Source organism: Thalia democratica, chromosome 8 (genome assembly GCF_965202585.1).
Source record: "Thalia democratica chromosome 8, ktThaDemo2.hap1.1, whole genome shotgun sequence".
NCBI lineage: Eukaryota > Metazoa > Chordata > Thaliacea > Salpida > Salpidae > Thalia > Thalia democratica.
The window spans coordinates 24,268,646-24,321,711 of NC_139172.1; the positions used below are offsets into that span (position 1 = coordinate 24,268,646).

General features: G+C 29.2%; 2 protein-coding genes and 1 pseudogene across 2 annotated transcripts; 1 reads left to right on the forward strand and 2 right to left on the reverse strand.

Moving 5' to 3' along the window:
* Nucleotides 1–15,852: 15,852 nt before the first annotated feature.
* LOC145843045 (glutathione S-transferase Mu 1 pseudogene) lies at nucleotides 15,853–16,530 on the forward strand (annotated as a pseudogene).
* Nucleotides 16,531–17,763: 1,233 nt separating this feature from the next.
* LOC145842575 (tubulin alpha-3 chain-like) lies at nucleotides 17,764–21,859 on the reverse strand. Its single transcript, XM_082950041.1, has 8 exons — nucleotides 21,770–21,859; nucleotides 21,185–21,407; nucleotides 20,869–20,973; nucleotides 20,350–20,546; nucleotides 19,734–19,891; nucleotides 18,847–19,186; nucleotides 18,340–18,533; nucleotides 17,764–18,060 (listed from the first exon to the last, which is right to left on the reverse strand). Exons 1-8 carry the CDS (start codon nucleotides 21,770–21,772, stop codon nucleotides 17,928–17,930), a joined length of 1,353 nt encoding a protein of 450 aa, XP_082806167.1. The 5' UTR covers nucleotides 21,773–21,859; the 3' UTR covers nucleotides 17,764–17,927.
* Nucleotides 21,860–37,939: 16,080 nt separating this feature from the next.
* Nucleotides 37,940–51,063, reverse strand: LOC145841924 (uncharacterized). The gene is made up of 11 exons (XM_082949226.1): nucleotides 51,021–51,063; nucleotides 44,502–44,715; nucleotides 44,302–44,397; nucleotides 43,834–43,965; nucleotides 42,693–42,808; nucleotides 41,604–41,773; nucleotides 40,892–41,109; nucleotides 39,810–40,189; nucleotides 39,371–39,585; nucleotides 39,250–39,310; nucleotides 37,940–39,054 (listed from the first exon to the last, which is right to left on the reverse strand). Exons 2-11 carry the CDS (start codon nucleotides 44,663–44,665, stop codon nucleotides 38,177–38,179), a joined length of 2,430 nt encoding a protein of 809 aa, XP_082805352.1. The 5' UTR covers nucleotides 44,666–44,715; nucleotides 51,021–51,063; the 3' UTR covers nucleotides 37,940–38,176.
* Nucleotides 51,064–53,066: the final 2,003 nt, after the last annotated feature.

Genomic DNA, 53,066 nt, shown 5'->3' on the forward strand with positions numbered 1-53,066 from the left:
TTTATACACTTTTTAAGCAAACATTAGTGGAATTTTTTTAGACATTAAGTAAGATTGTTAAAAAATAGATAAAGCTACTCAAACTTTATATTTTTTTATAATTCATTTTAATAAACTTAATTAATAAGTTATTAAAGCAAAATATTTATTATATTATTTAGATAATTTAATGAAAATAATTAAATGATAATAGTTTTTTTAATCTAAATTCACAGAAATATGTTTGATAGTTATTGTATCATTATAGCAATCAATAGTTAAATATTAAATGTATTAATTAACTTTTTACTAAATTATCATTATAACTTTATCAATAGATAATAATCACTTTAAGTTATCAAAATAGCTTTAACCCTACAGAGAAAACTAATTATTAAACTAGAAGTTTGCCGTACAATGTGACGTAATATATCAACAAATTGAGTTAAGTATTTCTTTTAAAATTATGTTACAAGAGACTAATAAGACAATTAGTTAATAAAATTAAGTGTTTTGGTAAGAAAAACTTCATAGTACTTTTAGGTTCTGTTTTGTTATCGATTTAAAGTCAAACGCCATACTAAATAAATTAAAGCCAGATGTTATGAAAATTTAACAATTGTTATTTACTCCTAACGTTTTAGATTTTATCGATAAGAAAATAAAATCCGAGTGAAATTTAAATTGATAAGAAAGTTTAACTTTTACGACAGTAACTATAAAAAATTATCAGATGCTTGTAAAACGAAAATAGCAAGTTTTATTTTGTTATTGTTTGAAAAATTTATTTTTAACAATTTTTTATGTGAAAATTTACAAAAACTGTCAATCATTATTCCTATTTGTTTATGATTAAAGTACATTTTTACTGCTGTAACTTTATCTTAAAAAAATTCGATTTTTTATACGACGGGAATTTTATCACAAACAGGTGCGGTTAAATAATTTAAACTCCTTCCGTTGTGTTAACAATCTTTAAAACATTGTTAAAAAAGATTTAAAGTTAGGCTATAAGATCGTATTGTAATAATTTAAAGTTTGAAAATAAATATTCTTAAAGTTATTAAGTATTGTATAGTTATTATACACAAATTGTAATTAGAATATACTAAAACATTCTAAACTTCTTATATTTTTAATGAAAATCACACTAACAAAAATAATAGCGACATAATTATACACATGACATAGTTAAATAGTTAAATGTAAACAACAAAACTTTTTTATTTTTTTTTATTAAATAATATTTGCAACTTTTTTATGTTTTTTTTATCTTTTAATTTTATATTTTTCTAAATTTAGTCTCTTACCTTACCTCTCTATTTTGTCTTCATTTTAAGATTTTTGTTTTTAATTCTATTTCTGTCTAGTATCAGTTTCTATCAATATTTTTATACTTAAGATTGTTATATCAACATTACCTTTTAATGTATCAATAATCATTTACGTCTATCATTCAGTACCTGTACCCACAAACTCCTTCCGAAACCATTGGTAGAATAAAAAAAGATAAAAGATAAAAAAACAAGTAAATAGAAAAAAAATTGTACATAAGTTAATTATTTAACAAGAATATGGTATTTTTAATTACATGTGTATATACTTTTCTTAATTAAAAATAATTAATTAAGTCAGTAATTCATAGTTTAAACAAAATTATAATTTTGAAATTAAAAAACTGTAAATTGTTGTTGGTGCTTAAAATATAAAATTTAATTGAAATGTTAATAAAAAGTTAGTGAGTAATGGATTAAAAACACGGCAAAAAATTACAAACCATAACAAAACATTTTCTAAAGTAAAACTAATTAATTGATTCAGTAATTCATAATTTGTAAGAATTAAGTTTGGTGTTACAAAAACTATAAACATAGACAATCATTGTTTAACATACATATTACAATTAATTTTTTTATTTGCCTGTTTGCAGAGCAGGAGTTATGTAAGTAAAAGTGTATGTAGAATTAAAAGTCTTATTTTAAGCTAATTAAATCTTAAAAAAACTGATGTTTATGTTACTTTAAAAATTGAATGTTATTTAAAGTTAAGTAATTAAAAAAATTACATAAAAAAACTTATAACAAAACCTAAATATTGTTTTTTTTTTTCATTTTTTTGATGCAATAAACTCAATGTAAGTTTTTTTTTTGTGAACTCCTCGTCAACTTCTTCGTCTCCACCCATCATCTTCCATATCAACTTATTCGTCTCCACACATCATCTTCCATGTCAACTTATTCGTCTCAACACGTCTTCCATATCATCTTATTCGTCTCCACACATCTTCCATGTCAACTTATTCGTCTCCACACATCTTCCATATCAACTTATTCGTCTCCACACATCTTCCATGTCAACTTATTCGTCTCCACACATCTTCCATGTCAACTTATTCGTCTCCACACATCTTCCATGTCAACTTATTCGTCTCCACACATCTTCCATATCAACTTATTCGTCTCCACACATCTTCCATGTCAACTTATTCGTCTCCACACATCTTCCAATCAACTTATTCGTCTCCACACATCTTCCATGTCAACTTATTCGTCTCCACACATCTTCCATATCAACTTATTCGTCTCCACACATCTTCCATGTCAACTTATTCGTCTCCACACATCTTCCATATCAACTTATTTGTCTCCACACATCTTCCATGTCAACTTATTCGTCTCCACACATCTTCCATGTCAACTTATTCGTCTCCACACATCTTCCATGTCAACTTATTCGTCTCCACACATCTTCCATATCAACTTATTCGTCTCCACACATCTTCCATATCAACTTATTCGTCTCCACACATCTTCCATGTCAACATATTCGTCTCCACACATCTTCCATATCAACTTATTCGTCTCCACACATATTCCATGTCAACTTATTCGTCACCACACATCTTCCATGTCAACTTATTCGTCTCCACACATCTTCCATATCAACTTATTTGTCTCCACACATCTTCCATGTCAACTTCTTTGTCTCCACACATCATCTTCCATATCAACTTATTCGTCTCCACACATCTTCCATGTCAACTTCTTTGTCTCCACACATCATCTTCCATCTCAACTTCTTCTTTTTTGATTTATTTTGATTTTCAGTTAATTTAGTTTGTTGCTTGAGCCGTTTTCTTCGTGATTCTTGAACTTAAATATCTTTAATCACTCATATTTTTAAAATATCTTTATTAGAACTTGTTCTGACTTATAACAATGATAATGAATTATTCTTAGTATATATTTATAAAAAGGGTTATTTCATTTCTTTTAAATAAAATACTGTTAAGAAATTTAAAAATAAAATTGAACTTTAGCAGACAGCAGGCTATATCATTAAACATAAGTTTAAATTTCTATATACAAGTTGTGCTTCTTAAAAAGTTACTTTTTTTGTGTTAGTATTTAGACATAAGTAGCTCGACTATCTTTCAGTTAATATTACTGGAGATGTTTACCCTTCCAAACTTTAAAAAAAATATTTTCCTCATATAAAATAATAAATATTTCTGAGTTCAGCCAACGAAGTTCGTATAAAATATTGATAAATTGAGAAGTTTCATTGTGTAGTGTCACGGGAATAGAATGCGTGTTCGTTCAACGACTTTTATGTTATGGCACAGGATTGATAACTACGTAACTTTGACGTGAACATTTCGTTTTCTTTGTTTGGTGACACTGGAGTAGTAGGTGATTTCTGATCACAAAATTAATAATGTGTATCCCACAATTACTGAATAAAATAAAATTAATGAAAAACTCTCGCAATAACAAGTTAAATATTAAAAATGCTGCTGACCCTAAAATTTGCATGTCTTTTATGCGAAAAGAAAGTACACTTATTATAGTTTTGAACAAAGTATTTTCGATCTCCAGACTTTTTTAAAAACGGTATTAGAATAGCACTCATCTTTGGTCGTTTAATAACTTATAGTTTGTTATTTGTTTAAAGTTTAACTTATTCAATAATTTTTGTGAAAACAAGCCTGCTGCTGATAAATGGCTGATTTTGAAATAATAGTACCAAAAAGTATATTATTTTACCTGATTATATTTGAAAAATTATACACACAATTGCTTGTCATAAAACGTTAAGTTTTTTATTTGAAAATAAGAGTTTTTAAAGTTAGGAATTCAAAATAATATAGTTTCTAACTTATTACTACTAAATTACTTGACAAATTACTACTTTTAAAACACTTCTGTATGTTTTATTAACTAATAATTAATTATCTTTTATGAGCCTTAGCACTTGAAGTTAAATTTTTTTTTTTATAATTAAAGTTATATAAGACTGAATGTAGATTACAATCTTAAACTATTTATGTTTCATTAGTTGAATATTTGCAATGTTTTAGAATAAGTTCACTTATAATTTGATATAGTAACAATGAAATAGAGTAACTCGGATGTTAATTTACTGTTATAATATATCATATTTAACTTAATGTCATGACTTGACAACTTTTATACACTTGATTTGTGGTTATTCTACTGGCTTAAAAAAAAACTATTTTTATATTATTTATATGATATACAATGCATTAAGATTAATATAATTAAATAAATACTGAAACTTTTTTATTTTTTATAGTTTTATTATATTTACTTACAAATACATTTTTTAATGTAGAAAGTGTGTTTGCCGTTCGTAAGTTAATTTTTGTAATATAAAACATTTTTAAAGACAAAAGCAGGTAATGCTTTAACCTAAACAATCAAAAGTTTTAGGAATCATTACATACTTATAAATTCTCTAAAGGAAAACTTTTAAACGTAATTATATAATTGAACTTGATTGACATTGACTTTGAAAACAAAGATTTATGATTCATTTTTGCCATTTTACGAGCATTTAGAGAAGCTGAAAATTCACTGTTAAGATGCCATGCGAAGTTGCTTACGAGTTAAGTAGTTAAACTATCAATTTAAATAGGACCAGAATTTTGCGCTTTTTTAAAAACCAAAATTTCTATATTATAAAACCAAATAATATCAACAATATATATACAAGAAAAAAAAAAAAAATAAATTAATATGAAAACTACAAACGAAAATAGCAAGTTTTATTTTGTTATTGTTTGAAAAATTTATTTTTAACAATTTTTTATGTGAAAATTTACAAAAACTGTCAATCATTATTCCTATTTGTTTATGATTAAAGTACATTTTTACTGCTGTAACTTTATCTTAAAAAAATTCGATTTTTTATACGACGGGAATTTTATCACAAACAGGTGCGGTTAAATAATTTAAACTCCTTCCGTTGTGTTAACAATCTTTAAAACATTGTTAAAAAAGATTTAAAGTTAGGCTATAAGATCGTATTGTAATAATTTAAAGTTTGAAAATAAATATTCTTAAAGTTATTAAGTATTGTATAGTTATTATACACAAATTGTAATTAGAATATACTAAAACATTCTAAACTTCTTATATTTTTAATGAAAATCACACTAACAAAAATAATAGCGACATAATTATACACATGACATAGTTAAATAGTTAAATGTAAACAACAAAACTTTTTTATTTTTTTTTATTAAATAATATTTGCAACTTTTTTATGTTTTTTTTATCTTTTAATTTTATATTTTTCTTATTTATTCTTTATTTTACCAACTAAACAATTGAAAATAAAATAACTTAAAATTTAGTATATTGAGTAACAAAAAACATTTAAATGTTTTGATTATTTTGAACAAAATGAATCTAATAAATATTAGTTTGCACTTAAGCAAAATCGAAGTTACCTAACTATACATTATGTCAAAATTATATAAAAAATCATTTTATAAATATTATCACTTTTCTGTTTAATTATTATCATCTCTAATATCTCGTATCAATATTTTATAGTTACGGTGTTAAACATAACAACACATCAAAAAATAAAAAAAATTCCTATTTTTAAGAATTGAAGTCTATATTGATAACAATAATTATTGAGTGAAGTCATAACTGTTAATATTATTCGTAAAGTAATTTGTTTTAAAACGCAGGATAACGTTAGATGTGTCTAAATGTGTTTCTAATAATGTTCCTCTATTTTTTTAAATGAAAGTATTCAATTTTAATTAACCCACATACTACAATAACATATAAGCTTAAACTTTGGATAATAAATTATAATTTAAGCAATCATATATTTGTTTAATAATATAAAATTTCAACATCTCTACTTATTGTTTATTTAATTATAATACCAAGTAGTAATAATAAAAAATATATAAAAAAAAAATTATCTAAATAATGAAAAAATAAAATAGTTACTATCAGTTTAATTGATTTCTTCCGAATGAGCTGAATTATGTAGAAACAAGATTTCTTCAAAACTGGTCTAAAAGTTATTCCTATTCGTCTGCATCGTGACCTTCCTTTCATATTCCCTCACGCGCAGAATCAATAAGTATCCTAGATGTTGTCCTGCTTCCTGTCGATCGCTTAAATTTTCCTAAATGTTTCATAATCGACTATTTAACACTATTTCCCGCTAAGTCTACTGTGGCTCTGCATAATTTTTAGTTTCCATGTTCTAACTTAGGTCCAACGATAAGAAAAAGTAATGTATTTGACCTTTCCCAATTTCTAGAATAGATTTTCTAAAAATAGTGTTAAGCTCTGCTGTGGCTCTGCATAATTTTTAGTTTCCATGTTCACTTAGGTCCAACGATAAGAAAAGTAATGTATTTGACCTCTCCCAATTTCTAGAATAGATTTTCTAAAAATAGTGTAAAGCTCTGCTGACCATTTTCTATACTTCATAAAGCTTCATATGGCCAACAAACAAATACTTAAAAAATGTTTATCCACCAAAATTTTGTTTTCCATGTTCTCCTTTTAGGCCCAACGATAAGAAAGGATAAAAGTTAATATAAAAGTAAAAACTACTGCCTTATTGAAGTATGAAACTGACGTGTTGTAAAACAACGCGTACTTTATTAATTGATTATTATTCGCAACTCAAGAATTTAAATTATGGTACTATAATTTATCATAGATTAAAACAATTTTAAAATCATTAATAATTAAGTTAACATAAGTAGTGAGATTTCCTTACAAATATGTAATAATATAAAAAAAAAATAATATAATAATATTTAACTCTTAACTATTATAATACATATTTAACAAAACACAAAAAAAATCTCAGTATGCTACATATAATTCTAATGTAACTAAAAAAAATTTTGAAGTCTGAGCTTTCCTTTCAGTTGATTTTTTTTATAAATGTTTCTTGAAAAGCAGATATATATGATCACAACAAAAGAAAAAAATCTTAAATATCTTCTATCAAAATTGTAACTACTTGATAAAAATTTAATTATCTTCAGTTTCTTGTTCAATTGAATTCCCCTGACTCCTATACTTGAAATAATTCAATTTTGAATAAGTTGAAAAGTTTAACTTAATAAAAGCACTCAAGTTTTCTTAGCTTCTTAAATGATCCAAGTGCTGGCAAAATAAATTTATGCCACAACTTTTTAAATATTTTAATTTAAAAAGTTTTGTGTAAACATTTTCATTAATCTAACAATTTCTAATTTTAAGTATCGCGTTTTTTTTTTTTTTTTTTTTTTTATTATTTTTTATTTATCTAAATAGTTACAAATATTAATCAATTATTCGCCGACAAGCTAAAAATTTATACTAAATAATATCAGCTGGGAATATTATTACAAAATAAAACAAAATAAAAACATTTATTTTTCAAAATCCTACAAAAAATTTAAAAAATTTGTTTCACTAATTATATTCCCATGTTAATTAAATGTCACAATTTCGAATACAAATCCTTTGTGTATAACATCGCATATTAAAAAATTAAAATATTCGTTTGCACTTATTAACAAAATTTATTTAAAAACAAATTTTTATTCAAAAGCTAATTTTTATTCTCATGCTTTACTAATTTCTATTGACAAAAAGTTTCATATTATATTACAAAGTTGTTAAATGAATGCTATAGCATCTTATGCATTTATATAATATGTTAAATAAAATCTGAAACAATATTTATTTACTCACCCATCGATACTTTATACTCGTAACATCGATACAAGATTTATAAATACTGTTAATACATAATATAATACATTATTCTAAAATTAATAGTTTATAATATTAATTATTCAAAAATTTTTTATAAGTTTTATGATTTTTGGAAATTTTTGGAAATTTTTATTATTTTTTATATTTTTTATTTTTATTTTATTTTTATTTTATTTTTATTTTATTTTTATTTTATTTTTATTAAAATTTTTTTATTATTATATTATGGACAAAATAAAAAGAATTAATTACATGCAATAAGATGAAAAAGTAACACAACAAGTTGATTACCATCGCTTGTTTAAGCTTAAACAGGCCTTACTAAATTAACACAAAAAAAAAAATCTTAATAAATAAGTATTTCGCACCCAATTGCTTATTGTAACGAATCACACAGCTATGCTTTAATATTAAAACTATTTTTATATATCATGCTAACTAAAACAATATTGTACGAATAAAATATTTTGAACATGTCAATCTGATTAATGTTAATTCCTACTCTCAATTCAAAACTTACTTTTAATCGGATTCATCGTATGTGGTAGTGTCTATATCTGCGTAGTTTAGTTCAATATTTCTTTCCCTCAAATTGTATGCAGCCGTAGGTCCCAATTTGTTACCCTCCGCGTCGAGTTCCTCACGAGGGAAATACCCTTTTACGTTTCTTAATGAGACTTTTATCGGTTTACCATTTTTTTCTATGATCATGGAGTGATCGGAATAAGAAAGTATTGGGTACGGGCCGTGATATTGTGCACTCAGATGTGATTTATTCTTTTTTCGAATCCACACTTTCTCACAGTCAAAAAGACCAGGCTCATAATAAGTATGCTTTTCTGTGTAGCATTTATGTTTTCTATATGCATTCGACATTGTATGAAGGAAGAAATTTGTTTCATAAGTGTCAATCTCCTTATGGTTGTTGCTGACCTTGTTGAAAAATATCCTACCACTTATATTTGTGCACGTTCCTAATGCTAATTGCGACGGAGTAAACAGATTCCCTTCAACAAACGAGTTGTTAATGGATGTAGTTATCAGAGGTAAGAGCATAGACCATTTTTCTTTATCGACTAACGTTCTTAATGCAACATTAATACTTCTGTGTTGTCTTTCAACAAAACCATTACTTTCCGGACTATAAGGTGGTACGTATCGATGGTCTATACCTAATTGTTGGAATACTTCCTTGAGAAGGCTATTATTAAACTCACATCCATTGTCTGTGACAATAACTTGTGGTACTCCAAAAATCCCGCACCACGATTGTATCAGCGCATTTTTTACTGTCTGAGCTTTCTTATTAGGTAAAGGTGTAGTAACCAAAAATCCGGTACCTCTGTCTTTGATAGTCATAATATATTTGTTATCATCTGAAATTACATTCATTGGACCAATAAGATCCACATGAATAAATTGGAAACGTTCTGTATTCTTTGGATACAGACCTATTTTAGGTCTATTGTGTCTAAAAGTTTTAGTAGCTTGGCACTCGGCACAGCTCTTACACCAATATTTTATGTCAGTCTTCAAAGTTGGCCACCAGTAATCCTTTGCAGTCGCTATTATAGATCTTTCTACTCCCAAATGTAGATATCCGTGAGCTAATTCAAATGCTGTCAAACGTAATATCGAGGGTAAGATTATACGTTGGTTATCTCCTTCTTGGATTACTGCTAAGTCCTCCGATCCCACATATTTTATTTCCTTTTTTAATTCTTTGGCTTTCTTTAATAATAAAGGTTCGTTTTTTTGAAGTTGGGCTATTTCTAACTTATTTAATGATGCCGCTGTTATTAACTCTTCTTCATTTTCAGTCAGATCATCATCTGTGTCAGAACAGCTCAAATCTGTGTTTGAGTTATGAACATAGTCTGGATCGTTATCTTGTAGGGCTATGTGCATGGATGTGCTATGAGGTGGTCTGCTTAATATATCGGCTACTATGTTATCGGCACCAGCTATATGTTTTATAAAAGGGTTAAACTCCTTGATTGCCGCGATGTAACGTTGTTCCATTGGTGACTGATCTTTAATTGGATTTGTGATTGCTTTTTCTACTGACTGACTGTCGGTCCTAATAATAAGTTCACGACCAATTATCCTACTTTGAAAATGTTTCAAACTTAAATACAGAGCCCTTAGTTCTTTATAAAAAGTAGATCTATATCTCTTAAGGCTAGGAAGTTTTTTCGAAAAGAACGCAAGAGGCCTTTTATTTCCATCTATTCCTTCCTGCTCCAACACCGCCCCCACATGAGTTTCGGATGCGTCTGAGTATAATATTAATGGCTTATTGTGATCTTCATAAGCTAAGGTTGCTGCCTTTGCCAACACCTTCAATGTATCCTTATATGCATTAATTTGGAATTGATTTAGTTTTAGTGGTTTTTTGTTAGTAGCTTTGGGTCCTCCAGACAATTCGTTAAGTGGTGCTATGATTTCAGATAATCTTGGAATGTGATGGTAATAATAATTGACTAAACCGATGAATCTTTTTAGTTCCTTTCTATTTGTTGGCCTCGGTAAATTAATAATTGCTTCTACTTTGCTATCCATGACACCTATACCATCGGCTCCAATTGAATGTCCTAAAAAGTCTACTTTTGATTCTGCTATTATACACTTCTTAGCGTTCAAATACAGTCCACTATCTTGTAATGTTTGAAGCACCTTTCTAAGATGCAATTCGTGATCTTTTTTAGATTCACTAAAAACAAGTATGTCATCCAGATAAACATAAACAAAACCTGTGCAAGGAGTCAAAATATCTTCCATCATCATCTGAAAACGCATCGGCGCATTCATGAGGCCAAATGTTGTGCGATGAGGGATAAACACACCATGATGAGCAATTATAGCAGCATATTTTTGAGAGTTTGGGTGAATTGGAAGACTGTAGTACGCTTCTTTTAAGTCAAGACAGGAAAAAATTTTTGACCCATTTGGAATAAACTCAGGAAGCTCATCAATGCGAGGCAATGGGTATGAGATTGGGTTTGTGTGGGCATTTAAGGTTGTATAATCTATGCAGATTCTTATATTTCCATCCTTTTTTGGTACCATCGTAATTGGTGATACATATATTGCTTCTTGTCCTCTTGACATTGCCCCTCTTATTATTAAATCGTTAAAATTTTCCTCAACTATTTTACGTCTCATTCCGTTGCATTTACGTGCTTTAATCATTCTTGGTACTAGATTATTTACTTTTATCTCAAGTGAATGTCCATGTTTAACTGGTTTATTGTAATCTGGTTCCATCGTAAGTTCTTTGAATTCCTCAAGTATGCTTTTTATATTGTTTTTGTCATCTGATTTCTCTTGGTAACTAGTTATTTTGAGTTTTTTACATGGTCCCTCAGCAGCTGTGGTTAATTCCCCAGCTGTATATAGTCTGGCTTTACGATTTAAATTGTATTCAAGAATTTCGGAAGTGTGAGGTGAAATAATTAGTTTGTTAGCTTTGAGTATATCCAATCCAATAATTCCATAGTCCCCCGATTCCTTGGTAACCCAAAATGTGGCTTTTTTTAAAAGCATATTTCCAATGCTGAGATCCACATCTACACTCCCTATTGGATAAATGGTTGAGTTTCCCAAACCCTTTATTGTTTTACTTTTTGGCTGGAAATATTGATTTATTCCATTAGTTAACATTTTCGGTAAGATAGACACTTCACTACCTGAATCGATTAATAACAAGACTCCCGATTTTTTTTCCAGTGCGAATAGGAGGTTTTTAGGAAGATTTTTTATATCGGTTGTTTCTGTTTTATTTTCTAAAACTGAGCATTGTTTAACCGGAACATTACTTTTGTCCAAAACCAATTCGTTTATCTTTTTCAAAATATTTTCTAGATTGTTGTTTATTTGATCTGTATTTCCCGAACATGTAGGCATTGTACTTTCATGAATATCATTCTCTTTCGTTCCTTTCATGCTTACAGTTAATGAGCTCTTTTGATTTACAAAACTATTTTCTGTGTTATCCACTGGTATTGCTTTGTAACTGCAGTTTTTATTATCTTCGTCGTATAACTTAGTTTCCTTGTCCTTTGTTAAGTCTGTTTGCATAACAGCAACGTTGCAACTTTTCTGTTGTTGGTGATTCGCAATTAGATGATTCATCTTACAATCTTTCCTATTGCAAGAGTAAGCCTCTTTTCCGTATCGCCAATGTTGATAGCATAAGTCACCCTGGTTTGTAAACGGATTTTGTTTTGCACTAGTTTGTTGGTAGTTCCAATTATTGTTATTGTTTTTATTGTGTGAGTAAAAATCTGGAATTTGATGATTTCGATACGGTCTAAAATTTCCGTTGTTGTTATTGTTGTAATTAAAATTATTGTTTTTATGTCCGATATTTCGATTGTTATACCTTCTAGGATTTGTACTATAAATTTGATTAGTTCGTGGCGTTCTATCATAATTTACCGGATTGGAAGGTATATTTTCCTCTTGACAATTCCAAATACCTTGTGTCCTTCTCTTGAAGATATCATAGTTTTCATTAAAGTTTTCTCTGATTTTTGTTTTCAATGAAAGTGGACTTAAGTAGTAGCAGAAAAATTTTATGCGGTCAACTTTGCTGCTTTCTGCGAATTTAGTTGCATCTGCGAGGAATACACCAAACGGGGTAGAAGCATCATATTGTGGTACTTTACTGAGAATATCGCTCAGAGAGTCGTCCCTATTAACACAAAAATCACAGAATGATTCGAAGTTTCGATGTTCCCTGTCCACTAATCTATAAAAATTCGAAACATCCTCAGTTGGCCATTTTTCGATAAGTATGTTATACTTCACGTAATCATCACGTATGTTAAGTCGATGAAATTCTTCCTGGAAATACCCCAATACATCTCTAGGATTTTTTACTTTCTCTATTCTGTTGAATTTTTTTATTAATCTGTCCATTTCCATATATTTTCCATATACTGTATGGTTTGAGTTAATATTATCAAAATTTCTATTATAAATATTTTGGTTCTGCATATAATCTTCGTCGCAAAAGTTGTTTTTATTTGCATACATGTTATTACTGATGTGATGCGTCATGTTATTATCTGTATGTATAAAGTTTTGACTTGTGATCAGATTTTCCAGTTTATTATTATTTTCACAAATTTTCTCCCTTATTTTACGAATTTCTTCTTCCGCCTGTTGTCTTCTAAGGTTTTCTTCGCTTATCTTAAGTAATTTATTCATTTCTTCTATTTGTATTTCATAGTCTGTTTTCTTAATAATGTTTAAATTATCCTGGGTCGAAATATTATTCTGTTGAAAAAAATTTTTTTGATCATTTTCTAACTTCGTCGAAGGTATTTTATCCATTTCTGTTTTTTTATTTGCCTGTATAATTCGATCATTAAATAAAGTTCTAGCTTCGTCATAAGTAGGTGTATTGACCTGAAAAGTTAATCCTTCTGTATCAGTTTTTTTACCTTCTTCGCCCTTATTTTCAACATTTCTATCATTCGGTCCGCTATTCGCTGTTTCATCGAAAGGTGGTACATCTGTGCTTGTAGGGAGGACGCCATTATAACCACTGACCGATGGCTCGGTCGTAGTTAGGTTAGGTAATTGCTTATTATTGCTTTTCGCCTTAGTTTGCGACCGCGTCATGCGTTTTATGTCGTCCATCGATAAGCGTTTGGACGACATGAAATCTTAGTTAAAATATATATATATAATATTAAAACGTTCTAATATATATTCTAATATATATTCTAATATAATTATAAAACGTTCTAATGGAACGATCAATAACTTTAATGTATTGAGCTTATTTATAATCTAGTATCTAGAAAACAACTTTAAGTGAATGGTGAATTTATATACATTTAAAAACAAAACACGACAATGTGATAAAGTAACGTGATGAAGTTCTACCACAACTGACTCGAGGTTTTCTTAAGCTTAGTGACTGTACGCTGGTTACAATTTACAAAACTCAAGCAATTCTACTATCCTTTGCAGAGCTTCTATTCCCTTTGCCCAATCCGTCAACAACAACACAACAACCCAAAACATCCTTTTAACACACTAAGGAAAACTTATTTATTTTTTTTACTCTCTTCTCTACTTACTACGTCACGCACAAGTCTTTCTGTAATTTTCCACTTAAAACTTTGACTCCTTTGATGTAAATTCCACTTAACTTATCTTTGACTCCTTCATTGTACTTCTCGAAACAAGTAGTAAACTACTACTTGTTATACTACCCTTCCTACCTTACTTAATTGATTTGTTTTTATCTTCTGAGTGCTAAAATATTTGAAGTTATTTTCTCGTTCTAGCTTTTGAAACAAGTAGAAGCTACTACTTGTTATAGTGTTTTAGTAAAAGTTTCATAAGTAAACAATGCTAAATATCCTAATTAAGCTAAAAGTTACCAAAAATTATAATATTTAAAATATAAGAATAGTTCTTACAAGATTACAAAAATTGATTCTCGTTTAATACGTATTATTTTTATAGTTTAAAGTTAGCATAAATACGGGGTTATATATAGTTGTTGACTTAAAATTTTCATAACCTTTACTATTTGTATAGTTTTATTTCATTTAAATAATTTTATACCATTACTTTTCTTTGTTTTGTATAAGAAAAATAACGTGAATGGCATTTAACTTTATACGTATAAAAGCAATTAAAGTAGTTAACTAAAAATTTATGTATGAATTCTTTTAGTTTTTACATGCATACAATACCAAGTAGTTTTAAATACAAAACAATAAACGCTTTAACAAGACGGAATAATTTGTTCTTCTATTTTTAAGTATGCTGTGTATAGCTTTTCATTTTATTTGTTGCCGATATTTCTTTTAAAAATTTAAGTATCGACTAGGCTGACTATTTGCTTAGTTTAATTTCTAATCGACCTTTGACTAAATGCTTTTCAAAAGTAAATAACAAATTATGTTTGCTTTTTTCACTTCTTTGTTTGGTTAAATAACAACTGCGTAGACTTATTCAGCAATTTTGAGACTTTCTAAACAAAGAATTTTTTTTAGGCAATTATGTTTATAGCTCAACAACAGTTAGCTAAAGTCAACTGATGCATTTTCAAATGCGTACAGTCTACAAACTCTTGAAAACAGAATAAAATTATTTTTAAGAAGGAAAAAGAGTAGATGCACTTATTAGAAAAAGTAATTAAAACATTAATAGAGATATACTCAGTTTATTTATAAACCATTGTTATTTAACAAAACTTTAACTGTAAAATACTATAAAATTTTCATTGTAGACATGTTGTATTTTAGCTATAGACTTATATTATCTTATATACTAGAAGTAATTTCTATTTTTTGGAAAAAAAGGTAGTTTTTAATTAAAAAACTTATATAGTTATCATCTTGTTTATTTATAGAATAGATATACTTTATCAAGCATAACTTTATAAAATACTCAATTCATAGTAGAGGTGAACAACTTCTTAAGTCGGCGAACGAAATGTGACTGCCTTTTTTAGATAAAAGTTTATTAATTTGTTTTTATAGTACCATCTTTATGATTAAAAACAAGTTGCAGATCGTATGATGGTCAAAAATAATTTGAAGTATTGCTACGATAACAATATTTTACCCCTAATAAAGAGGTTTTTTATTTATAAAATTGACTAAAAACAAAAATGTAAAATTTCTCACTTAAAACTACTTTTTATTTAAAAAAAATCATGGAAAACATAGCATAAACGACAAATATAACTTTTAATTTTAGATAAACAGTTAAATGAGTTCATATTTAAACAGTTACATACCTACAATATTTAATTACTTAAAACCTATCACAGCACTTTTTATTAAAAATGCCCGTTGAGCTGCAATACTGGAACATCCGGGGCAACGCGGAGCCCATCCGGCTGATGATGGAGTATTTGGGCGAGGAGTACGAGGACGTGAGGATGAAGCAGCTCGCCCCCGACTTCTTCCCCAAGTGGCTCGAGAAGAAGAGCAAGCTGGAGATGGAGCACCCCACGCTGCCGTACATAGTGGACGGCGACGTTAAACTGTCCATGACCCTGGCCATCATGAAGTACCTGGCGAGGAAGCACGGGAAGCTGCTGCCCACCGACGAGGCGCAGGAGATGAGGTGCGACCAGGGGGAAGGGGTTTTCGTGGACCTGCGCTTCGTCTTCGCCCTCAACGCGTACAACCCCGGGTTCAGGGAGAACACGAGGAAGTGCTACGACGACATGATGGACAAGCTGCAGGTGCTGGACAGGGCGATGCGGGGCAGAGAGTGGATGGCCGGGGACCAGCTGACCTACATAGATTTTGGCTTCTTCGAGATTCTCGACCACTTCGAGATGTGCTTTCCGAGGTGTTTCGAAGACGGCCGCGTGGTGGCGCTGGGCGAATACAAGAGGAGGTTCGAGGGGATTCCCGCAATTAGAAAGTACAGGGCATCCGGGAGGTTCGTGGCGATGCCGGTTTACAGCAAGGTGGCCGCGTGGGGCGCATATGAGATCCGCAAGCTCAACTAGATTTGTTTTTGAACATAGTTTTTTCGGAATTGTTTATTTTAATCAATTTTTTTTAAACTTTATATCATGATATATTATTTTTTATTATAAAAAGTTGTTTTTTTAAATATCTTTATTGTCTTTTTTTTTGTTGTTTGTGACTTGTTGAAAAATTAATTATTCAATATAATTCACCTATACCATTTATATTTTTTAAATTATTAAAATAGTGTTAACTGTTAAGTAATAAATATTTGACCACGTTTAAATCTGTACTGTTTTATATTCATTATGTTATCTTTTAAGTTTGATTTTCAAAACTATATTAGAATTCGGGTTTTATATTTGTTTTTATAAATAAGCAAGATTTGGTAAATATACATGCTAATATGTTGTTTGAAAAATTAGTCTTTATAAAAGCCTTACATAAAATTTTGGAAAACTTTTTGGTTTTAGTTATTGTGTACAGATAATGCTTCAAAATTACAACAAACTTCAACAAGCTTAATCCGGTTCAGTCTTATTTTTTTATAATACAGCTTTGATTTAAACGAAATTGATTATTTTTTAAGGTTTTTAACAGCTGTTCAAGAAAAGAGTAAGCGCAGCATAATTTGATATTTTACTCATTTTCACTTGTCGACAACAAACGAATTCTATTGAAATGAAACTACAGACAAACTTAAAGTTGATTTGCTTAGATTCTTAATTTCTAAGTAGTCATGTAGTATACTGATAATACTATTGGCGAAAGAAAAAGTCCTCAAACAAATTTAAGTTTTTGAACGTTTTTTTAACGATTTAAGTTATTTTAACTATTTTTAAATGTGTTACAATTTTTTTTTATCAACGCAGAAAGATTTTAAAATTTTATAATTATTTAACTCATAACACAAACTATGACAAACTTTAAAAATAAACAATAAAAAATAGTATTTTTGGTGTTTTTTGTTTAGTTAACTTTACATTCTTTTTTTTAGTTCTGTACAAACATTTTAATGTTTTTTCAGTAAACAAAACTATATCAAAAACTAATTGCTAGTTTACTTTTTAGTCTACAATATTTATAATAAACTAATATCACCCGTAACAAGTTCTCATGTTAAAAAAAATTAAAATTTTTAGTAAGCAAGTATAATCTTAAGGTTATGCTTTTCAAAAAGAGTTTTACAATACATTTATACAGTTTTGTAGAACAGTAGTTGTTTTGAAAAATATAGGTAAATCATTTACTAAGTGTAAAAAAATAGACTTTTGAATTTTTCTGTTTAAAAAGAAATGGAGCGTGCAGTGTTTTTTTTTTGCATAAAAAACCCATAAAATAATAAAACTTGAAACAGTGTCCAGTGCGCAGTTTATTTACAACAAGGCTATTTACAACAAGCTATTTACAACAAGGCTACTATCATTCAACATTCTCAATAATCGTCTTCTTCGTCGTCGACGCACTGCGACGAGTCCATGCCCACCTCCTCGTAATCCTTCTCGAGAGCGGCGAGATCTTCCCTCGCCTCGCTGAACTCCCCCTCCTCCATTCCCTCACCCACGTACCTGCAATCAGAATAAAAGTTTAAGTAAATAAATTAGAAAAATATTATGATAGAGCATTTATTTTTTTAAGACCTTAAACGTTTTCAAACAATTTAAACCCTAAACAATTTTAAACCTTAAATATGCCTGCGTTTAAGCAAGTTTCTATGAAAAGTTTTTAAAGCTGTAGAAAATATGATGATAGAACCTGAAACTTTTTTTATTAATCCAAATAATAAAAAAAAATAATAAGCACTGGAACAGTTGACTATTCTAGTATATTTAATCATAACTTCTGACCAGTGGACGAAGGCTCTTTTGGCGTACATGAGGTCGAACTTGTGGTCGAGCCTGGCCCACGCCTCCGCGATTGCCGTCGTGTTGCTCATCATGCACACGGCCCTCTGCACCTTGGCCAGGTCGCCGTCCGGCACTACGGTGGGTGGCTGGTAGTTGATGCCCACCTTGAACCCGGTCGGGCACCAGTCCACAAACTGTTCGGGAATTGTTAATCGTTAGTAATAAAATCCATTTGGTGAGCCAAAAGAATTTTAGAAGAACACTGTTGGAAACTTAATTTTAATTCTAGTTGGATAAATGTTCCATTGTTGACTAAACTTATTGTTCATTACGATAGAAAATATATTTTTTTGTAACATATCATAAAAACGCCAAGTTTCACCTGAGTGTTCCTTTTGGTCTTGATGCTAGTGAATTTAAAAAAGTAAAGCAGTTAAAAAAAAAATTAAGACAATTAAGAACTATACGTTGATATATTTATGTAAATTAAGCATGATAATATAACACCTGAATGGTCCTTTTGGTCTTGATGCTGGCGATGGCCGCGTTGACGTCCTTCGGGGCCACGTCGCCCCTGTAAAGCAAGCAGCAGGCCATGTACTTGCCGTGGCGCGGGTCGCACTTGACCATCTGGTTTTGCGGCTCGAAGCAGGACGAGGTCAGCTCCGCCACGGTCATCTGCTCGTGGTAGGCCTTCTCGGCGCTGACCACCGGCGCGTAGTTGACCAACGGGAAGTGGATGCGCGGGTAGGGCACCAGGTTGGTCTGGAACTCGGTGAGGTCGACGTTGAGGGCGCCTTCGAAGCGGAGGGAGGCGGTGATGGAGGAAACTATTTGGCCGATCAGTCTGGAAGTTGAACGAAAACATGAAGTTTAATTCAACAAATTTTGTATAGTTGTTCGTCTTAACAAAAAAGTATTGCGCAATTTACTGTAAAGTGAAAAGCTTGATTAAGAAAAATAATAAATGTGCAAATCAAATAATGCTCTGTGCAATTTACTGTTCTATTAGACAAGGTCGGATTTTTTCCACCAAAACCGGGTAATGATTAAATTAGACTACTTGCACATTTATCATTATATGTAAAGAATATTAAGAAACAATTTATTTTATTTTAATATGTATGTCTATTTTGTTGTAAGGTACAAAGCTTTGTACTTTCACCAATATTAAAACTTTAAGCAAGTATAAGTTTCGTTTAAAATACATCTAGTGGTACTAATTTATGTTGTATTTGTTTTTTTTCTTTTGAATTAAGTAAAAGTAATTATAACCTACATAACATTTTTAATACATTTTTAATATATTTTTAATCTATACAGTAAAGTTTTGTCTGAGAAAAACGACTGCATTATTATTTCAGGTTAGCAATATTTATAAACAAAAATCAAACCTGTTAAGATTAGAGTAAGATGGACGTTCAATGTCTAAGTTTCTGCGACAAATTTCAAATATGGCTTCGTTGTCCACCATGAAAGCGCAGTCGGAATGCTCGAGAGTGTTGTGAGTCGTCAGAATTGAATTGTACGGCTCCACTACGGCTGTTGATATCTGAAAAGTTTTGAAATGCTTCATTTACAAGTATTAGCTTTTCCTTTTTTACGTTGAACCGATTATTTTTAAACTTTGATGAAAATTTATTTTATTAAACTTATTAATATTTAAAGTCAACTTTGTATTTTTTTGACGCTGTAATTCTAGGCTTTCATTAAAAAGATCAATTAAGTTATGAATTTAATAAAACAACTAAACTATTAACAACATAAAAAATAACTTTTTGATTTATTCGAAAAGTTTCCAATTGATAACGTAAAGAATAATTAACAAACAAGAAAAGCACTAAACCTTTTATTTTTAAGCTTTTTTAATTCTATAAAACTTGTAAATGTACATACTTTAACTAGAATCTGTTAATCTAAGATAAGTAAATAAAATACCCTGTCAAAAAATAATCTCAGGCCGTTACAAAACTATATAAATATCTAAAAGTAGCTATGCAAATAGCAAACTTGCGGGGCAGGGTAAACTGCAAATTCGAGTTTTGACTTTTTTCCGTAATCGACGGAAAGCCTTTCCATCAAAAGCGACGTGAAACCGGATCCGGTTCCGCCCCCGAAAGAGTGGAAGATCAGAAATCCCTGAAGCCCAACGCAGTGATCAGCCATCTTTCTTATTCTATCCAAAACAGTACCTACGATCTCTCTACCTGTAGTCGCGTGTTGTTGTTTAGTGAGTAAATAATTTTCAATGCTTTCGAAAATCCTTACAACTTTTAGTCAAATCAGCTTAATTTAAGTATTTTTTACTCATTTAAAATTTTGATTTCTATTTGATAGTTTCAATAACAACAACTTCTTTTAGAAGTACCTTTCAAATGAACCTTTAAAAGTATAAAAGTGTTAAAAACTTTAAGTAGTACTTAGTTTTACTTTTAAAAGTTTTAAGTACTGTAAAAAAAGAATAGCGATTTATTAAAAAAACATGCTTTCAGCAGTGTAAAATTTAAACATTGCCTGGTAGCTACGAACCGATAGTGTAGTGTCCTCTAGCGTAGTTGTTAGCTGCGTCTTCCTTACCAGTGATCAGTTGTTCAGGGTGAAAAAGTTGACGGTACTGCCCAGTTCTCACCTCGTCTGTTAACATTGTTTCAATTCGAATAACTTGTAGAAAAATATTTATTGAACAATCCAACAAACTCAAATTTCTAATTGTAAAAATAAAAACAGTTTTAGTATATTCTATAATCAAATATGTTAAATTATTCATACTTAAGCATATTTAAAACTCGTTATACAAAACACTTATGGTATAAGACAACCTAGCAAAATTATCAAATATTTTTACCGACAACCGTGGGTTCGAGGTCGACGAACACCGCTCTCGGAACGTGCTTGCCGGCCCCCGTTTCGCTGAAAAACGCGTTGAAAGAATCGTCTTCGATTCCGGGGGTTTTGTCGGCGGGCATCTGACCGTCCGGCTGGATGCCGTGCTCCAAGCAGTAGAGTTCCCAGCACGCGTTGCCAATCTGCGTGCCCGCCTGACCGATGTGTATTGAAATGCACTCCCTCTGTTGTTTTGTGATTTAGATTAAGTTGTGGCTTTGAAAATAATTGCAGTTAGTAGAACGAGCTTAATCTTTCCTTTTTGTTCTAAGGTAATGGAGTGTGGAATTTGATATATATATCTTAAAATTGATTAACCTACTTAACTTAAGTAGAGTTTTTTTGTTACTATGTGTTTCCTATAATAAAAAAAATACTTTTTGTACCAAAGCCTGTTAAAAACTCGTGGTTCAACATTAGTAAATAAACTTAATAAAAAAAATATCAGACATTAAATTTTTACATGATATTTTTAAATAATAACTTTATACATGTCTGAATGAGTAAAATTAGTCGATAAATAAATATAATATAGTCTTCCACTAACCATTGTATTTTGAAATATGTAAAGTTTTTACAACAAACTAAAGCGAATTTTTAAGCGAGCTTCAGAATAACTGTCCCCTAAAAAAATTCATTTCGCTTATATAGGATAATTTTTAACTGATTATTGTTTAAAGTCGTTTAATATAGCGTTATTTTCTCTACAGTGATCTTACATGTACTGCTCAAGTTTATTGTGTTATGCCACAGAGAGCAAATTATAAACACTCGAAACTTGTGTAGGCGTCTCAACTTTTAATTAAAAACATCAAGTTCAGACACGACGATCGATTTTTTAATAATTTCTTACAAACTGCTTCAATACATAAAACGGTTTACTAAATTTGATTATCTATTATTTATCATTGAACGAGTTTAAAACTTATAACTATAAAATACAGCTTATAAAACGTTTACTGTTTTTACTTTATACTTTTTAATGCTTTTATTTTGTTTTAACAACCATAAAAAACAAAAATCTAAAATATTAAAAAACTAATGAAGATATTAACACTATAATCTAACATACATCACACACATAAATTTCATTTCGCATAAAATTGTTTAGTTGGGTTAAAACTTTCTTAAACAACCGCTAACTCGTACTTACTACGTAAATGTTTTTTAGCTAAGCTAAGTCTCAAAAAAAAGTAAAAAAATAAAGATAACATAAATTTTCAAGGTAAAATCACAATTTTAAAATTAAGAAAAACATACAAAGTATTTGCCAAATAAATCTAATAAAATTAGTAGTGTAATTGCACTTTAAGAGCCTTAAATCTTAATTTTTATAATTTTTTTTTTTGAAAAAGATAAAGCATAAGATTTACAAATATTGTTTTAGCTTTTTGAATTTTTCAAATTACTTTTTAAGTTGAGTTCTATTTTAAAATTAAACTTGTAACCTAGCAAATTTAAGAGGTTACTACAACTTTTGATTTTTAGTAATTTATAATAGAAATAATTACATAGAAAATTTTATTTTCTTTATATTATTACAAGTTTAAAACCAGTTTAACTTCAACAAAACAAAGATAATCACCAAAAAATTGCTTTTACTAGAACATTTTTACTATTCTATGTATACTGCAGAAAACCAAGTAAATTTAAGTCAAAAGAAAACTAACTTGAGGGTTTTGATTTAAGTTATTTAATAATAAATTACTTTTATTGTAGTCATCTTTTAAAATCTGTACTAAATTTAAATACTTTAAAATTATTAAACTAATATTACGTTATAAAGCAATTGTTGTAACATTGCAACATTTTGAAAGCAAAATAATTTTATTAATGTATAAAAATTGTTGGTTGTTTTAAATAGCATTTGGCAATACTTTTCATTGTTTTAAAAACGCTTACCTTACAATGTTGGGTACACAAATGTTCTAATTTATAAAATGATATACTACGCACCAGTGGCGTCGCGTGGTTTTTTTGTTAGGGGGTGCTGCATATTGTTATTGTCAAATTAAAATATCTCATAGTTTGAAACATTTAGATTAAAACCATAAAGGTAATATGAAGAAATAAAAAAAAGTTTAGAAAAAAGTTGAACATATTTGTTTAATTTAAAAATAAATAAGATATAACAAATAATATAAACTAAAAAACACATATCTCATACCTTTGTAAATCATCACCCTTTCTTAACAACTATAGCTACTTTCATTTTTATTTATGTCCATGTAAATTTCTGCACAATTATGAATTTACTAGCTTAATTTTATGACTTGTCTAACTAGTAATAAAAAACAAGTTTATTTATTCTCGAGTTGCCCCTGCTCGAGTTGTTCCTGCTCGAATTGTTCCTGCTCGAGTTTTTCCTGCTCGAGTTTTCCCTGGTCGAGTTGCCCCTGCTCGAGTGTTTTCTTTCTCGAGTTGCCCCTGTTCGAGTTTTTCCTGCTCGATTTGCTTCTGCTCGAGTTTTTCCTGCTCGAATTGTTCCTGCTCGAGTTGCCCCTGTTCGTGTTTTACCTGCTTGAACTGCTCCTGCTTGAGTCTTCCCTGCTTGAAATGCTCCTGCTCGAGTCTTCCCTGCTTGAACTGCACCTGCTCGAGTTTTCCCTCCTCGAGTCATTCTGCTCAAGTTCAACTTGTCTTATTGTTCTCGCGTTGTAGTAAATTTTCAAGAACGATAATGATTTAATGCACATGGTGCTGAAAGTTCATGCAGCTCAAGAATTCAACTTTTCAACATATTTTGTATTGAAAACTTGTAAACAATTAAGATGCAGCTGATACAGATTAAGCTTGCAGCTCTAATTTTACGAACATCTTGTACATCAAATATATAAATTTGAAAAATACTAATTTAGCAGGGAATTTAACGACGTTCATGTACACATTTGGCTGTATTTTTTGTACAATTTCATAATAAGATAACTTTTTTTTTTAGATTAATATAACTTTTTTATACCATTTTGAAGCTTAACTCCTAAGCTTTGAAATAAAGTTACTTTGAAGTAGTTTGGGGTTGTACAGCTGAAGCAGGGGCCCGTTTAAAGCAGCGTGTTTAAAGGCTTAAACTCTAAAATCACAAAAAAAGTTTGCATAATTTTTTAAGGTGAAGCTACAGCTCCAGCGTTCCACCCCACGCGACGCCCCTGCTACGCACATTTTAAAACATAATGTGGAAATAATAATGTTTACAATGAAAATATGAGTTAAAACGAATTAAAATATGGCATAAATAAAAGTTAAAGTTTTGAAATCAAACACTAAACAATTTCAGGTAAACTTTAAACAATTTAAGTAAATATTTTCGTTTATAAAGTCTTTTTTTTTTGTAATTTGGTTATATATAACCTAGTAAAACTATTTTATTTGGTAAACTTATTTACTTAAACTAAGTATAAGTTTAAAATTAGACGAATCGCTTATAAAATTTATTATCTGAATTAGTAAAAACAGTTGTTAAATCTTAAAATATTTGAAGCTGAACTTTTAAAGGTTTCCTAAACAATGAAAACTTATCACAATAAGCTTACTAAAAACAGTTCATATATTCAAAAATTTCCTATACTTATAGTAATTAAAGGTCCAGTCATACTACTTAACAACTTAAATTAGTTCTATTTCGGTAATTTTCGTTTAAATATAAGGACTAAAATAGAAAAGATGCATTTTGTCAAGTACTTAAATAATTGTTTTATGACTCATATTTAGCGCATAAACTTAAATTGACATATTTTCTTTAAGTGTTAAAAGTCTTAGCTATAATTTTATAGTTTACAAAAGAGCGATTTGTGCAATTGATAGAATCTATTTATAAAAAAACAATATGTAAAAAGCTACACTAAACATAAATAACTTGTTTAGAGCAGTTTTTAATGAGTCAGTAAATTAAATTTGAAAGTATTTTTACAGTGGTTCGTTTTGTTTATTAAGTTAAGCGGTAGGGCTACTGAGGTCAAGATAACTAATAATTTATCTAGTTTGTTTAACTTAATTAAACTTGGCACTAACCTTTAGTTTCTACGTAGTACTGTTTTGGTAAGTTTATATTTATTTAAAGAGAAAGTCTGAATTTCTGAACTTCTATATTGAATGTATCTGTTCATTCGAGAAGGTGTTTTCAACTGAATACATTTAGTGTAAACCATGTTAATTGTACCATTGTATGGAAGTATAGCTTATCTATTTACTTAAAAGTATGTATTCTTTTATGTTTATTAAAAGCTTCATAGCTTAAAATAGCTAATTTAAAACTCTTATACAACTCAATAGAAACAAAATATTTTTTGACTTAAGTTTTAATTAAGTATTTTTTAGCAATAAGTAGATTAGGTTTTCAAGTTAACTATTTTAAAAAACTTAAATGATGAAAAATTACTTGTAAATAGTTTTTACGTTATTTTTTTTTTGTTAAAGTGCTATAAAATAGAAGTTTTTCCACTTTCATCTTAAACATATTGAATTTTTTACATAGTAATACAGTTTAATTTAGAACAGTAGTCGAAAATCTAAATTTAAAAGTTTATAAAGTATACAACTATTAAGAAAAAAAAAAGAAATATCACTTTTGTAATCGTAACACAACAACTTTGAAAACTGAGTTTAAAACTCAATTGCCACAGTTGTTTCTTTAATGGGATTTTTATAATGAGTAAGCTAGTTAAGAATAAAATAACTTTTTTAGCTTTGTATAAGTTCTATAGAACTTTTAGACTGAACTTAGGGGACATCAAACTGTGGCCCACAAGCCGGTTCAAGACGTATTTTTAGGTCGAAAAAAACTCTAGTAAAACAATCAAGTTTGAGCTTTTATGATAATTATTAAGAAGTGTACTCTTAATTGTTTTTATTTTACAATTGTTTTAGAAATGTTTTGTTTTCAGTTTTCTTTTATTAAAACTTTTCTAGTTTATCTCGAACCGCGTAGAATTTTTAATAAAATATTGCCCTATACTCACAAAATCCGGCCAAACCTCATTAAATATTTAAAAACATGAATTTAAATGTTTTTATTTAAGCTATAAGTTAATTTTTCTAATTAACCCTTTTCTATAGCCGTTAAAAATATAGAACTTGATCAGTCCAACTCTAAAAAGAAAATATAATAAGCTTTCTCGGCTATATACTTTCAAGGCACTATAAGTAATAACAAAGCTTTTAGGAAATTTAAACTTAAAGAAAAGTAATAAAATTAATATTGTAATTATGCTACTAGTTAATTAGTTTGTTCAAAGTTAAACTTAATTAGAATGTTATAGTCGTAATTGATTATAATTAGATTCTTTAAACATTAAATTTTATCTAACAATTTGTTAATTGAAATTTTCTTTTAATAACGAAACAAAGTACTTTAATAATTTGTACGTTTTAATTTAAATTTTAAGTCTAAGTTTTTTATTGTTTAAAATATCAATATAAACAAATTAGACAGAAAATTTTTATACAATAACGAGCTTTATATAAATATTAGAAATCAGATAGTATATTTCGTTAAAAATTTAAAGAAACGTATATAATTTAGAGTTTATAGAATGCATTAATTACTTTTGAGCCAAATAAATCAGTTAGTTTTCTTTTGTTTGTTATGTAAATCAAAAATTTTAAAGTTTTTAAGTACAAAAAATTATTAAACTATTGAAAATTACAACAGACAAGCTGTTAGATCTAAGTACAATTAAAATCCATTTTAGTTAAAGTTATAAATTAATGATACATTTGATATACTAACTAGCTTTAATAATAAAATACATTATTGATTTGAAAAGTATTTAAATTTATAACATAACACTGCTTTTGGATGTAGTTGTTTTTTTTTTTTAACATTTACAACGAATTGAGTGTATTTTTTTTACACACTTACTTTTATTTATCAGTTAAAATTTTGTCATCCTAAGTTAAAAAGCAAAAAAAAAATTATGTTCCAGCTTAATAATTTATTTAACAGATAACAACTTTAACTTAAAAATAACTTGTTAATAAAAATATGAAATTGTAGTTCCTGTTTTTACTAAATGTTAGTAAAAATCAAAAAGTTATTAAAAAACTTAAAATTTTGAGTGTATGACCTTTTTCATTTTATTGACTTAATTGAGAAATATACAAACACCTTCATAACCAAAAACTGAAAAAAAAAGTTTAATTGAATTAGGGAAGTAATATAATTAAATTATTAACCACAAAACGTTAACTTGCTCAAATAGAATGAATGCTTTAGGTCTACTAATCTAAGCAACTTATACCTACAGAACTGCTGAGCTTAACAACACTACTTATGTATTTTTAATGGTTTAGTACTAAGACCAGCTTTTGTAATTAAGACTATAATTAAATAAGACTTAGACCTAAATATTACTAATTGTTTTAATTAGACTATTGTGGTTAATTTGCATTTTAAAAAATTAACCTGCTAATTTTAATTTCAAAAAAATAGAAAGTTTGAAATAGTTATCCTTGATTAAAACTTGTCAATGATTCAACGGTTATGTATTTTGAAACTTTCAAAAGTATCAAATTGCGCATAACCCTTGACTCAAAAAAGAATACAAGAAAAAAGGGAAGAAAGCATTTTAAATAAATTTCCCGTTAGCATCTGTTGTTTATACATTGAACTTTAAGCAGTTCACAACTAACTGTTTTTGCATGTGACGTTTTAATTTTTCATTAGCTGTTTTTTTCATGTTTTATATTTTTTTATGTTATGAACTTAGTTTTTACAAACTTGTTTACGCTATTTAGTTTTTTTTTTTTTAAGCAGGGTAAGTTTTTTTAAACTACAATTATACTTAAACTTTATATGCAAACAAAACTGTATATAGAAACGAAAAGTTTTTTGTCATTTAATAAATCTTTATATTTGTGACTTGAGTCAGTTACGTTTAAAATTTAAGAGTATAGGAAGTCTAGGTTTTTTATATCAAAATTTTTTTAAGTTATGTTTAAAAAAATTTACTTTAATAACTTTATTTTTAAGATTTTTCGTGTTTTTTATACTTAAAACTGTATTTAACTAAGTTGCAAAATATAGCATTTAATGTGAACTAAAGTACATAGTTTAAGGTTATAAGACATATAAACCTATTTACTAAAGCAATGCTTTCTTATTAGTTGACTTTTAAGATGTTGAGATAGAGCACAAAATCAAAACAGCGTAAAAAAGCATGTTTTAATCATAAGACTACCTTAATTTGTTCAAGATTTTTATAAAAATTGTGTAAAAGTATGACTTTTCATTACTTTCCTTTCTAATTCAGTTTATAATTAACTTACAGTAGTTTAAAAATTTAATTCGTGAAATTTTGAGTTTTTTTTCAATCAGTTGGAAATATGAATGCATTATTTATTACGATTTCAATTCTACTTTCCGGTAAGCTTTTGGTTTATAATACTAGCATAACAATTAAAGTAAAAAAATAAATCTTATTTTAAATGTATAGTAGAGTTACTCTAAGCTTCTTAATTGTTTTATTTAAGAATGGAGTCAAATTTCAATGAGCTGAAAAAATGACTTATTCAACTACTGTTTAAATTTTAAGAATTTAACAATGGTGTAATTTTTTGAAAATCTGTTTACCTGTCTAAAAAATTTAAAATGACTTCAGAAATTTAAAAATACGTCTTGGTTAAAACAAAAACTGTTTTTTTAACTGTTAGCACAGTTTTAATTGATACAATTTCAATAAAAATTAGAAAAACTAAAAAAAAAAATTTGTACAACAATAACCCCTTTTTAGAATTTATAAGTAAAAATTTAAGTCTTTTAATAATAGGAAACGCCTTTTTTTAACGTATTTGATATACAACTTTCCATACTAAAAAGTTTTCTTTGCTGCAGATATTTTATGTGATAAACAAGTTTACATTTTTTCTATGTATTTTATGTTTCTTTAGTTTACTTTATTTTTTAGAATAGGTTGTTTTTATTAAACAAGTACAGTAATGATTTATAGTATACATAAGGGGTTCAATGCAAAGTAGTAGTGAATCGAAACTCAGTCTAAGATGCTTTCAGACACAAAATAACTTTTAACTATACAAAAAATGCACACTTTCACACAGTAAAGCTTATACTGAAAATAAGTTTGTAGAAAATAAAACCACAGCAAGTAACAGACTAATCGGTGCTTTTTTTGCTAATGAAAAATATATTAGTATTTAAAATTTTTAAGTAATTAAATAAATAATTTTTCACGCCATGCGAAGTTTGATGGCTTATGAAACTCTACTTTTAACCATTAGTCATAATTATCCAGGAGAAACTTTTTCGAATCCAATTGAAACTTTAAACTACGAATACGAAGACATTGCAAACATTATACTGCAAGACCAGCTGAACATGGAATCTTTTTCAAACTTCTCCGCCGATCCGGTCGAGTACGACTACGGTGGGTTTTCAAACGACACTGAAGACTATTTGTACGAAGAAGACTATCAAAATGATGGAACAGACGTGATCGTAGAAGGTTTGAGCAGCAACACTGCAGCAATTGAAGTTGAAGCTGAAAGTTCCGGGGTTTACGCAGAAGGCAGTTAGTAATTTTTATTTACATTCTAAAATTTAACAAAGTAATCTGTATGTAACCATTTATTGCTAAAATATAAAGCAAAAATAACCACCTTGATAAGTTTAAAAAAAGCTTAATTTAAAATTATATTAAGCAGTTTTATACTTACTTATTTATTAAAACTCTTAAATTATAAGTAAGTCTAAAATGTACTACTAATAATGTATAAATGCTACTAATAAAGTATAATAAGAAAATAAAAATAAACAATTGCAACCGTTTTCAGAAATCGGATAAATAATACATGTCATCCGTAAAAAAATCATCATAGCCTATATAAGTTCTTTTTTAATTCTTAAACTGTTGATTTAAAAAAAATACTCGTAAGCAGCTAAAACTGTTTTATTTTACTAAATCAAAAACGTTATATATTAAATATTTATATTATTTTTAAATATGTTGTATTTAAAGTATTATGATTTTAGGTTAAAACACTTCTAAACATTTTTATTATGCTGTTTTCTTTTTTCTCAGTTGCAACAGAAAAGGCTTCCAACAATTACTGTTTATGGATTTCAAATTCCGAAGAAGAGAAAAAATGCTGCGATATTTTAGGGGTGAGACTTATTTATTTTTGTTTTTTAGAATTCAAAAAAAAAACACGTCAGCTTATAAGTTTGATTATTTTTTATTACATCAACAGTTCGGAAACACGACTTCAAGAACCAACGCAGCTTCGCAAGACGACGACAACAAAATTGGTGGTTGCGCCAAAAAGTACCTGAAAATGGTTGATAACGCCGAAGGTGCCGGCTCGGGGTTCGGCGCAGTGAGCTTCAGGAGCGTGGCCAGAGGGGAAGAGTGCAAGCTTACGAAGGCGAAGTGGTTCATGCAGATACTCTGCTGCCGGCAGAAGCTTCCGAACATTTGCCATGGTAAGCAAGCAGAAGATTAGAGTAATTTGTTTTAGCAGAACTTTCAAATACCTAAAATCGCTAGTTGCTTTCTTAAAAAAAATTGAAAGGTTGTTTGTGTTAATAAATTTAATTTTTCAGCTGGTTTAAGTTCATAGTTATTCATTTTCTTCTAATTGTTAAACGCTATCGTTGTTAAGCTAAATGAGTAATTGGTTGATGAAGTTCTTATACTCAAAAAAAAACATTCATCTTGATCAATAAGTAAAGTTTACTTTGAAATGACTAAGAAATTTCATTTGTTATAGTCAACTTGAAAGTAGTAGGTTTGAAAATTATGTATATCAACAACTTTATATTACTCAAATGGTTTTGTCAATACAATAAATTAAAACAAAAATTGGTTTGAACTAAGTTACAGTTTCTTTTGAAATTTTTAGTGCTAAAAAAAATGCTCCTTTAAACAAACAACAAGTTTTTTGTATAGGTATAAATTTAAAACCAGTAAAAGTTTCATTTTTTAAACAAACCAAACACTTTTTTTGATACATTCATTATACAAGTTTATGTATAACTTCTTAAAATTTATTGATTCTCGAAGTTGATTTTAAACCAATTTTTCCTTCAGTTAAAAACCTAATTAGATCTTCAGTTGAAATAAATGCGTTATTTAAATAGAAGCTATATAAATAAACTTAGAGCTTACAATCTTCTACATCATAGAAATAAAGTTTCAACAAAACCATTTTTTAAATAATTTTCAATGGATCAAAGTTTTGTAATTAATCTACAATACAAATAAATGTTCTTGCAGTTTTTGCATAGTTTAAATAATTTCAAATCCATTGATTAACTTAGTTCCTACTTTCTTGTAGCACTACTTATGCTTTTTCAAACTTTTTACAGTTTTAAATTTATAAAAAGAAAGAAAAACAGGAAACTAATTAAAGAACTCAAGCTAAATCTTAAAATTTCAGCCTTTTTAGCTAACTAGTAGTTAATAGTAACAACTTTGTTATTGACTCGTGCTTTTACTTAGCTTTTAAATAAAATTTTTGTTACAGTATAAAATTTACAAAACTTTTTTCTTCATACGTATTTACCATCTCTGTGTAAATACGTTATAAACTGTTTTAAAATAGATCATTATAATTTAACATATTTTTTATCATTAAAATAACTATAAAATTTGAATTTATAATAAGAGTTATTAATGTTTATTTTAGAAGTATTGAATTCAAGACTTTCATTAAAAGTGATATTACAACTGTTTATAGCTGTAACTTCAAGTGACAGAAAGCTTTTTAAAATTTAATTCAAAATTTTATAAAAATTTTTATTTAAATAAATTAGATTTCACATAACAACTGCTGTTGTAATGTAAAATCCTAACAAATATTCTAAGTTTTATATCAATTAATTTTTTATAATATCTTATTTCAATAAATAAGTAAATATTAAATTATAAAGGATGTTACTTTGTAAAAAGTAGAACCTTTTTAATATAAAAAGTAATTTGGTTATTGAAATAAATATAAATATACATTGCTGAATAAAATATAATCAAGTATCTAACAAAAATTTAGAAATAGACGGATTGTGTCACAAGTGTCAAAACTTATGTTGGAAGAATTCTTGCAGGAAGAAAAAGAAAAGCAAATACGGAGGAAATTAATATTTGTTCTGATTTTTTATACATAACTGAAGCTTAAACAAAATTTTCATAAAAAAACAAATAATTAGGTGAAAATTTTTTAAGTTCTTGCTTAATTCTTTTAGTATCTGTGTTTAAATTTTTTATCCTACATTAAATACATTTAAGTAAGAAAAACAAGGTTTAGTGCAGCTTTTATTTAAATTGATGTTACAAAAGACAAATAAGATGTTAATTTTTAATGCATAAGTGTTTTATCAATTTAAAATTTTTAAGTTTACTTTTATCGTAAAACATTTTAACTTTTTTTTACTGTACGATAAAGTTTTGAATTCCATTACTAAAACTTTTTTTAATTTTAATCGCTAGTTTTAACACTATTAATACTTAAAGAAACTTATAAGTCATCTAATTTGTTTAAAAATATTTACTTTGTACAAATGAAAAAAAACTCTTTAGGCAATGGTAGCATAATTTAAAACAAAAGTACCTTTAAATGAATTAAAATATACTTGTTATATTAAAACGTTTTGAATTTCTACTTTTTTAACTGCTAATGTTTGTATAAAAAACAATAAAAAACACAAAATTAAGTTGTTAGCTAACTGTGTATCACATTTCTGAAACTACTAGACTTTAATCTTTTTAATACACGTAAAAAGATCTCAATACTTTGTTTCTGTAAAAAGTGCATTTTGTGTTGCTTGTGTGTATTTTTAGGCGTTGATGAACATGATTTGTTGGTATAAGTTTGTTAGTTTAGTATATCTACTACAATTCTATTAGCATTTAACATTACAAATTGTTTAATTGTTTTTTACTATAGTCCCGTTCTAATGCAAGTTCATTAAAACAAACCTTTTTATTAATCATTAAGTTTTTAATATTTTTCAAAAACAAAGTCACAGAGTTTTGCTTTTTACAAAAATTTTTGGTAGTCTAACACATTTTCAAATCGTAAGCAAACTTTTAAACTTTTGTCAAAAATTAAGATTTGTTTGTTTTTTAATGATAACATATGTAGCTTGTATTAGATAAGCTTCTCTTGTTTTACTAATTCGTTCCAAAAAACCTTACGTAACCAACTGTAGTGCTTTAAACTTGTTATAGATACCTTAAAAAAAAACAGTAAATAAATGTACTTAATCTCGCAAACCCAGTATAATATAGCTCATAAACTGTATCTAAATTTGCTGTGTCTGACTAAGTAAGATTCACTTATGTAACTTTTATTGTTATGGAACCGGAAATACTGAAGACGCATGTGAAGATATTTTTTTTTTAAGTTTTACTACTAGTAATGTTTTCCAAAACTGTAGCTTTATAGTTGCTATTTGATCCTGTAAAAAAACGTGTTGCTTTATAAAATAGTTTGCAGTAAAAAAATAAATTCTTAAATTTGTTGTTAGTTAATTTAAATTAATTTAAAGAGAAAAGTAAATTCATAGCAACAAACAAGGATAAAAGCTATTTTTAGCTTGTTAAGTTTCTTTTTTTTAATACTGTGCTCTAAAAATTGTCACATGTTTTTCTAATATCAAAATGTTAGGTAATTTTACCAATAAGAAGATCAGAAAAAGAAAGTTAGTTTCAATTTTTTTTTTCAGTTAGCCTTAACCATTCTAAAAGCTAAATTGGTGATAATTTTTTCTAATTTGTTTAGCTATTATAAGTATTTCAAGTACAAGGTTCTGTAAAACTTAACTAGAAAATTAAAACATATGTAGTTTTTAAGCTTACACACTTGATCACTTTGACTTATGAGTGTAAAACCTAAAAAACCTATTTAGAGTATAGTACACTTTGAGGTTAACACTTTTATTGACTTTTAAGTAACACTATTTGAAAAATATCGAAGTGTAGGAAATTATACATAAAACAAAACAGATCTTAAAACGCTAGTTAAACTTTGAACTAAATAGAAAATTTTTATACAAAAAAATATATATACAACTGATTTTGCTCTTATTTTACCCTTTTTTTCAAAACCATGGTTATTTTAATTCCATAAATTAGGTTCCCAAAGTTATTTGAAGATAGTATTTTACGAAGTAATCTAAAATAATTTGTTTTAATCTTAAAATTAAGTTATATAAATAAAATGGTTAATTATTACAAAGTTTAGAGGCTGACAAAGTTTATAAAAGATTTATATTATAAGACGTGAAGTGACTTAAAGGACAAAAAGTCTCTATAACTATTATAAATTCCATTATGAATTATAAATAAATTAAACACGACTAATTTTTTCTTTACACCATAAAATTTCTTAACAGCTTTAGAATTTTATACTACACTCAAAACTTAGTAAAATTAAGGAGTTAAATTTTGTATTAAGTCAACATTCGTAACGTTTTTAAAGTTTATACTTTAAGTTCGGGACGGGTCAAATATGCACGAAGGGTTACTTTTGCACCAGAGTAAAAAACTGGAATAAAATTACCGACCATCTTTAAGGGGTAACAGTAAAAAATAAACCGACAAAGAGTAAGTGATAGTAAAAAAAAATCAGCTCGTGAAAAGTGTACCTTTGTGCATATTTGACACATACCCTTTTAATGTAGTCTTAAGTTGTATTGAACAATTTTTCAATAAAAAATCATATTAGAACAAAAGTCGTCATACTAAAGCATTCTTAAACATTTTCCTCTATGATCCTTATATGTTTAAAAACACATTTAGATTGCAATTAAAAAGGAGGCAATTTCACTTAAATGTCTTATTTATTTTTCTTAACAGCTTGTTAATGCTGATTGTATTCCAAAGAAAAAGATTATATCTCGTTTTTTAAAAAAGAACGTTTTCGGCTAAAATTACTCAATAAAACTTCAAATATTTCGAAGAACACGTCGAATAAAACTCGCAAAAAAACTATGTTTCTAATTTTTATATACTGGATCTAAAGATTTTAGTGTATATAAATATGTACCCAAACCGTGTCTAATACACCTTAACATGTAAAAGTTTACTAGAGTACCTACAAAAAGCAACTATCTTGTACAAAAAAGTAGATAAAACTACTAAAAAAACTCATTAAACAAAAACACTTTTCTCGACTAAAAAAGAAATTTTTAAGTGAAAGTATTTTTTTCTAGTTTTTTCTTTGATAGTTGCTAAAAAACAACAAAGTTTAATTTACTCAATAACCCTTTTAATTGCTTCGCGTCAACTGGCATAGCTTTCGGTGACATTTACTTTTTTGATGGCCTAAATGCAGTAACATTTTTCTGACCCTAATCATCAGAGTGAAACTCAAATTTTATTTTCCATTTTCAGGTCCATTGTGGTTTGTTTTTGTGTTTCTTGAAACATTAGACAGAGTTCGTGCACGAAATTTAATCATTTAGCCTGATTGAGACCAATTTAGCCTGACATTTTTTCAAAGTAAGGAAAATCCCCTTTAGAAGTTTTTTTAGGTATTGGGGGTCTTGATTAGTATTACTGTAGTCTCTGACTTCAACCAGCTTTATCTCAAAAATATTTTGAGCTTTAAAAATCTGTAAAAAGCAACTCATAGCTTAGTTACAACTCAATAAACTAAGACTAAATTGTGAAAAAGGTGATTGACCCCCCTATGCCCTTAACATAACAAATTCAGTGATAAGTTTAAAATAAGTGTTATATTAAAATTAATCAATCAATTAAGAAATTAAAACAGTTCAACCAATCAAGCTCTGAAAAACATAGCTGATGTAAACAAACAGCTAAGTTGTTGAACTAAACTAAACTGTAATGTTCAAACTGTATTTTTTTATGATTTTTCATAATTATGACGTATATAATCTACTCAAAACATAATAATGAAGATTCTTAAAATTTTTTGGAGATTCAACAAAAGCATTTATTTTTACAAATACTGACTAAATTTGTCTTTAAAAAGTAAATCTTTATTTAGAATTTAATTCACATCCCAATTTGAGATTTCTCAAATTTCTATAATCAAAATTTTTCAAGCATTTTAACTGACAAAACTGAGATTCTAAAATTTTTGAATAAAAAACTGATTTAGCCTGACGTTTTTCAACTTTTTTCAAAAAAACTGATTTAGCCTGAAGCGCACGAACCCTGATTAGACCAATTTGTAATTTTAAACTTTACGCAGTTATCAAAGGTCCTTCTTTAAAAGAAAATTAGCACAAAAATATTTGAAAAGTCCAACATTAAGAAAAAAAAAAATTTGTTTTATTGATTAGCTCAAAAGACAAAGTTGTAGTATAATAAATACCAGGTCATTAAAATATATTTTCTCAATTTCATCAGCTTACAGCTATATTATCTCTTAAAACAGTATATTTAACATAGTGGAAAAAAAACTTATATATTTGCAAAACATTAATAAAATAATTAGTTTAATCTTTTTATATTTTAAATAGAGTCAAACAACCAGCTCTTAAAAGCTCAATTTAAGATAGAATATTGTAACTAGCAATAAGTATCCAACGCAAAAAGTCTTTCAACAAAATATGAGAATTAAATCTCTTACAAAAAGACCTTATTGCAACTTTTACCTGTTCATATTTTTAATATTTACTTCTTTGAATTATAAAATATTTGATGTGTACTCAGATCACGATTGTTAAAAAATAATATTCAATCTTATCATAAAAATCTTGTTCAATCTTTGGCTTGCAAGAATGTTTATTTATTTGTTATACATTATTTCGGTGTTGCGTTACACAAAAATAAATTAATTAATGAAAGTATTTTCATAATTATCTATATGCAAATGAAAAAGAAAAAAAAAATTGTTTTTCAAAAATTAAAGTTAAAGCACAGTGAAATAAGAAAAAGATACAACAAAGAAAAATTATCAGAATAAAAGTACAGAAGGCATTGTTTAAAGCACTGATTAAATTTTAAAAATAAAGGCACAAAATAAAAAATAGCAAAATTTTAAATTAATCAACATTCAAGTTTCTACATAAACATAGACTGAAACACTTTTTTTTTTTGTAAAAAGTAAAATATCTATTAACGATCTTAAAAAACTTATGAAATGATTAATCTAATTACAAATTACAGCCTACTTAAACATCAAATTAAAAAATAATTACTCCATAATTACTTTACAACTGAACAACAAATCTTTTTCTGGCAGCCATTAAAGAAAATTATGATTTATAAATTGAACAAATTTTGAAAAAGTTGTTGCCATCAAGTTATTTAGTTTCATCTAAATTTTTAATATAAAAAAGCTTTCGATAATTTTAATTTCAAATTTTAAACTATTGAAATAAAATAATAACATAGATTAACTTTTTTCATATTAAACAAATCTTCAAAATGTGCAAAATTTAAATAGAAAATATTTTAAAAAGTACCTAAAAATAAGTTATATTAAACTATCAAACGAATATAAATAAGTGCATTGTAGGCAAAGATTCAATTTTGATACATCACTTAGCTTAAAAGTATAAAAATATATTAAAAACATAAGAAATTCATATTGGTCAACATATAAAAAAAAGGTCAGTAGCATTGTTAACTACACAATGAATACAAAAGGTATTATTATATAATATTTGTAATCACAATCTTTACTTTATAAAGATTAATAATGTTAAAGACTAAAAATCAGGCTGAAAAAGTTTTATAGATTTGCACCATTTAAAAATGTAAACAAAAAAAAACTTATGGCAATAAAGGGGTTCGAACTTTTATATTGGTTAAAATAACATTTATTTTTAGAAAACTTCACAAGCTATCAAAATTTATTTTTAGATTTATTAAAAAAAGCTTTTTAATAAGACTTCGCATAAAGAGACTGTGTACGCTTGTATCTCAAAAATTAAAATCAACTGCAAGCTTAAAAGTCTTCATAATGAGTTTATCCTAAAAAAACCATTCGTGGTCTTAAACTGAAAAGGCGCTGCAAAAACCTTCTGTAGTTACATTTGAAAGGGGTCGACGTTCATGGGGCTTCCCAGCTCAAGTTCCTTTTGAAGCGCTTCCATCTCGCAAGGGGGCAGCACGTTGCTCATATCCAGCCAATCGGAGAGCTCCTCGCTCATCTCCGCGCTTCCCGATTGGTCGCTCGGCTGTGAGTGGGTGAACGAGGCCGATTGATTCAGGTTGTGCTGGAGTGACCCCTGGTGGTACGACCCCACGCCGTAGCCGCCGGCCGAGTTAGAGGTCAGCAGCCCCAAATCGACCTGCTGGAGGTTATTGTCAGGGTCGGAGGCCTGGTGGTCCATGGGGCTGGTCAGAGATTCCTTTTTGGCGCTCGACGTCTTTGTCGTGAAGTGGGGCGAGCGCAGGAAACAGCTCGGAGAAAACTTGTCCGAGGCTACGTCGCCTCTCGCCGGTATCTCGATTTCGGTTATTTGCCCCGCCTCCTTGGAGCTTTGAAAGTTGGGGCGGGCGAAACTCTGCTTCGGCTTCTCGGCTTGGCCCTCGTCGCTGGCAAACACGGAATCGACGGTGTTGGGGCTGAGGATGGTCAGCTTCTTGCCGGAGTTTCCACCGCTCATCTTGAGCAGGGTGCCCGGCGTGAGAACGCTGCTGGGCTGTGCGGGCTGCTGCACCGGGTGGGTGAACAGGGTCACCGGCCTCACTGGTCCTTCCCGCTGCTGCTGGGTCGCTTTGGGCTGCTTGAAGGCGCGAGATTGGACGGTGGCCGAGAACAAGTTTGACGCCTCGTTGTTGTTTTGGTTGCGGTTGTTGCGGCCGAAAAGGACCAGTATTGGCTGCTTCACTGACACCTGCGTCGGCGCTGAGAGCAGTTTTGTGGGTTCGGCGGTGTCGGAAAGCTTTTTGGGTGACGAGTCTGGTTGTTGGATAAAAAGTTACTACACTTTTAATAGATTTGTTTTATTGAACGCTGAGTACGATAAAAATTATACTACTCCTTCTTTTTGTCTTCAAACTTTTTAAAACGAGTTTAAATAAAGTTAAAGATAATCAATTTAAAAAAAGATGTGCAAATAAGAAAAAATCATTAAGTAAATAAAAAACAAACTACTTGTTGTTTTAGCGGCTTCTTCCACAGAAGATGATCCAGTCTTGACCGCACTTTTTTCTGCCTAAACACAAAAATTAATTTAAAAACTAAAAACCTTACATCAAAAAGTAAACAAAGTTACCTTCTGCATTTTCGTCCACCTCTCGATGAGGTTCTTGTCGTGGACGCTCAGCTGCGACTCCCCGCTGCTTTCACCTTCCTTCTCCTCGCTCTTCTTCTTCTTCCGCTGCTTCTCCATCTGCTTCTCCTGTCGCTTCTTCCTCTTCTCTTCCCGCTCCTTGTGCCGCTCGGCCGCCGTCGTCGGCTTCCTGATCTTGTTGATCGGCTTTCCCAGCCCTGTTGAAGTTTGGTTGCAGCTTAAAAAACATATTACATGCTTTAACTAAGATATAGGTAAGAAAACAATGTTAAGTAAAACTAGAATCTTTCTAGGATAAAAAGTTTTTTACAGTTTCAAATGTAGATCTTTTTACAACAGTGAAAACAGAGGCGCATTGACGTAGATGATTTTTTTTTAACTTTTATATTTCTACCATTAATACAGTCTATAATATAAATACCTTTTTGCTTGGCGAGCATTGAGGCGAAGACGGCGTCCCTCACTTTCAGCTTCGTCTCCTCAGAAATTGTTTTCTTCTTCTCACCTCCCTTTCTCTTCCCGCTCGGTTTGCGCTCGTCGCCAAACAGCCGCGGCTCGCTGTACGACTTCGGCCGGTGGCCTTTCTCCTGCGCGTCGTCGTTGCTGACGTCCACCTGCACGGTTATCATCGGCCGCCGGGTGTCGTCGTTTGCTTCGCTGGCGTCTGTTACAGTTTTCGCGTCGCTTTTCTTGTCGCCTTCCGCGGGAACGACCTGCTTCGCCGAGAGAATTTTAATGTTTTTGTCTTTTAGAATTATGGAGGTCGTCGGTTTTTTCACCAGCACCAGCTGTTTCAGTAGTCTGTGTTAAGTTGAAAAAATCTGATTTCAGTTTAAAATAACTTAAGAATAAAAAAAAAAATTTTATTCACAAGTGTTACAACGGGATTTTCCAAAGTACTTGAAATCACCTATTCTGTGTCTAATAAATGATGCATATGGTTGATCAATAATTTTTAAAGAGCTTAATGATGACGTCCTCTAATCGAGTGGTCTTCACGGTGATTGAAATTTGTGCAAATTAGACTGAAAAACACTTGTGCACACCAAGCTCAAAACTGTCTTTTTTTGTTCTTCATTTCAAAACCCCAGAATTATATTGTACGTTTTAAAGTGCCGTAAAATGTACCTATAACTGCTTTTTTGCTCTTAGCCACGAACCCCGAAATATCTAGTGTAAGTTTCTAAATCAGTTTTGTGCAAGTCTTGAAAACGACATTGCTTTAATCTCCCAACAAGTTTAAGAACTACTGTGCTAAGAAAGCATAGCTTAAGAGTATACATTTTTACAAGAAAATAACTACTTGTTAATCAAAATAACTCCACAGCCTTCACAATATCAAACTGCAGCAGTCACGCTAACCTGGATTTTTGCTTATGAAAGTTGTTGCTTATATATTCCCTTTGTTTGTTAACCATAACATTTTTCGGGTCTCAAATATAAACGAACAGCCCTACGAGGCGAAATATTGCAGTATATCTGGCTTTTATTGAACTTGCTAACCTGGCTTTCCGCTGATGGTAGCTGTTGATGGTCCGCACCACCTGATCCTTAACCTCCCGGCAAGTCACCGTGGACTCGAAGCAGAAGTTGAACTTCTGGTGGCACACCGGCTCGCTGTTCTTGCAGTGGTAGGTGGCGAAGAACTTGTTCTCCAAAGCGTCTTTCGCCTGCGACCGATCGCCGGGGTCGAAGCGCAAGAACAGCTTGAGGAGGTCGATCTGTTTTGGAAGATGAGCGAGATTGTTAAAGATTTCAACAAGTTATGTGTAATGTATTATCAGTTTTACTTTTAAACTACATAAGTCTTAGCAGAATTAATTTTATTCTTTTTATTTAAATAATTTTAAGTTAGTTTAGCACGGTCTGTGTTCGAAGATGATTGTTCATTTCAATGAACTGCAAGTGACTTTATAATCTAAAACAACATGATTCTTAAATTATACAGCAGATTTTGTACATTCTAAAGCTTTATATTTGGAACTAGTTTTAACATAACTTGCCTAAAATATATTTAATCACGTACTATCTGTGTTTGAAGATAAGCAACATTGTTACTAGCTTTAATAAAGTATATTAAATTTATAAGTAGCTTTATATTTTATAAACAACATGACTCTTAAATTTTACAGCTGGCTTCTTTTCATAAATTTCACGTCAAACAATTTTAAGTTAGCTTAAACACAGCTTCACTTAAAAACATGCAATCTCATACCATCTGTTCAGAAGCTTTAGGGTAGAGTTTTGACAGGATTGCGGGGGATTTGGGAGGCAGGTTCTTCATAAAATTTTGAACTCTTTCCGAACGGATGCTCTTGATCAGATCTTCGCCCGGCGAGCCAAGTACTGATATTATCAGTTGCAGCTGATGCAAGCAATTTTTTCCTAAAAAAAATAAATGACAATTTTTACTATTTGTAGAAAAAACATTAAAACTTTATCTTGTTATTTAAGAAAAATTTATCTTTTGCGTGAAATAATTTTAACATTTATTGGGGTCGCAAAGGAATTCAAAAATATTTCCAGCTCTTTTAAATTTCTTTCAGGGTTTTGAAAGTACAAGTTTTTCTGTTCATTTTTAGTACAAAATGAAATTTCAATATTAAATCCCTACATCAAAAAGAACTCAATATTAGAAATGGACTTACTGTGAAAATTTGAAGAAGATTGGTTTAAAAAGGAAGGTGGAGACAGATTTTTAATGAAATAGCCTTTTTTCGTATTTTTAGTTTGCTCTTTCTATAAGAAACCTAATAATTTTACCAATTTTGATCGCTTGTATCTCAAAAGTTACTTTTTAAGCGATTAAAATTTTTTGATAATTAAGATAAAATTCTACAAGATAAGATCAACTTGTAAAAATCAGGGTGGACACCCCTATGACCTTACTAATTAAACCTTAAGTAAAATATTAAGGTTTAGTAGCATATAAATTATTGTCATTTTCAATAAAGATTTACTATTGTTGTGTTATTAGTTTTTGAGAATTTTTTATAACTTGTATTTTATAAATATAATAACACATTGATACAATAAGATTTAATAAATAGGTTTTATACTTACTTACTAAGCTTAAAGAATAAAAAGGCATAACACAAGTTCTGATAAAAACAACAAGCATATTTTTAAAAATTAGAAACACCTTTAGATTTCTGTATCTTACCCTAACCCCTATTACCTAATGATGTAATTGTAGACCATACATAAAGGGTCAAATATATTTAATATACTAAGTATGCATACAGAACATTGATGAGTAAATTTGTTTAATATACATTTCTCTACCACAGCAATTGAAACATACCGGGAAATATTTGCTGCCTTCCCATCATTTCCGCAACAATGCAGCCAACAGACCACATGTCGATCGCTTGGTTGTACTCTCCGATGGTAAGCATCAACTCTGGTGCTCTGTACCACCTTTGAAAAAATTTATAAAAACAATTTGTTGCATCGAAAACCAATTTGTTATGTTAATCACCAGGTTATTCAAGGTTTTTATCGTCTTTGAATGACTTTGAATTTGATGCACGTCAATTTAAAGATAAATAGTTATTTTTGATTATGTAACTATTAACCAGGGTTGCCAACAGTTTTTTTTGAGTTTACTATTTTTTCCAGTTTTTTGAAAGGACTAGTTTTTTTGTTTATTTTTAGTATGAAATTAAGTTCAAGGTAGAAAACTGTCTTGGATAGTATAAAAAAATGTATTAGATAATGTAATGCTATTTTAAATGTGTTTTATAATAAGTAAATTCTAAATGATAGAATTTTTTTTGCTTATGACAAATTTTCGTACTTGATCGAAATTTTGTCATTTTACATGTAAAAGTTGTTTAAAATTCCGGGTTTTTCCTTACTTTATTTCCCTAAACTTTCAAATTTCAGATTGTTCTAGAATTCCAGGTATTTTTGCAACCCTGACAAAGGAATCTCAAAACGTATAGCAAGTTAAATCACAGAATAATGAAGTTTTGCTCTAACAAATTTTCCTGCAAATAAATTGATTACTTAAAATATAATTTTAATTTGTGTAATATATTTTTGTTTAATTTATGACATTCACCTTATACTACATAAATTAATATAAATTTCAAAAAACTACTTAAAGTTTTTATAAATATAGAAATTATCTAGCATTAATAAAATCATAATACATTTGATATTTTACTTCAATTTTAGAAGCTTATGGTAACAATAAAAAGCTTTTTTTTTAACTTTAAATATCCAAAAAATATCATTTTTCCATTAAAATAAACTTAGCAATAGCATTACATACTAATACGTTTACAATTGTACATACAAATTAAAATAAATACTAAGTGATTAATTAAAAAAATATCAAATGCTTTTCCTTTTTAATTTTTTTTCAATATTATCAAATATTGAATGTTTTTACAATTAATAATTTAATTGTTAAATATATAAAACTAAACCATGGTTACCTGGTTGTAACGTATTCAGTCATAAACATTTTAGACTTCTCAGGCTTCATGGATATGCCTCTGGCCATTCCAAAATCTCCAATTTTCAAATCACAGTTTTCATTGACTAACAGGTTACTTGGCTTCAAGTCTCTAAAAAGATGTCAATAAAATATATAATTTTACACTTCTAATACAACATTAATAAACTTTAGTATAATATAAAACATACTGAAAAAATTCTTATTTTTTGCCTTTATATACAAACAGTTTACAAATTACTAGTGCACTTATAACAAACAAAGCACTAAAATAATAAAACTAAATGATAAACATGTATAAAGTTTTTAAATTAAAGCTCTTTTAAATTATTTTAAATTAAATATATTCGAATATACACACTACACAGTATGAGATAGTAAACTACAAAATTTACAAAAACTGATACAAACTAATTAGAAAGAAAGTACTGTAAAAAAGTATTTAAACCTGTGAACCACACCGGCTGAATGGATGTACTTCAAGCCTCTGAGGATTTGGTAAGAAAAGTAACGGATATGCTCTACAGTTAAACTTTGGCTTGATCTATAAAATTAAAACAGTAATTAATAATTACATAACTTTTTTTTTCTAAAATAAGTTGTTAAAAAACTGTATTTAAAAAAATCTTATTTATATAAAAACACTACTTTATAAGATGGTGTAAATCTGTCCTCAACAAGTCCATCACAAAATAAACATCTTTGGCGATTCTGCCCTCTGCATTATTCTGTATAATGTTCTTGATTCCTACTATGTTGTCATGTTTGAAATGAAGGAGAAGTTTCAATTCTCTCAAAGTTCTTTTTGCCATAATCAAAAAGTCAAAGGCATTTACTATTTTCTTGATAGCTACATGATTGTCTGGAATTTTTTATTTTTTGTTTATTAGTTTGAAACAACAAAAAGGTTTTGTAGTTCAAAAATTTGACATACTTTGTCTAGCAAACTAGTTTTAAAAGTACACATATTAAATTTGAATACCTGGAAGTTTTGTTATGAGCCCTGTTTAAAACACTATGTAAAATTTAACAAAGTAATAAAAAAGTAATAGTTGATTGTTGCAGACTAAAATAAGACTTTATGTATATATACTTTACAAATTTCTAAGAAGAATAAATAATAATAAAACTCTAAAAAACTTTTACTAAAACAAAATAAATATCAAAAAAATATAGTCAGAGAAAAAAATGGAAAGAAGATCGATTATCTAAATAATTGATAGATTAAACAGTAATTGCATATACATAACTATTTAAAAAACTAAATAGAAATAATTGAGAGCTACAGTACAGTGGGCTGAAGCAGAATTCGTATTATTTTGCTGAGTAAAATGTAAACTAAGTGTTATCTATAGTTCTTTACAAGAGACATTTTTCTTTTATTTATTAGTATGTTATGTTTTATTTCTGCTTTAAGTTTTGCAGAACTTATCTTAATTTAAATGCAACTAGACTTAGGTAGTTTTCAGTTCTATACTATTCAAAATTCTCCATAAATTGAATCAAAAATGGCTATAAAAACTACATAAAATATTTGAAATAGTTAACTATAACTATTACATTTAAATATTTTTTTTAATTTATCTATTTAACAAAAATAAGATAACAAGTTTCAGAACAAAAAATTTTGAACACTGATTTTATTTTCAAAAATTCTTATTAAAAAAAAAGTAAGTAGGCATTATAATATTTTTAGCAGTATTCATAAAAATGTATGTTCAACCAACCAGAACTTTTTTAAAACTTATTTCTTTAAAAGTATTATATGTGCTAAATCCTAAAAAAAAATCAAAGAGAGAACTGTTTCAAGCATTTGAGCTATATAACCATCATCATATTTTTTAGCAGCCCTTAAAGCACCCTTGAATTTTCAAAAAAAAAACACAATTTTTAAAGTAAAAAAGCTACTGAAACTTTTTTAATTTTCAATAATCACTCCATAACTAAACAAAAAGAAAAACAGTAAAAAGTTTTGTCATATAATTATTTTTAATGTATTTTTTGTAATTATTGCATGCCTTAAATTGTTTTAAATATGTTATAGACCATTTTTAGTAGCTTTTGAAAATTCAAGTATATTCAAATATATTGAATAAGTTTTTTAGTGTGAAATATATTGAATAAGATTCTATTTGAATAAATTGTGACACTTATCAAAGATGACACAGATGATCACAAAGATGACGCAGAAGATCACAAAGATGACACAGAAGATCACAAAGATGACACAGAAGATCCCTGAAGAACTTTCATGATCTCCCCTTGGGGTTGGAGCTGATTTAGCACCAGCTCTGTAAAACCTTTGCCGACCACCACTGCCTTGTGGTTGCTTTTGGCTAAGCAAAGGCTTCGGGAGTAAACCCTGAGGAAAAATCAGACATGGTAAAGTCTTAAACACGGGGGTAGAGGAAACTCCGAAGAACTGTACTTCTATTCCTCTAGGAGATGCAAAACTCTGATCAAAAAGCCGTAGTCGGAGCCACGTAGGCAGTCTGACTTTGTATTCAATGTCATTCCGGCAGCTCCTGTGACAATGATGAATCTTGGCTGTATCAGCTTTGCTGTTTTGCTGAGCTCTTCTCACTGTGGAGAGTGAGATCCTGCTGCATGGGCAACAGCTGGAATCTCAATGTTATGCCCTGGCTTTGTGCTTGGAGAGGTTCGCAGGTTTTTTGCGAAGACACAACACGGAATACGGCAGTTACCGGTGATAAGCCTAATCCTGTTTGGCGAAAGGATGGGCGCCAGGGGTCGTATTCGTCGGTAGGAGGAATTTTTTAGTTCCACTGAACAACCACCGCCTGCCTTAAGCTGAGCAGCCCTCAGCCAATAAGGTGTTGTTCCGCCACAGTTTACCTTCCTCATTGGGTGAATGGGGATAGCTTTAAGTGAAAAGTAAACTGAAACTATGTCACCTGACAAACATAAACGTAAAAAGAGACCCACTCTTAAACTGGGAAGCTGGAACGTTCGTACCATGATTACTGGTATGGACCCCGAAAACATAAATAAAGCAAGAAAAACTGCTATTATAAATAACAAACTTCTTCGTCTTAAAGTTGATATTGCAGCTCTTCAAGAAACGCGCCTTGCTGGTCAAGGCTCAATTAAAGAAAAAAACTTTACTTTCTTCTGGTTTCCTTTTAGAGTTTTGTCATAAACAGAACCTCTGTGTTACCAATTCATTTTTTAAAACTAAATGGCAGCATAAAGTATCTTGGAGACATCCCCGTTCTAAAAACTGGCACCAATTAGACCTTATCTTAGTGAGACGCCATCGTATTAACAATGTTCTGTTAACTAGATCATATCAAAGCGCAGACTGCAACAGCGATCATTCTTTGGTCTGCTGTAAAATGCACATCTCAAAAAAGTTCATGCACAATTCAAACAATTTAGCTTGTAAAGTTCGACTAAATGTAGGTGCAATGCGGGACAAGGAAAATATCAAAAAGTTCTCAACTCTGATGCCATCTGTCTCTTCGTCGGACACATCTGCTTCTGAGTCTTGGTCTAGGATCGAAAAAAGTATATATCAGAATGCCTTTGAAACTTTTGGAAAGAACAAACATGCCAACAAAGACTGGTTCGAAGAAAATATCAATATTTTATCTCCTCTTTTAAAGAAAAAGCGACAGGCTCATGTTGATTATCAACGTGACCCAAGTAAAACGTGTCTTAATAGACTTCGTGAAGCCAGAAAAATTTTTCTGAGGGCAGCTAGAAAATGTGCTACTGAGTTTTGGTTAAAGGCTAGTGCCCGTATTCAGGCTGCTGCTGACAGAGGAGATACCAAATCAGTCTACGAAGGAATAAGAAAAGCAGTTGGACCAACAAAGAGGTCAATATCACCTTTGTTATTTGAGACTGGTGAAATCTTACACAGTAGGAATGAACAGTTGAGTAGATGGGTTCAACACTTTTCCCTTCTGTATTCTACACAGAATATTGTTACTAATGATGCCCTTAACAGAATGGATAGTCTACCAATGATGGATGACCTGGATAGCGTACCAACTACTGAAGAACTCAGTAAAGCCATTGATATGATGGCTCCGTGGAAAGCTCCAGGTAGTGACGGCATACCAGTGGACTTGGTCCGCAATTGTAAGTCATGCTTGTTACCTCATTTACATGATATTTTAGCCAAATGTTGGAGAGAAGGTATAGTGCCACAAGACATGCGTGATGCTAAGATCATAGTCTTATATAAAAACAAGGGTTCCAGATCGGACTGCAATAGTTACAGGGGAATTTCTCTTCTTGCGATTGCTGGTAAAGTTTTTGCAAGAGTTGTTCTTCCTCGTATTCAGAAGCTGGCTGAAAGAGTATATCCTGAGTCTCAATGTGGATTTAGGTCTAAAAGATCTACCACCAACATGATTTTTTCTGTACCTCAGTTACAAGAGAAATGTAATGAGCAGAACATGCCTTTGTACATCGCTTTCATTGACCTCACTAAAGCCTTTGACTTGGTAAGTAGAGAAGGACTATATGCTATACTGCTGAAAATTGGATGTCCTCCAAAATTATTCAATATTGTGAAGTCTTTTCATACAAACACAAGGGCAACCATTCAATATGATGGTAGTGTATCTGATTCATTTGAAATCAAAAGTGGGGTAAAGCAAGGCTGCGTACTTGCTCCAACTTTGTTTGGAATCTTCTTTTCGATGCTATTAAAGCATGCTTTTAATTCATTAACTACTGGAATCAAGCTTCATACAAGAACTGACGGACACCTTTTCAACCCTTCAAATCTAAGAGCTAAGCGAAATCTGAAGAAAGTCACCATACGTGATCTTTTATTTGCTGACGATGCTGCACTCGTGGCTCACTCTGCCCAAGACCTGCAGACACTGCTGAATCAGTTTTCTTCAGCATGCTCGGATTTCGGCCTTACTATAAGCCTTAAGAAGACTAAAATTCTAAGTCAAGGAACAAATATTTTACCATCAATCAAGATCAATTGTAAGGATATTGAGAATGTAGATAACTTCGTATACCTTGGCTCAAATGTTGCGTCAAACGCATCATTGAACAAAGAAATAAATAGTCGCATTGGCAAAGCATCAGGCACTTTCGCTCGCTTGACTGCAAGAGTTTGGGATAACCAAAAGCTAAGCATTCGAACAAAGGCTAACGTTTACTGATCCTGTGTCTGCAGTACTCTGCTTTACGGTAGCGAGACATGGACGTTACCTAGCGTACAGGAGAAGAAAATCAATACCTTCCACCTACGATGCTTTTGTCGTATCCTTGGAATTACATGGCAGCAAAAGATCACCAATGAGGAAGTATTGAGACGTACTGGTCTTACCACTATGTACTTTACCCTCAGTCAGCGCAGGCTTCGCTGGCTTGGTCATATCCTGAGAATGAATACTGAGTGGATCCCAAAGTTTCTATTGTATGGCGAGTTGGTTGTTGGCAAACAAAACCGAGGACGTCCAAAATTACGTTTTAAGGATGTATGCAAGCGCGACCTAAAAAGCTTGAACATTGGAACTGATGATTGGGAGTTGCTTGCAAATGACCATGCCAAATGGAGATCAACTATACACAAAAGACTGCAAGAAAGAGAAAAGGAATATTTTAGAAAAACGAAGAAGAAGATGAAGAAATAAGAAGCAGAATGAATTTAATTGTTTTTTTTTTTTTTTTAAACATGTAATTTTTTTATTTTTTCTTCTCTGTGCACAACAGGCATAGCCGATCTCGGCTGATAGCGGGCCTTATAGTAGCTTTTGAACTGAAAAACAAAAATATTTTGATGCATTTAAATTCACATAGCTTCTAAAACACTAGGTGCAAAATAAAAAATCACAAGTGTTAAATTAAGACACCCATTTATACAAATAATTTTTAAAACTTAGTTTCAGTTTTTAGTCATTCAAATTTTAATCCTTAATTTTTTGTTTTATATTTAGTGAAATAGTCTTTTATCCCATTTACTGTTATTATTCTTCACAAACATGCACTTCTTAATACAAACCTTTACAACTCTTGTATTTCAAAATTCATATATAGTTTATATAATGCAAAAAACAAGTGGCGGATTAGTTATTAATATAAAAAATAGGACTAATTGATAATAATATTATTTTCCGCCCACATTATGTTTTTAAATGGTTAGGTTTTAAAAATTACGGAATTTTGCAAATTAGAACTGACAAATTCTGACATTCTGACCTAAAAAAATAGACTTTTGCCATTTTAATCAAAAAAACTGACTTTGGTTATTTTGACCCAAAAAAAACTGACTTAGCCTGACCCATGGCAAACCTGTCACGAAGTTCAAATCCCCAAGCAAGTGTTCACTGGTGCTACGACAAAAAAATCACACCAACAATCCAACCATGCGATCACTGTAACCAGAGTAAACTCACAATCAGTTGTTGAAAAAATAAATTAAACTAGTGTTATAATGAATACATTAACCTTAAGTAACTATATTAAAACCTAAACAACTATTTTATTGAGATGTTTGTCAGAAAAAATGTACTTAATTAAGGGCATAGGGGGGTTAATACCCTTTTTTGGTTTTTGATCTTATTTTATATACGTTTTACTAAGCTACAAAATGCTTTTTACAGATTTAAAAAACTCAAAATATTTTTTTAGATATAGCCGGTCAAAGTCGGAGGCAACAATAGGTTTCTTATGGGAGGCGCAAACTAAAACGGCAAAAATAGACTATTTCACTAAAAATCTATCTTCTCCCACGTTCTTTGAGATAACTACCTCAAATTTTCAGGACATGTTCCTTGATAGATTTAGAAAACTCTGTCGGAAGGTTTTTTTTTTAAATTCAAAAAAAAAAAATTTAATATAAAACAATAAACATAAAAATCAGTTTTTTTTTGTTTTTTTGTTATAAAATTTTTATTTTTTTATTTTTTTAAATTCTGTTCCGACAGAATTTTTTAAATATTGCAAGGAACATTTCCTGAAAATTTGAGGTAGTTATCTCAAAAAACGTAGGAGGAGATAGATTTTTAGTGATTTCTAGTTATTTGCCGTTTTAGTTTGCGCCTTTAGTTTCAGCACATCTAGCACACCATTGATTTTAGAATGTAACTTTGTAATTTTGTTTTTGAAAATTTAACAGAATTTTATTCTTTTAACTTGCAGTTTATAAGAAAAATATTAAAAAAGATTACTAACTTGTTTTTTTGTCTATTGCTGAGCAAACTATTCCATAAGCACCAGTACCAATTGTTTCCAAAAGCTTGTAGTTTTGACCCACATTAAATGAAATGATATTTTGATGTGCTTCACTTTTTATTTTTTTGGTAGAAGATTCACAATTATTTGCTTTACTTGACATTGCTTATTGTTGAGTCTTTCATGTATATTTATTTACAGTAAGATAGTATTATATACAGCTAAAGTTATTAGAAAAGTTTTAAAATATTGTAAACCTTAAGTTTTTTGTATTTGCATCAAATGAAAAAAAAGTATTGAAGTTTAAAAAAATTAAAGATTTTTGTTTTACTTTAAAACAATTTACTAATAACTTTAAAAAAAATCAAACTACTTACAATAAAACAATCTTTTTAAAATTATCTTAGCAGAAAGAAAACTATTAATTATTAACAAACACTTTTGATAATAGCTGTTTATATTTATTAGTGCTTGTACTTCTAAAAATCCTATTTTTCTAAAGCTTTGAAATTGTGGTACAAAGAAGAAAGTACTTATTTTATAAGTTTTTAGGACTAAAGAATCTTAATATGCTCTTTAAAAGGGTACCCAGAGAAAGTTTATTGTTGCAATGTGTAGAGTTTCACCATAAAAATAGATTATTTATTGTATTAAATATCAAATTAAGCTTTTATTATGGAATTTTAATTTATTATCAAGAGCTAACACTATTATTTAATAAATCTCATAGAAATTTCAAAGTTTTATTTTTTTTTTTCATTGTTATTATTTGTATATATTCAACTTAGAGAGTTTCCAAGGTTATCATTAGGACCCTTGACAATGATTAAAGTAGCTAGCTTAATAGTATTATATAGTCTATTATACCAAACTATCTAAAAACTGAATAAAAACATAAGTGTTTGTAGATAAGGACCTTTGTTGAATCAAATATCAAACTTTTTAAAGTTTGGTAATTTAAGTGTCCATGACCAAAAGGTGTATCTCCACACCTATCCATTGACCTTAGTTGTAAGTGTTCAAATTTTTCTTTTTATTTCTTTGTTTAAAAGTGGTTTTACCATAAAAAAAAAGTTTGTTCTATATAGTATTTAAACAAAAGATTTACAACAACTTTTTATTAAATTGATGTTATAGTAATTTAAGTCAAAACAACGATTTCAAATAACTTTAAAAATTGTGAATTTTTTTGTCTAGTAAAAATAAATATTAAGGATATACTGCTGCTAAGCTACAAAAGTTTATATGATTAACTAGTTCCTAACTTAGCATTAGCTTTTCATAGACATTCAGTATTCTGGTGATGTAAATGTTTATTTAAATTGTCCCTTTTCTCAAAATTATTTTGTCCTTTTCTCTAAACTGTACTTTTTCTCAAAAGTATCGGCCCGCAGGCTATATCTAACAACTTGAACAAAATAATTAAAGCTGAAGGGACTCTCTCTCTCTCTATAGTACCAACTAATATAATCTTTGAATAATCTTACAAAACCTTACAATTTAGTAACTTCACTTAAAAGTAATTTGAAAATATTTTTAGTTAAACTAAGTACAAACAAAGTAAATATTTCAAATCTTTTACTATTTTTTAAGAGCTTCAAACACTTTGTTTGTTTCGATAATTTGATAAAATATTTAGTATAATTTTTACTAGCTAAGACAATAAAATTCCAAATACGGAATTGAGGAATTTAAACAAAGTTTATTTAATACTCAACAAATTTATCTACGGAAAGATTTTTTTCAATAAGCTACAACACCAGCTTTTAAGGATTATATTTATAGGTATAGTATTTGATGTATAACACGAGAGCTCTGAAGTTTTTAGATGTGTAATTAAAAAGTTAATTAAAACTTAATATATATTAGGCAGGTATCATCGCATTTATTTTATAATTGTTTTGTTTTAAAATCTACTAAAACATTTTAATTTTTACTACAGAACACTTAAAAGTTAAAGCAACTAAAGAAACTAGTTAATGTGATAAAAACGTATTTATTAACTTGAAAGTTGTATAATGATAAACTGAAAAATAAAATATAATG

Excerpts from the sequence above, each read along its gene's own strand:
- LOC145842575 (XM_082950041.1), bottom strand. Across the intron at positions 20,974-21,184 it reads CCTCGAACCCACGGTTGTCG|ACGAGGTGAGAACTGGGCAG; the intron begins GTAAAAATATTT and ends CAATGTTAACAG. Across the intron at positions 19,892-20,349 it reads CAGTTTACCCTGCCCCGCAA|ATATCAACAGCCGTAGTGGA; the intron begins GTTTGCTATTTG and ends AAAACTTTTCAG.
- LOC145841924 (XM_082949226.1), bottom strand. The coding sequence starts at position 44,665 with ATGGCAAAAAGAACTTTGAGAGAATTGAAACTTCTCCTTCATTTCAAA. Across the intron at positions 42,809-43,833 it reads ACTGAATACGTTACAACCAG|GTGGTACAGAGCACCAGAGT; the intron begins GTAACCATGGTT and ends ATTTTTTCAAAG. Across the intron at positions 39,586-39,809 it reads AATGCTCGCCAAGCAAAAAG|GGCTGGGAAAGCCGATCAAC; the intron begins GTATTTATATTA and ends AAACTTCAACAG.